The following is a 72,089-nucleotide window of genomic DNA, read 5'->3' on the forward strand; positions in this document are numbered from 1 at the left end:
GCAAGGTAACAATTTAAGTGTCCTATTAGTTCACGCGCCGCGTAACAGCATCGGGCCAGTCCTGCTGGCAATAGTCCGAGTAATAGTCGAAGCTGGTAATCGTTCTCGCACAGTATTTGCCGTTCTCGACCCCGGAAGTGAAGCAACCCTTGTAACGCGTTCATTGGCAGACCGTTTAAACTTGAAGGGCTATCCCACCAAAATTCATTTCGGTTCCTTTGCCAGTTCGACGCTGCTCGACAAATCCGTAGTGTCATTTCGGTTGCGCTCAGCGGAAAGCAAGCACTCCTTCGCACTGGATGAGGCGTTCGTGGTCCCAAATATCAATCTCTCGCATCGAAAAATTAATTGGCCGAAAATGAAGTATGGATGGCCGCACCTCGCTTGTTTACAATTACCAGCAATCGACTCAACTAAGGTCGAACTCTTGATAGGAATGGATCTACCATCAGCCCACCAAACACTTCGTGTAATTACACCTCTTGCCAATGAAGACGGGCCTTCGGCACACGAAACGTGCTTTGGCTATGCAGTTGTTGGAAAAATTCCCCGATCCCTTGTTTCTGGTCCAAGCCTTAAAATAGACGTCAACCTCGGGTCTACAGAAGTGGAACCGTCGCTAGCAACCACCGTTGAACGCTTCCAGTCAAACCAGTCATTCGGCGTCGTTGTAAAATCAAAATCGAAAAAATCCCAGGAAGAAGAAGATCAGCAGATGTTAAACGTGATCAAGCGGTCAATAAAATTCGTTGGATGTGGCTACGAAATTGAGCTACCCATTCGACCAGAAGCGTCCGTCGTTCCAAACAACCGAAGTCAAGCGCTCTCTCAATTTTTTGGCGTCGAGCGCCGCCTCGCGGAGCCGGCGATGCGTGACGTGGCATCAAATTATGAAAAGATTATGCAGAATCTCATTTCGTCCGGCACCGTGATTGCTGTGTGCCAGTCCGACTTATGTGAACCACAGGGTAAAATCTGGTATCTCCCGCATTTTTTTGTAGTAAACCCCAACAAGCCACAAAAAATTCGTGTAGTGTTTGATGCTAAAGCACGTTTTTGTTCGACCTCGTATAATTCCATCATGTTGCGCGGACCGCCATCTATTCCCAGCTTAGTCGGTGTGCTTCTGCGCGCTCGTCAGTTTCGTGTTGCGCTTTCCGCCGATATCACAGCGTTTTATCATCGCATCGGCGTAGCCAGTCAACACCAGCCCCTGCAGCGTTTCGTTTATCGAAGATTCGGCAGCAAAGAGCCAATACTGACGTATCAATTCACTACCCTAATTTTTGGAGCTGTATTCTCATCATCCGCGACCGTTTACACGCTACAACATGCAGCCAGCGAATGTGCTGCCTTTCCTCAAGTTGCGGCCAAGATGCCAGACAACTTCTACTCAGACAATCTTATCGACTCCTTCGAAACAGAGGATGAGGCGATTAAATTCAGCATGGCGGTAAGGCAATCCCTCGAAGCTGGTGGATTCAGTTTGACGGCATTTGCTTCGTCTGCTCCGCGAGTGCTCGAAAGCATTCCCTTGCATCAAAGGTCAGCTAGCGTTTTAGACCTCAACGTGGACGCCTTGCCGGTAGAATACCATCTAGGAATCGAGCTAGATCTAACAACAGATTCGTACAGTGTCAGGGTCAAAACGATGCCCCAAGTGTCCACTAGAAGAGAAATGCTAGCTGCCATGTCGCTGACGTTCGACCCGCTTGGGATCTGTCTCCCGGTTATCGCTGGGGCTAAATTACTGTTTCAGCTTACAAACAGATTGGAGAGAAACGCTCGCGGGTGGGACCAGCCTTTGCCAGCAGACCTGCTGGAAAAGTGGAATGTTTGGGCAGATGGGTTGGCCAAGCTATCGTTCCCTAATGTGAGCAGATGTTTCCGCCCCGCCGATTTTCTATTTTTGGGCTCTGTATCTCGGCTGATTGTGTTTGCTGACGCGTCATCAGTCGCGTTTGGAGCGGTCGCCTACCTCCGCACACAATTGAATAACAAGGTCCATGTAAGTTTCGTGATGGCAAAAGGTCGTTCAGCATCATTGAGGCCAACGACAATTCCGCGGATGGAGTTACAGGCGGCTGTACTGGCCGTGCGCTTGTCAGCACTAATAAAAAAAGAACTCCGCATCCCAATTGCTTCTGTTGAATATCACACCGACTCTCAGATCGTTTTATGGCAGCTGCGATCCGATGACCATGGACGTCCGTCATTTGTGCGCGCAAGAAGAGAGGAGATCCTCGCCCACTCGGCACTCAACGACTGGCATTTCGTTCGTAGTAGCGATAACCCGGCCGACGAATGTACTCGCGGTGTCACACCGAAAGACTTTGGTCCTGGTTGCCGTTGGATTACTGGCCCCTCTTTTCTCATGGATCCGTCCTATGTTGCAGAGCCATTTGACCATCGCGCCACTAAACCTTCTGAAAAGGAAGACGATGAAACACTGACCATCAGCATTGGGCATCTGGATGTCGCGCCATATTGCTGCCACCCGAAGGCAGCCGCCGTATCTAAGCTCATATCCCACGCCACGGAACTAAGCATTCTGAAACGCGAAGTTGCCCAGCTGGTGCGACACGATCCGGCCACGCAAGCGGAGCCGACCGTTGGAGAGCTTGCAGAAGCCCTTCGTGTGTGCTTGCTGGTCTCCCAAAGTGAAGTTTTCGTGCGCGAGTGCAAGGCCCTTCTTAACGGAACCGAAATTCCTCGAAATTCAGTGCTGCGGCGTGTTGGCCCATACATCGATCCGGATTGTTGCTTAATGAAAGTGGACGGAAGGTTGGAGCACGCCGAACTCCCGGCGCGCACTCGTCACCCAACTATAATTGCACCGAACCACCCGATGACCAGGTTAATCATAGAAGATTGTCACCAAAAAGTGCGGCACTCCGGCGTTGAGCACACCTTAAGCATCTTGCGCGAGCAATATTATCTCCCCCAGGGTCGCAGGGCCATCCGTCGGGCATTGAGAAAATGTGTCAAGTGCAAGCTCTTACGTTCCCTGCCCCAAGCACCGAAAATGGCAAGCCTACCAAAAGAACGTCTTCAGGCTTTCCTTCGCGTTTTTACAAATGTCGGCCTCGATTGTTTTGGGCCATTCCAGGTCGTAATCGGAAGGCGATCAGTTAAAAGATATGGCCTTCTTATCACCTGCCTTTCCTCTCGTGCGGTGCACCTGGAGGTCCTCGACTCAATGGATGCTGATTCCTTCATCATGGCCCTTCGCCGGTTCATTTCCCTCCGCGGCAGTCCAGCCGTCGTATATTCGGACAACGGCACGAATCTGAAGGCAGGCGGCAAGGAGCTCCCGAAGGAATCAAAAACTTAAACTCTATTCGCGTATCAGGAGAAATGGCGGACCGTGGAATTGACTGGCGGTACTCGCCACCAACCGGCTCACACTACGGCGGAATTTGGGAGCGGCTAATTGGCTCCAGCAAGGCAGCATTGCGTGCCATTCTCGAGACCCGCTCAGTTAACGACGAAGTGCTGCGCACCGTGTTTGCCGAAGTTGCGTCGCTCTTAAACAGCCGACCCCTCACCCATGTTCAAACGGATCCGAATGAGCCCGAGCCGCTAACCCCGAATCATTTTATGCTTGGTGGACCGCACCCTCATCGTGCACCCGATCGAGAAGAAGCATTTGACGGACTAACGAGGCGTCGCTGGAAGCAGGCCCAGTTTATCGTCGACCGGTTCTGGCGACGATGGATGAGAGAATATCTTCCCAGTCTCATCGAGCGCAAGAAATGGGAAAAATCAGTTCGTCCTCTTTTAGTCGGCGACAAGGTCCTAATAATGGACGAGAACAACAAGCGAGGAGAATGGTTAATGGGCTCGATCGTGGCCGTTCACCCGAGCCACGACGGAGTCGTGCGGAAAGCAACAGTCAAAACGGCTAATTCTGTGTTAATCCGACCCACTGTTAAACTCTGTTATATTTCAGGTCAGCGCCAGGAGTAATCACGTTATCAGCTCTGCGCTGGCTGGGACTGTGGTACACCAGCGCCAAAAGACGGAGAAGGATCTGGCAACGGCAGAGCAGACGACGCAAAAGGAAGGAGAGGAGAGTGAAGGCGAACGAGTGGAGAAGTCAAGTTGCAAGATTGTGTGTAAAAAAACCCCCTTTTTTGTAACCAATAAAGCTGAATCGTTCGCGGAATTTCATAGTTGTCTGTGCCGAATATTTATTTAAGTGCTCGTAGTTTATTACATAAACAGAATCAAATATACTTGTATTCAATGTGAATACACTGTAATACAATGAATTTTTACTTCTATACGTAAATAGGATCAAATATACTTGTATTCAATGTGAATACACTGTGATACCATGAGTTTTTACTTCTACAAGTAAACAGAATCAAATATACTTGTATTCAATGTGAATACAATGTTATATTATGAATTAATACTTCTACATGTAAACAGAATCGAATATACTTGTATTCAATGTGAATACACTGTTATATTATGATTTTTTACTTCTACATGTAAACAGAATCAAATATACTTGTATTCAATGTGAATACACTGTTATATTATGAGTTTATTCTTCTACATGTAAACAGAATCAAATATACTTGTATTCAATGTGAATACACTGTCATACCATGAGTTTTAACTTCTATATGTAAACAGGATCAAACATATTTGTGATCAATGAGAATACAATGTAATATTATGCGTTTATAATTCTACATATAAACAGAATCAAATATACTTGTATTCAATGTGAATACACTTATATATTATGAGTTTATACTTCTACGTGTAAACAGAATCAAATATACTTGTATTCAATGTGAATACAAGGTAATACCATGAGTTTTTACTTTTATATGTAAAGAGAATCAAATATACTTGTATTCAATGTGAATACACTGTGATACCATGAGTTTTTACTTCTATATGTAAGCAGGATCAAATATACTTGTATTCAATGTGAATACACTGTTATATTATGAGTTTATATTTTTTCATTTGAACAGAATCAAATATACTTGGATTCAATGTGAATACACTGTTATATTATGAATTTATACTTTTACATGTAAACAGAATCAAATGTACTTGTATTAAATGTGAATACACTGTAATACCTTGAGTTTTTACTTCTATATGTAAACATGGTCAAATATACTTGTATTGAATGTGCATCCACTGTGATACCATGAGTTTTTACTTCTATATGTAAACAGGATCAAATATACTTGTATTCAATGTGAATACACTGTTATATTATGAGTTTATACTTCTACATGTAAACAGAATCAAATATACTTGTATTTTATGTGAATACACTGTTATATTATGAGTTTATTCTTCTACATGTAAACAGAATAAAATGTACTTGTATTCAATGTGAATACACTGTTATATTATGAATTTATACTTCTACATGTAAACAGAATCAAATATACTGGCATTCAATGTGAATACACTGTGATACCATGAGTTTTAACTTCTATAAGTAAACAGGATTAAATATACTTTTATTCAATGTGAATACACTGTTATATTATGAGTTTATACTTCTACATGTAAACAGAATCAAATATACTTGTATTCAATGTTAATACACTGTGATACCATGAGTTTATACTTCTACATGTAAACAGAATCAAATATACTGGCATTCAATGTGAATACACTATGATACCATGAGTTTTAACTTCTATAAGTAAACAGGATTAAATATACTTTTATTCAATGTGAATACACTGTTATATTATGAGTTTATACTTCTACATGTAAACAGAATCAAATATACTTGTATTCAATGTTAATACACTGTGATACCATGAGTTTATACTTCTACATGTAAACAGAATCAAATATACTTGTATTCAATGTGAATACACTTTTATATTATGAGTCTATACCTCTACATGTAAACAGAATCAAATATTCTTGTATACAGTGTGAATACACTGTGATACCATGAGTTTTAACTTCTATATGTAAACAGGATCAAATATACTTGTATTCAATGTGAATACACTGTTATATTATGAGTTTATACATCTACATGTAAACAGAATCAAATATACTTGTATTCAATGTGAAAACACTGTGATACCCTGAGTTTTAACTTCTAAATGTAAACAGGATCAAATATACTTGTATTCAATGTGAATACACTGTTATATTACGAGTTTTTACTTCTACATGTAAACAGAATCAAATTTACTTGTATTCAATGTGAATACACTGTGATACCATGAATTTTAACTTCTATATGTAAACAGGATCAAATATACTTGTATTCAATGTGAATACACTGTTATGTTATAAGTTTATACTTATAAATGTAAACAGAATCAAATATACTTGTATTCAATGTGAATACACTGTTATATTATGAGTTTAGACTTCTACATGTAAACAGAATCAAATATACTTGTATTCAATGTGAATACACTGTTATATTATGAGTTTATACTTCTACATGTAAACCGAATCAAAAATACTTATATTCAATGTGAATACACTGTTATATTATGAGTTTATACTTCTACATGTAAACAGAATCAAATATAATTGTATTCAATGTGAATACACTGTGATACCATGAGTTTATACTTCTACATGTAAACGGAATCAATTATACTTGTATTCAATGTAAATACACTTTTATATTATGAGTCTATACTTCTACATGAAAACAGAATCAAATATACTTGTATTCAATGTGAATGCACTGTGATACCATGAGTTTTTACTTCTATATGTAAACAGGATCCAATATACTTGAATTAAATGTGAATACACTGTTATATTATGAGTTTATACTTCTACATGTAAACAGAATCAAATATACTTGTATTTTATGTGAATACACTGTTATATTATGAGTTTATTCTTCTACATGTAAACAGAATAAAATGTACTTGTATTCAATGTGAATACACTGTTATATTATGAATTTATACTTCTACATGTAAACAGAATCAAATATACTGGCATTCAATGTGAATACACTGTGATACCATGAGTTTTAACTTCTATAAGTAAACAGGATTAAATATACTTTTATTCAATGTGAATACACTGTTATATTATGAGTTTATACTTCTACATGTAAACAGAATCAAATATACTTGTATTCAATGTTAATACACTGTGATACCATGAGTTTATACTTCTACATGTAAACAGAATCAAATATACTTGTATTCAATGTGAATACACTTTTATATTATGAGTCTATACCTCTACATGTAAACAGAATCAAATATTCTTGTATACAGTGTGAATACACTGTGATACCATGAGTTTTAACTTCTATATGTAAACAGGATCAAATATACTTGTATTCAATGTGAATACACTGTTATATTATGAGTTTATACATCTACATGTAAACAGAATCAAATATACTTGTATTCAATGTGAAAACACTGTGATACCCTGAGTTTTAACTTCTAAATGTAAACAGGATCAAATATACTTGTATTCAATGTGAATACACTGTTATATTACGAGTTTTTACTTCTACATGTAAACAGAATCAAATTTACTTGTATTCAATGTGAATACACTGTGATACCATGAATTTTAACTTCTATATGTAAACAGGATCAAATATACTTGTATTCAATGTGAATACACTGTTATGTTATAAGTTTATACTTATAAATGTAAACAGAATCAAATATACTTGTATTCAATGTGAATACACTGTTATATTATGAGTTTATACTTCTACATGTAAACAGAATCAAATATACTTGTATTCAATGTGAATACACTGTTATATTATGAGTTTATACTTCTACATGTAAACCGAATCAAAAATATTTATATTCAATGTGAATACACTGTTATATTATGAGTTTATACTTCTACATGTAAACAGAATCAAATATAATTGTATTCAATGTGAATACACTGTGATACCATGAGTTTATACTTCTACATGTAAACCGAATCAATTATACTTGTATTCAATGTAAATACACTTTTATATTATGAGTCTATACTTCTACATGAAAACAGAATCAAATATACTTGTATTCAATGTGAATGCACTGTGATACCATGAGTTTTTACTTCTATATGTAAACAGGATCCAATATACTTGAATTAAATGTGAATACACTGTTATATTATGAGTTTATATTTCTACATGTAAACAGAATCAAATATACTTGTATTCAATGTGAATGCACTGTGATACCACGAGTTTTTACATCTATATGTAAACAGGATCAAATATACTTGTATTCTATGTAAATACACTGTGATACCATGAGTTTTTACTTCTACATGTAAACAGAATCAAATATATTTGTATTCAATGTGAATATAATGTTATATTATGAATTTATACTTCTACATGTAAACAGAATCGAATATACTTGTATTCAATGTGAATACACTGTTATATTATGAGTTTATACTTCTACATGTAAACAGAATCAAATGTACTTGTATTCAATGTGAATACACTGTTATATTATGATTTTTTACTTCTACATGTAAACAAAAATCAAATATACTTGTATTCAATGTGAATACACTGTTATATTATGAGTTTATACTTCTACATGTAAACAGAATCAAATATACTTGTATTCAATGTGAATACACTGTGATACCATGAGTTTTAACTTCTATATGTAAACAGGTTTCAAATATACTTGTAATCAATGAGAATACACTGTAATATTATGAGTTTATACTTCAACATGTAAAGAGAATCAAATATACTTGTATTCAGTGTGAATACACTGTTATATTATGAGTTTATACTTCTACATGTAAACAGAATCAAATATACTTGTATTCTATGTGAATACACTGTGATACCATGAGTTTTAACTTCTATATGTAAACAGGATCAAATATACTTGTATTCAATGTGAATGCACTGTGATACCATGAGTTTTAACTTCTATATGTAAACAGGATCAAATATACTTGTTTTCAATGTGAATACACTGTGATACCATGAGTTTTTACTTCTTTATGTAAACAGGATCAAATATACTTGTATTCAATGTGAATACACTGTTATATTATGAGTTTATATTTTTAAATTTAAACAGAATCAAATATACTTGTATTCAATGTGAATACACTGTTACACCATGAGTTTTTAATTCTATATGTATACTGCATCAAATATCCTTGTATATATATGTGAATACACTGTTATACCATGAGTTTTTACTTCTATATGTATACTACTTCAAATATACTTGTATTCAATGTGAATACACTGTGATACCATAAGTTTTCACTTCTATATGTAAACAGGATCAAATATACCTGTATTCAATGTGAATACACTGTTATATTATGAGTTTATACTTCTACATGTAAACAGAATCAAATATACTTGTATTCTATGTGAATACACTGTTATATTATGAGTTTATACTTCTACATGTAAACAGAATCAAATATACTTGTATTCAATGTGAATCCACTGTGATACCATGAGTTTTGACTTCTATATGTAATCAGGATCAAATATACTTGTATTCAATGTGAATACACAGTGATACCAGGAGTTTTTACTTCTATATGTAAAAAGGATGAAATATACTTGTATTCAATGTGAATACACTGTTATATTATGAGTTTATATTTCTACATGTAAACAGAATCAAATATAATTGTATTCAATGTGAATACACTGTGATACCATGAGTTTATACTTCTACATGTAAACAGAATCAAATATACTTGTATTCAATGTAAATACACTTTTATATTATGAGTCTATACTTTTACATGAAAACAGAATCAAATATACTTGTATTCAATGTGAATGCACTATGATACCATGAGTTTTTACTTCTATATGTAAACAGGATCCAATATACTTGAATTCAATGTGAATACACTGTTATATTATGAGTTTATATTTCTACATGTAAACAGAATCAAATATACTTGTATTCAATGTGAATACACTGTTATACCACGAGTTTTTTCTTCTATATGTAAACAGCTTCAAATATACTTGTATTCAATGTGAATACACTGTTATACCTTGAGTTTTTACTTCTATATGTAAACTGCATCAAATATACTTGTATTCAATGTGAATACACTGTTATGCCATGAGTTTTTACTTCTATATGTAAACTGCATGGAATATACTTGTATTCAATGTGTATACACTGTTATACCATGAGTTTTTACTTCTATATATAAACTGCATGGAATATACTTGTATTCAATGTGAATACACTGTTATGCCATGAGTTTTTACTTCTATATTTAAACAGCATCAAATATACTTGTATTCAATGTGAATACACTGTTATACCATGAGTTTTTAGTTCTATATGTAAACAGCATCAAATATACTTGTATTCAATGTGAATACAATGTTATACCATGAGGTTTAGTTCTATATGTAAACAGCATCAAATATACTTGTATTCAATGTGGATACACTGTTATACCATGAGTTTTTACTTCTATATGTAAATAGCATCAAATATACTTGTATTCAATGTGAATAAACTGTAATACCATGAGTTTTTACTTCTATATGTAAACAGCATCAAAAATACTTGTATTCAATGTGAATACACTGTGATACCATGAATTTTAACTTCTATATGTAAACAGGATCAAATATACATGTATTCAATGTAAATACACTGTAATACCATGAGTTTTAACTTCTATATGTAAACAGGGTCAAATATACTTTTATTCAAAGTGAATACACTTTGATACCACGAGTTTTTACTTCTATATGTATATAGGAACAAATATACTTATATTCAATGTGAATACACTGTTATATTATGAGTTTATACTTCTACATGTAAACAGAATTAAATATACTTGTATTCAATGTGAATACACTGTGATACCATGAGTTATACTTCTACATGTAAACAAAATTCAATATACTTGAATTAAATGTCAATACAGTGTGATAACTTGAGTTTTAACTTCTATATGTAAACAGGATCAAATATACTTGTATTCAATGTGAATACACTAAGATACTATGAGTTTTAACTTCTACATGTAAACAGAATCAAATATACTTGTATTCAATGTGAATACACTGTGATACCATGAGTTTATACTTCTACATGTAAACAGAATCAAATATACTTGTATTCAATGTGAATACACTTTTATATTATGAGTCTATACCTCTACATGTAAACAGAATCAAATATTCTTGTATACAGTCTGAATACACTGTGATACCATGAGTTTTAACTTCTATATGTAAACAGGATCAAATATACTTGTATTCAATGTGAATACACTGTTATATTATGAGTTTATACATCTACATGTAAACAGAATCAAATATACTTGTATTCAATGTGAATACACTGTGATACCCTGAGTTTTAACTTCTAAATGTAAACAGGATCAAATATACTTGTATTCAATGTGAATACACTGTTATATTACGAGTTTTTACTTCTACATGCAAACAGAATCAAATTTACTTGTATTCAATGTGAATACACTGTGATACCATGAATTTTAACTTCTATATGTAAACAGGATCAAATATACTTGTATTCAATATAAAAACACTGTTATTTTATGAGTTTATACTTCTACATGTAAACAAAATCAAATATTCTTGTAAACAGTGTAAATACACTGTTATATTATGAGTTTTAACTTCTATATGTAAACAGAAACATATAGCTTTCTTGGTCCTTTACTTCCAGATTAAGTGTCTTACCAATGCCCGTCGTTTCCAACCTGTCCGCAGGTATCGCCCTGCCCGCGGATCTCACCCTGCCTGCGGGTCTTGCCCTGCCCATAGGTCTACACCTGCCCGCCGTTTTCCCCAGTCCGTCCTTTTACCCTCCCTGTCCACGAAAATTCGAAAGAAAAAGGTTAAGCCTAACCGGCGGCAGTTCGAACCCTTTTCATGTGTTCGACCTTTTTCCAGGCAGAGAAAGTTACGTGAACCCTCTCGAACCAATGAAAGCACGTGCACTGGAACAAAAGGGAACAATCTCTTAATGGTGTTATAACTCACTCAATTGAACTGTTAAGAAAAAAAAATGCAATGATGGTTCTTTGAGGGATGAAAAAAAGAAATGGTGTCTAAAGGTTGTTGGAACGCATTCAATAGACATGTTAAGAAAACATGAATTGGTGCTTGTTTGAGGGATGCAAGAGGGAACGGTCTGTTAAGAAGTTGTAAGAACTCAATGAATTGGTGGTTGTTTGAGGGATGCAAAAGGGAAAGGTCTCTCAACCATGTTGGAGTGCAGTAAATGTATCTCTTGAGAACACAAAGAATAGGTGGTTGTTTTAGGGATGCAAAGGGAACGGTCTCTTAATAGTGTTGAAACACAGTCAATTGAGCTGTTGAGGACAAGAATTGGTGGTTGTTTGAGGGCTGCAAAAGGGAACAGTCTCTGAAGGGTGTTCAAAAGCAGTCAAAGGAGCTGTTGAAAACACAATGAATTGGGGCTTGTTTGAGGGATTCAAATGGGAACGGTCTCTGAAACGTGTTGGAATGCAGTCAATGGAGCTGGTGGGAATGAAATGAATTGGTGCTTGGTTTAAGGGATGCAAAAGAGAACGGGCTCTGAAATTTGTTGGAATGCAGTCAATGGAGATGTGAAGAAAACAAAGATTATGTGGTTTGTTTGAGGGGTGCAAAAGGGAATGGTCTCTTCAAAGTGTTGGAAAGCAGTCAGTGGAGCTGTTGGGAACAAAATGCATTGGTGGTTGTTTGAGGGGTGCAAAAGGGAAAGGGTTCTTAAAAGTGCTGGAACGCAATATGGAGCTGTTGAGAACAGTATGCAATAGTGGTTGTTTTAGGGCTGCAAAAGGGAACAGTCTCTTGAAGGTGTTAAAACGCAGTCAGTGGAGCTGTTGAGAACAGTATCCAATAGCTGTGGTTTGAGGACTGCAAAAGGGAACGGTCTCTTAAAAGTGTTGGAACGCAGTCAGTGGAGCTGTTGAGAACAGTATCCAATAGTGGTTGTCTGAGGGCTGCAAAAGGGAACGGTCTCTGAAGATTGCTTGAACGCAGTCAATGGAGCTGGGGAAAACACAAAGAATTGGGTCTTGTTTGAGGGATGCAAAAGGGAACAGTCTCTGAAGGGTGGTGAAACACAGTCAATTGAGCTGTTAAAAACACAATGAATTGGTACTTGTTTTAGGGATGCAAAAGGGAAAAATCTCTCAAGGTTGATGGAATGCAGTCAATGGAGCTGTTTAAAAACCAAAGAATATGTGGTTGTTTGAGGGATGCAAAAGGGAACGGTCTCTGAAGATTGCTTGAACGCAGTCAATGGAGCTGGTGAAAACAAAATGAATTGGGGCTTGTTTGAGGGATGCAAAAGGGGACAGTCTCTCAAAGGTGTTGGAATGCTGTCAATGGAGCTAATCAGAATACAATGAATTGGTGGTTGTTTGAGGGATGCAAAAGAGAACGGTCTCTAAAGGGTGTTGGAAAGCAGTCAATGTGGTTGGTGAAAACACAATGAATTGAGGCTTTTTTGAGCGATGCAAATGGGAACGGTCTCTTAAGGGTGCTGAAAAGCACTCAATGGAGCTGTTGAAAACATAAAGAATGTGTGATTGTTGAGTGATGCAAAAGGGAACGGTCCCTCAAAGGTGTTGGAATGCAGTCAAGGAAGCTGTGAACAACAAAAAGAATTGATGGCTTTTTGAGGTATGCAAAAGGGAACGGTCTCTGAAGATTGTTGGAACACAGTCAATGGAGCTGGAGAAAACAAAATGAATTGGGGCTTGTTTGAGGGATGCAAAAGGGGTAAAAGTCTATTTTACCCGACCATATTTACTTAACTAAAATAACTTAACTTAACTATACTTAAGTAACCAAACGGGACCAAGCCCGAGCTATGCGAGGCAAAATAGGGGTTTTGGGTGGGTAAAGTAATGTAATAGTAAAGTAATAAAGTAAAATAGTAAACTAAAATAACTTAACTTAACTATACTTAAGTAACTAAGCGGGACCAAGCCCGAGCTATGCGAGGCAAAATAGGGGTTTTGGGTGGGTAAAGTAATGGAATAGTAAAGTAAAGTTAACTAATTAGGTTAAACACTCTAAATATTAAGTAAAATTAACACATTTAAGTTAAGTAAAAAGTAACATTTCTGCTAATCAGTAAGGTAAAGTAAATCTATTAAGTTAATAATAACTTTATAAAGTAATGTATAATTAAGTTAAGTAATTAAATTAGTCAAATAATAAATAAATAAAAAAAAATTACTCTAATACCACTACTCTATTACCAAAATATTAACAACGAACAATTACCTTCAAAATATGTGTTATCCAATACACAGATGTATACACTACAAACTTTAAAAAATGAATGAAATACAAAGTATATAATATGTCGTCTGCAACATGAAATTAATCGTTGTTGCATGTTATATTTTAAAATCTATGTATATAAAATTTACATTCAATAACTTCATTTTCAAATAATAAATTATAAATAAACTTATTAAAATAAATAACAAGCAAATAAAGTCAATTAAGAATAATTCATGAAAACTATAAATTACATAATTATATATATAAAGTCAAAACACTGGAAAAACTATCAACTACTGTCATCTGCTACAGATTCAAAAATTTCAAAAATACAATTTCATACAAATTTTTAAAATGACCAAAACAGAAGAAAAAAAACTTCTTAGTGAAAAAAAACATCTTTAGTGGCCAATTTGTCTATTTCTACCGTTATACCAAAGCCACCAATCTTTTCAGAATTGTTAATTACTACATCTTCCGAAACTTCACGGCAAAAATTGTACCAATCAATGGGAGTTCCATGAGCTAAGAAAAAAATATTAACGAGTAGTCTAGTATAGTATAGTATAGTATAGTATAGTATAGTATAGTATAGTATAGTATAGTATAGTATAGTATAGTATAGTATAGTATAGTATAAAATAACACTACAGTATAATCATATTCGGTATACAAAAACAATTAAAGTACAGAATAAGACAACATACCAGTAATGAACTATATTCCTTTTTTTGCATTTCAAATAAAACTTTTCAAGCATTTCACTATTACTCTTAATAATATCACTTGAGGAACTCATGAAAATAGATACATTAGTAGCCATAACTAAATCAATACTAATATTAAGTAACAACACACCCCTAAATATTAATTAATTAAGTATAGTAAAACCTTTTCTAACTTAATTATCATAGACCTACTTTTTACTTTTATCATAGAATACTTTTTAAAATGTCGTAATACTTATAACGAAATCACTTTATCAACTAAATAACCATTTGAATATACTAAATACTAAACATTTAATATTAAATATACAACCAATAACTAGATTTGAACCTCGATCCTTTGTCTAAACAATCCAGTGCTATACCACTGAGCTAGCAGAGTAATGACTCAATGTAAATATTTTTCAATATCAATATACGTATTTAATCTATATTACCAATTAATGACGGCATCATTGCAATCCAACAATTGGCAACATTGTAATTTAAGCAGAACATTTATTCAGTTTACAAGTAAATACAGATCAGTTCAGTATACTTGCTTCTCTGAATTCAGTAAAAGTAAAGTAACAATAAAGTAAATTTGGTCAGGTAAAATAGACTTTATCCGCAAAAGGGAACGGTCTCTCAAAGGTGTTGGAATGCAGTCAAAGAAGCTCAACAGAATACAATGAATTGGTGGTTTTCTGAGGGATGCAAAAGGGAACGGTCTCTTAAAAGTGTTGGAACGCTGTAAATGGAGCTGTTGAGAACAAAATGCAAGTATATTTGATTCTGTTTTCATGTAGAAGTATAAACTCATAATATAACAGTGTATTCACATTGAATACAAGTATATTAATTCTGTTTAGATGTAGAAGTATAAAGTCATAATATAACAGTGAATTCACATTGAATACAAGTATATTTGATTCTGTTTACATGTAGAAGTTTAAACTCATTGTATCACAGTGTATTCACACAGAATACAAGTATATTTGATTCTGTTTACATGTAGAAGTATAAACTCATAAAATAACAGTCTATTCACATTGAATACACGTATATTTGATTCTGTTTACATGTAGAAGTATAAACTCATAATATAACAGTGTATTCACATTGAATAAAAGTATATTTGATCCTGTTTACATGTAGAAGTTTGAACTCATTGTATCACAGTGTATTCACATTGAATACAAGTATATTTGATTCTGTTTACATGTAGAAGTATAAACTCATAATATAACAGTGTATTCACATTGAATACAAGTATATTTGATCCTGTTTACATATAGAAGTTAAAACTCAAGTTATCACAGTGTATTGACATTTGATTCAAGTATATTGGATTTTGTTTACATGTACAAGTATAAACTCACAATATAACAGCGTATTCACATTGAATACAAGTGTATTTGATTCGGTTTACATGTAGAAGTATAAACTCATAATATAACAGTGTATTTACATTGAATACAAGTATATTTGATCCTGTTTACACATAGAAGGAAAAACTCATGGTATCACAGTGTATTCAAATTAAATACAAGTGTATTTGATACTGTTTACTTATAGAAGTTAAATCTCATGGTATCACAGTTTATTCACATTGAATACAAGTATATTTGATTCTATTTACATGTAGAAGTATAAACTCATAATATAACAGTGTATTCACATTGAATACAAGTATATTTGATCCTGTTTACATATCGAAGTCAAAACTCAAGTTATCACAGTGTATTGACATTTAATTCAAGTATATTGGATTTTGTTTACATGTAGAAGTATAAACATATGGTATCACAGTGTATTCACATTTAATACAAGTATATTTGATTCTGTTTACATGTAGAAGTATAAACTCATAATATAACAGTGTTTTTTGTATTCAATGTGAATACACCTTGATACCATGAGTTTATACTTCTACATGTAAACAAAATCCAATATACTTGAATTAAATGTCAATGCACTGTGATAACTTGAGTATTAACTTCTATATGTAAACAGGATTTTTTTTTATCACTGCTGAATCTCTAGTTCGGGGGATCTGAGTTACAAAAGGGAGCTACGTTGAAACATGGCATACAATGGCGTGGAGAAAAACGAAATGAATTAAATTTCCGCGAGCCTGCTGCTGATCCGGGCTGAACGACGCGGCGGCACAGGTGTGCGTGCAGCCGAGGGCTCCGGGCTTTGTATGGAAGATGTTGCGGAAGCCGGAGGTGAGTTGGGTGAATCCGGATGCTGAGGGCGAGCGATGGAAGTGTAGTAGCGACGGAGGAAGCGACGATTTCTGCGAAACAACCGTCCGGCTGGGGTTTTTATAAGGAAATCGCGGAAAGGTCCGATTTCTACGACTACTCCGGGGGTTGACCACCTTTTTGTCATGCTGTTTTGGATGACGACCTGATCGCCAATCGCCAGCGGTGGTAAGGAGTGTGCTGTCTTGTTGAAATGGGTTGCACAAAGTGAGCGGGCGTGCATGGCCGTTTTTCCATTTGAGCGGCCGATTTTTGCCACTGCGGAGAGAATGCCCGTCTATGAGCTGGGAGGCAATCTCTTACCGGACGGTTAAAAACCAATTAAGGAGGCGATGCCCCGCTGGAAATTGGCGCGTTGCGGTAGACGAGGAGACCTTTGCTGAACTCGTCGATATTGAAGGATCCCGCTGTCCACGAACCGCGGATGAGCTTTTTCATACTCTTCACCGATACCTCGGCGAAGCCGTTTGATTGAGAGTACCCTGCGGATGAGACGCCGTGGCTGATGCCCCAGTCCCGCAAGAACGTGTTGAACTCATCGGATGCGAATTGAGGGCCGCCATCCGACCAAAACTTGACCGGCGCACCTGCGCCAAAAGAAAGGAACGACCGGATAGCGTCGACAATCTTGCGGGCGGAGGTGTTTTTGTCCAGAAACGGCACGACGTGGGGCCAACCACTGAAATGGTCCGCCAAGATTAAGAAATCGCGGTCATTATGGCAACCAAGGTCTGCATGGATGAACTCGAAGGGTCTGGAGGCCCTGGCATGAGGTAATAATGGTTCCGGCGGATGTGACGGGAGGTACTCCGTGCAAGTGTGGCATGTGCGGGCGGCGGTGACAACATCATTGTCCATGGACGGCCAAAACATGGTTAGGTGGGCCCGTTGCCGCAATTTTGTCGCACCCTGGTGCATCAATAGAAATTTATCCAAGACTTTACGGCGGACGGCTTCCGGGATGACTACACGGGGGCCCAGCATGATGAGGTTTTCGCTTTCATCGATTGAAAGGCGGCACCGGATGCACCAAAAGGGGCGGAGAGGCAAAGGCCCCAACAACAAATTGCACTTGTCGTTGGGGAAGCCTGCCAGGATCATCTCGCGGAGCGCTTTCATCACTGGGTCGGTTGCGGTGGTCAGCACAATTTCTTTGAGAAGGGGGTCGCTTAGACTGTCATCGGACCCCGTGATGGCTGCCAATAGCGATATGCAAGCATCTGCGGAGGGCGGTACTTCGGCCAGCTCATCGTTGGGGGATGCGAGGTGTACTGGAGCGCGTGACAAGGCATCGGCCATTAAATTTTCTTTACCTGGAATCCAGCGTACTGTAAATGAGTAGCGCTGCATTTTATAAACGGAGGCGCAGGATTCTGGGGTTGTCTAGTTTGTCCAAACTGTACTCGTTGAGAATAAGGATGAGTGGCCGGCGATCGGTGAGGAGGAGAAACGACGGTAGCCCTTCGAGGAATTGCCGACATTTCTGCATTGCCCATGCTGTGCCAAGACATTCTAGTTCAATCATGGCGTAGCGGGTCTCGGCGTCTGATAAAAATCGAGACCCGGCTTGAACTACATTCCATTTTCCGTCGAGGCTCTGCTGGCGAAGCACAAATCCGAGGCCACGAAGGCGGGAGGCGTCCAGATGGAGGGCGGTAGGAAGCGCTGGATCGTAAAATGAGAGCTCCGCTGATGAAGAAAGTTCTTTGCGCGCCTCATTGAAGGAGGATTCGTGGTGTGATGTCCATTCCCACTGGTAATCTTTTTGAGGAGGGGAGTGAGCGGCAGGAGGGTAGCTGCTAAACTCTGCGAGAAGTTGCCCATCTGTTGGCAGAGGCCGTGGAACGCGCGCATTTCGGTGATGTTCGTAAGGGCTGGAAATTTGCTGATGGCCGATAGCAGTTCCGGATTAGGGGAGAAACCAGTGCTACTTAAAATGTAGCCTCCGAAAAGAACCGATGGCTGAGCGAATTGAATTTTTGGAGTGTTGATGGCGATTTGGTGGTCAGCTGCCCGTTGAAATACTTGTCACACCAGGGCAACGTGTTCTTCGTAAGTCTCGGAGAAGATTAGGATGTCCTCTATGATGCGGTGGCAGTTGGGGAGGTCGTCGAAAACTGCTAAAACTCGTCTGCTGTAGTCGTCGCCAGCATGGCAGATTCCGAATGGTAGGCGGCGTTACATATAACGGCCAAACGGCGTGGAGAAAGTGGTCATAGCCGCCGATTCGTCGTCCAACGGCACCTGGTGGTAGCCTTTGAAGGCATCGATGACAGTAAAGAACTTCATCCCTGCTGGGATTGTCCGAACCGCTTGGAATGGTGTTGCCGTCTCGAATTTGGGCCGAATGATGAAGTTGTTCAAGTGAGTAAAATCCACACACACGCGTATGCCACCGTCTTTTTTAGGTGCGATGACAATAGGCTGAACCCATGCTGTGGGGTCGACAACTTTGCAGATGACAAGCTGATCTTCGAGGCTGTCCAGTTCTGTTTTGAGCTTGGGTAGTAACGGGATAGCTACTGGTCGTGATCCTCTCATTGCGGATGGAATCGCCCCCTCTACCAGCTGAAAATGGCACGGAGGTCCCGCCATTGGGCGGCAAACTCCATCAAAGATGAGAGGGTGGGGAGCCATTAGGGATTTTAACATTTCGGCCTTTTGCTGAGGGGAAACGTTGATGCGGATTGACTGGACGCACCAGTAAGGGTAGTCCAAAGGTAGAACGCCAAGCTTCTTCTGCGTTGCTTTTGATAACACCGGCTGCCGGAGGTCTTTTAGTACGTGCATGGTAATCAGCGACGATGGGTTATTGGCGGTTTGTCCTAACTTAACGGTTGCCTGGAAGGTGCCATGGTTCTTGATTTCTTCACCAGTTGCTGTTATGGCTCGACTAGGAGCGCGGTGGAGTGGTGTTTTGCAGAACAGCTGTTCGTAAAGTTGATGTGGTATGGCGTCAATAGAAGCGCCCGTGTCGGGTAGAAAAGACACTGTCACGCGAGAATCACTGCCTGCGGGGGAAACATCGGCTTCTAGGAGCTCACCCGTCATGATGGAGCCGATGATGATGCTACCCGCCGTCTCTGGTTTAGGTGCGTTTTTAGAACATACTTTCTTGAAATGGCCGATCTTTCCACAGCAACCACACTCTTTCCCATTAGCTGGGCATTCGGACCGTTGGTGGAATGACTCAGCTCCACAGTTCCAGCAACCATTCGGAGGGGCACCAGCTGGTGGACCCCGGGAATAGCGTTGACTGGCCTGCTGAGATGGACGAGCCGCTAGTTTGGAGTTTGGATTACCCGATTTGGTTTTAACCTGCTGGATGGATGGTGAATCGCTTTGCCGCAAGTGAGCTGCTTGTAATTGTGTTGCTTCAGCGGTGCGGAGGATCGTTATGGCTTGGTCGAGCTCTAAAGCGGCCCCTTTCTGCAACAACTTCTTCCGGACGTCGTCGCTGTGGACGCCGTAAATGATTTGGCCCAGCAGTCGCGTGTCCTGACATTTATCACAGCAGTCTGAATCGAATTCGCATTTCTGTGCGAGGTCGCGAAGTTCAGTTACCCAGCCATCAGCCGATTCTTTCTCGCGTTGGGTACGATGTGCGAACTGCTGACGCCATACATGGCAATTTCTACCTGCGTTACAGCGTTCACGAAGCTTACTGATGATGATGTCTGGGTCGTCCAGTTCAATGTCAGATAGGCCCATCGAGCAGATGGCCCGCAGTGTAGGCTTTGATAAACACGAGAGGAGGATGTTGGCTGTGTACGAAGACCGATCTGTTTGAGGGAGAGAGGTGTTGATGGTAGACAGTGCCATGAATATGCTCCATTGACGCTGCCATAGCTCGAACGAATCCTTGTATTCATCAAAGTCAAAAGGAGGTGGGGTACCATACGGTTTAAACGCTTTGGGTGTCATGGTGGCGGCTACACTGAAGTAAACTGACGCAAATACACGTTTTTATAGACTCGAAACTAGCCGAAAAAGTAATAAAACAGCACAGATTGCAAAAAAGGGCGTCTTGCGCACCCACACGGAGAGATAGTCGAGAGAGATACACACAGCAACCGTGCGTGTGGCGTAGCGCGACAGCGAAAATAATATGGCCGCCGTTTCATCCAGGCAAAGACACTGCAACAAAAGTACTACGGCAGTGCCGTGCGCATCCACGTGGTGGGGTGGGCAGGCTAGAAGAACGTTGGTCGACAAATGATGGCGTTTGCGAAGACAGTAACTTTCACTCGAGGTAATCACATGAAACAGAGCTAGTTATCGTTTAGGAATGTTGGAATGCTAAAGACTGTCACTATTGTTAAGAGAAAAATAGCGACACTGAAAAGTACTACGGCAGTGCCGTGCGCATCCACGTGCTGGGTTTAGTGGGACAATCATATGTAGGCAGAACAATTACGCAGCAAATGTTATTTTCTACACCAAAACGAATAAATACCGTGATGTGAGGGACGATGTAGTCACTTAAAACCAACTGCGCCATGGAATGAAGTCAAATTGAGAAGATGATCGGAACTGTGTAATTGACGAGGGACAATACGCCAGCCTACATACAAGCTTGGTTAGGTCCACACTGAATTAACCTAGTCGGGGGGGTAAACTCTCCCTCTCCATATCTTAGCCCTGAAGGGGTGAAGGGCCCTGTTGCCAGGTCATTCCAGTTATATTATGAGTTTATACTTCTACATATAAACAGAATCAAATATACTTGTATTCAATGTGAATACACTGTGATACCATGAGTTTTAACTTCTATATGTAAACAGGATCAAATATACTTGTATTCAATTTAAATACACTGTGATACCATGAGTTTCTACTTCTATATGTAAACAGGAACAAATATACTTGTATTCAATGTGAATAAACTGTGATACCATGAGTTTTTTCTTCTATATGTAAACAGGATCAAATGTGCTTGTATTCAATGTGAATACACTGGGATATTAGTTTGCCGTATCGATTTTTTCGATTTTTTGCTTCGTTAGTTAGATAATCAATTTTTCCCGTTAATATTGCGTATCATATGATTTGTCTTAACCAAGTAGTCCCTTTGGGTTAAGCTTTTAGTTTGCTGTACCGGTTTTTTCGATTTTCCGCTTAGTTCGTCAGTTAAATAAGTTTTTCCGTTGTCAAGTGTTACAATCACGTAACACTGCATACCATTAGATTCCTCTTAATCATGTAAGGCTTTTTGGGTAATCACGTAACACTGCACATCATTCGATTACTCTTAATTAAGTAGTGCCTTTCGGTTAAGCTTTTGGTTTGCCGTATCGGTTTTTTCGATTTTCCGTCTAGTTCGAAAGATAGAAAGATAGAAAGATTGACCCTTTCCATGAATGTTTTGTGTAAAAAATATTTATGACTTATCATCCGTAAAAGTTGATAACCATGCAACAGATAGCTTATTCTTTTTCACACGGCCACACCAGCCATGATTAGATGTATCTATCTGATCCCCTCCAACCGATTAGACCCGGCGAGAAGAGATTAGGATTAGCGCCATTTTGTTTTTTAGAAAATGGGGTACCCTTTTGCTGGGGAAATGACTTTGCTGCTAATGACCACCTGATGGTAGCCTTTTTTACGGCCTACCTGATGGTAGCCTTTTTCGGCTTACCTGATGGTAGCCATTTTTCGACTTACCTGATGGTAGCTGATGGTAGCCGATGCTGGAGTCCACCTCCCTGGCGAGATCAAAGTTGTGAAATCGGAACTGGCATTGTCTTATAATCACTATTCTGGGACTCTGTTCTTCTCTACCCGTGGGCTACACATATCGCATTCATGCTTATGAATTGATATATGTGTAGCACAACTCCTTTATCGGAGGGAACTGTGGGATAAAGGAATGGCGGAGCGACAGAATAGTGGTCGTCCGAGTCATCAGGCACATGGTGCGGCGAAGGGCGAAAGGTCAAAGACCCGCCTGATCGTAACACAGCCAGCCGCCTTTGCCACGTTTGTACTAACCCCCTTTTTTGGAAACTGAATGAGATTTTGAGAATAGCTCTCTCGTTCAGTGGGCAGACCTTCAGACTTACGAGCGTTGACGGTTCCACTGATCACGCGGACGGGTCGTTCGGAAAAATAACCGGAAGGAGTGGGATTGGACTAATCAATCATTACCTTTTACAAACTAGAGTTTCAGGAACGTAGAAAATTTAATTTCAGGCTTTCACTAAAACGAGGGATTTTACTTGCGGAAGGGCACTATTTTGTGGGATTTTATTTGCGGAAGGGCACTATTCTGTGGGCTTTTATTTGCGGAAGGGTACTATTCTGTGGTATTTTACTTGCGGAAGGGTACTATTCTGTGGTATTTTACTTGCGGAAGGGTACTATTTTGCGGGATTTTTGCTGCAGAAAGTGTACTAAAATGCGGAATCCACTCGCGGAGAGGACACTAATTTGCGGAATCCACTTGCGGGAAGGACACTAATTTGTAGAATCCACTTGCGGAAAGTGCTACTTTGCGGAACGGTAACTGCGGTTTTCCATTCTTTTTATCAACTTTTGAAAATGAGAGTGAGCCTTTACGAATTAGAGGGTAAAGCCAAAAATACCAAGAAACACTTAGTTCTCAGGTTCCCCAGCGCTAGAAGCATAGAAGGAACGCAGCGATGATGTCCTGCGCTAGAGAATGCAGCCTTGCAAAAATTCATGGCAGCTGAAGAGGAGGTTGAAAAACAACTTAAGAAAGAGATACTCGATCTCTCTGAGGGTTGGAGGTTTTCCCATAATGAGTATACTTCCATCAAGTATATAAAAGAAAGCAGGCTCTCTCGCATCCATCCATACGCCACACGCATAGGTCCACTTATATTTTTTCATATCACGGGGGAGGGGGGATAATTTACGCATCACACCACACGTATCTAATGCTAGGGCGAACACATCAGGTCATAAAATTCCGGGAAAAGCAAAGGGAGCGAAAGTGACTGGAGCAACCAAGGAAGCTCCGGCAACCAAGGTACCTGATGCCAACACCGCACAAAACAGAAACGAACAAAACAAGGAGAGTGAGAAGAGAAAAGGTAACACAAACAGGAATAAAAACAGAGGGAAAAACAATAAAAACTCAGGGAAAAACAATAAAAACAATAAAACGATCAGTAAAGGGGGAAATAAAGTAGACTTCAGGAAATAATTTGTAACGACGTAGGGGCACAGCTTGATGAGGGTGCAAGAGAAGCCTTAATTAAAGGCCTTTCTTTCATCCCACAAGTAAATTTTAATAGAGAAACACTCGAAAGGGACTTAGGGAAATTAAGACGTAGCATAAATCTGAAATTACACTGGAATATGAATGGTGGGGGGGATTACAAAACCAACATGATAACTAGGATCCTTAATTCAGATTGGAAACCACCTGAGGCATTAAAAGAGTCTAATGTACTCTTGTCAGAGCTCTGCTCTACCGAAATACCGAAGGGAAAGATAGGGACCAACTTCTCAACCAGCGCATTCAAAGCCTGAAAGAAGCTGATCACTGACACACGCTGGTACGTCTTAAAAGCAGATAAAGGGGGGAAAACAGTTATTTAGAGTAGAGAAGATTACAAAAAAGAGGCACTTAGACCACTAGGGGATAAAAACACTTACATGGAGCTATCAAAAACAGAGGCAGAGGGATACATAGGGAGAATACATAAACGCAAAATCATAGTTACAAATGCACTTGAAAAACATAACTGTATCACAAGAGCGGAGGGTAGTAGAGTTAGGAACCAGCAGGTCTCGTTACCTGCCACATATTTTCTCAAAAAAATCCATAAAGAGAAGCGGGAAGACACCGGGGCATTCGCAGCAAGATTAATCATAGCGGCAGTAGGTAGTCCTTTCAAGGCTCTAGATGAGTACCTTGCTAAGCTTGCGGCTTCTTTACTACCGTGCATCCCGGGATCACTGACAGGGATCAGACACCACCATCATCCCGAGATCAGACACAGCAGCGCTTTTAAGGGATTTGGCAACGTTGCCAAATCTCCCGCCGGGAGCTAAACTTTTTCAGCTGATTTAGTATCGCTCTACCAGTCCATCGACTGGGTAGAAGCGGTAGACGACTCAACCAGCTTCTATATGGAACACTTTGACGTAGTTAAAGAATTTTGCGAGAAAAATGACATGCTCCCTCCTCCTCCACACCAGATCTTTAGATACATACTACAGATGCTTTAACAAAACAATGTCTTCCCTTTTCAAAATGAAAAGTACTTCAGGAAGCTTAAGGAAACAGCAATGGGTTGCTCGATGTCAATTTTTATGGCCAACGCCTTTATGTATAGAAAAACACGACACCTTATTGAGAACCCACCAGCCGAGCTTCTTTATTTTAGAAGGTACATTGATGACATTGTAGAGATATGGAGAGGGGCGAATGAAAACATTCCAAACCTCTTTGAGGGTGTAGTTGATGACAACATCAAACTCACATTGGTCTACGGTGGTAAAACACTTAAAGCCCTTGACTTGCTAATAGAGATTGAGGATGATGACTCACTGTCGACTCGCCTATTTAGGAAGCTGACAGAAGGTACCCAATTCGTACATTGGACCTCAGCACATCCAGTAAATCTTAAAAGCTCAATCCCATACGCCCAACTCCTTATGATCAAAAGAAATTGTAGTAAGCACTCTGAATTCAACCGTGAGGCGGAGACACTCCTACACAAGTTCAGAATAAGAGGCTATCCTCAGAAGGTTCTAGACAGCGCTTATAGCAAAGCTCTCCTTAAGGATTGAGCCGAACTATTGAAGACAGGAGGGGAACCAATAAAGACACAGGCAACGAGCGCTTCACGTTAGTCTCTGACTTCCATGAACCGCTCGTCCTACCACTGAGGAATAGCATACGATCCTTTTACACGAATCTACACGAAACACCACTTATCACAGAAAGAGTAGAACGACTCGGCCCCCAGCTTCCATTAGAACCTCCAAGACTAGCTTTCAGAGCAGGTAGATCTCTTGGTAGCTCACTAGGACCTATCTTCAAGAAAGGGGAATGGAATTCTAAGGAAGGAGACGATGAGTTGCTGTGTCCACGTGCTTTGCACGTGGACCTGACTCTTAGTAGTTCCAAACCCTTTGTGCTTCGTGCACAACGAACACTAAAATTAGGGCTTGACAGAATAGGCGACCTACCACGAGGGTGTTATAGTTCTTCAAGGTTCGTGTGCTTCGCACACGAACACCACATTTTGACTTACCACGTAGGTGATAGCGTCCATCTTGGTTCGTGTACTGGAAACACGAACTAGGAATAACTTGGGTATTATTGTGCTCCGCACGCCAATCTGACACTAGAACACAACACTAGAACACGCGATTTAACCTACAATACACTGTGATACCATGAGTTTGTACTTCTATATGTAAACAGGATCAAATATACTTGTATTCAATGTGAATATACTGTGATATTATGAGTTTACACTTCTAAATGTAAACAGAATCAAATATACTTGTATTCAAAGTAAATACACTGTTATACCATGAGTTTTTATTTCTATATGTAAACAGCATCAAATATACTTGTATTCAATGTGAATACTTTGTTATACCACGAGTTTTTACTTCTATATGTAAACAGCATCAAATATAATTGTATTCAATGTGAATACACTGTTATACCATGAGTTTCTGCTTCTATATGTAAACAGCATCAAATATACTTCTATTCAATGTGAATACACTGTTATACCATGAGTTTTTACTTCTATATGTGAACAGCATCAAATATACTTGTATTAAATGTGAATACACTGTTATACCATGAGTTTTTACTTCTATATGTAAACAGCATCAAATATACTTGTATTTAATGTGTATACACTGTTATACAATGAGTTTTTACTTCTATATGTAAAAAGCATCAAATATACTTGTATTCAATGTGAATACACTGTTATACCATGAGTTTTTACTTCTATATGTAAACAGCATGGAATATACTTGTATTCAATGTGAACACACTGTTATAACATGAGTTTTTACTTCTATATGTAAACTGCATCAAATATACTTGTATTAAATGTGAATACACTGTTATACCATGAGTTTTTACTTTCTTTATGTAAATGCATGGAATATACTTGTATTCAATGTGTATACACTGTTATGACCATGGTTTTCGTTTTACTTATTTATATGTAAACTGCATGGAATATACTTGTATTCAATGGGAATACACTGTTATACCATGAGTTTTTACTTCTATATGTAAACAGCATCAAATATACTTGTATTCAATGTGAATACACTGTTATACCATGAGTTTCTACTTCTATATGTAAACAGCATCAAATATATTTGTTTGCAATGTGAATACACTGTTATAATATGAGTTTCTACTTAGCAATTACCAGAGGGATCGCGTAGCGATCCCGAAAGGTAATTAGAATTGTGGAAAGAGACGGAAAGAGACGGGGAACATCGCACAACAGCTCCAGTAGTAACGGGAACCAAGGTTGGCCTATCCATACGGGACATACAAAAACCACCAGAGCTTTTTCACGACGGATCTTCTCAAGGCACTTGAATATCAAGGCGAAGGGAGGAAAACAATAGGCTAATAACCCACCCCAATTTACGAAAAATGCATTTGTCGTCAGCGCCCCGGACTGCGGATGCCATGATATAAATGACGGAAGCTGTGCATTCCAAGGCGTCGCGAAGGCATCAACTTTTGACGGCCAAAGATCCTGAATACGGCTAAACATCCGCTTGTCTAGCCTCCAATCGCTGGAGTCGGGTCCAGCTCGTGATTCCTCATCCGCAATTATGTTCAATTTCCCGGCTACGTGGACCGCTTCCAGCGATATTCCGCGCTCCTCGCACCACGATGTTAATTCCGCTGATATGACTGTCAGCGCTCGGGACCTAGTTCCCCCACAATGATTTATGTATGCTACCGCTGTAGCATTGTCGAGATGAATACGGATGGCTATGTTTTTCGAGCGGACTGCGAACGCCTGTACCGCGAATAATGCGCCCAAAAGCTCAAGTTCGTTGATATTTCTTGTTGAGTCCGTAAGCGTCCACGATCCCGTTGTCCTAACCTCATTACAGCAAGCTCCCCACCCCGATAAGGAAGCGTCAGTATATATTTCGAGATCCGGTGCTTGAAGAAAGAAAACCTTATCCTTCGCTTTATCTAGATTAGCCACCCACCATTTTAGATCTTCCTGTGCTTTGAGCGAGAGCAAACACTTGATCTTTAGATTGGAATATGCCGCCTGCGCCTTCCTAATGTAGAAACTTTGCAAACGACGGTAGTGCGCCTGTGCGTACGGAATTGCCGGAATTGCCCATGTAAAGTTTCCCATAATGGATGCTATCTCTCTCAGTGAAACGACCTTCGCTAAAAGAACTGCTTCACACATAGCCTTCACCGCTTCTATTTTGGCTATTGGCAATGCGAATGACAATCGATTAGAATCGATAACCAGCCCCAAATATTCTAGCCTCTGTGCTGGTTCCAGTACCGATTTCCCCCAATTAATAATGAAACCCAGACGCTGTAGTAACTCAATCACTACTTCCAGGTCTGCCATCACGCGCTCTCTAGACGTATTTAAAATTAAAATGTCGTCCAAATATATTATCAGTCTCAACCCTTTTTTCCTTAAAAAACCCATAACTACTTTGAGAATTTTTGTAAAAATTCGCGGTGCGGGTGCGAGACCGAAGGCTAGACAGGAAAACTGGAAAATACGCCCCTTCCATTGAAAACGCAAAAATTTCTGATGGGAGGGGTGCACAGGGACCGTCAGGTAGGCATCTTTCAAATCTAGCCTCGCCATCCAATCCCCTTTTCTCAAAAGAAACCTGGCCGATTCTAGATTCTCCATTTTAAAATGTTCATATCGTATGAACTGATTTAATGGTTTAAGGTTGATTATGGGCCTAAATCCTCCCGATTTTTTCGGAATAACAAATAAGGAGCAGACGAAACCCTCTGAGCCCCTTGCAACCTCAGTGATCGCCCGTTTCCTAATTAAGTCCTCCACCTCCTTGTCGCAAATTTTAACCATTTCTTTTGACATTGCAACAGGGGGGGGGATTACAAGCTGGGTTGGAAGCGCCTCAAAATCTAATTTTATGCCCTGCGTAATCCCGTCCAAAACCCAACTATCGTCCGTCACCTCACTCCATTGGCCCGCAAAGGCCAACAATCTGGCCCCCACCTCCTCTTCTGACAGTTGGGTCGGAGAAATAACGGGTTTTGAAAACCGAACGTACCTCTGAACACCTCGCGTCCATGCTTGGGCACCTGCTGGTCGCCCTCGCTCACCTCCGCCTCGGTGCGGCTGCTCCGTCGCCTTTCTCGTCCGCAGAACGAATGGATGGCGCGGCAGTGAATAAGATGGGTCCGCGAGCGCCTTTCCTTTGGGGCGATTTCGGCCTTTTGCTGAGGGGAAACGTTGATGCGGATTGACTGGACGCACCAGTAAGGGTAGTCCAAAGGTAGAACGCCAAGCTTCTTCTGCGTTGCTTTTGATAACACCGGCTGCCGGAGGTCTTTTAGTACGTGCATGGTAATCAGCGACGATGGGTTATTGGCGGTTTGTCCTAACTTAACGGTTGCCTGGAAGGTGCCATGGTTCTCGATTTCTTCACCATTTGCTGTTATAGCTCGACTAGGGGCGCGGTGGAGTGGTGTTTCGCTGAACAGGTGTTCGTAAAGTTGATGTGGTATGGCGTCAATAGAAGCGCCCGTGTCGGGTAGAAAAGACACTGTCACGCGAGAATCACTGCCTGCGGGGGAAACATCGGCCTCTAGGAGCTCACCCGTCATGATGGAGCCGATGATGATGCTACCCGCCGTCTCTGGTTTAGGTGTGTTTTTAGAACATACTTTCTTGAAATGGCCGATCTTTCCACAGCAACCACACTCTTTCCCATTAGCTGGGCATTCGGACCGTTGGTGGAACGACTCAGCTCCACAGTTCCAGCAACCATTCGGAGGGGCACCAGCTGGCGGACCCCGGGAATAGCGTTGACTAGCCTGCTGAGATGGACGAGCCGCTAGTTTGGAGTTTGGATTAACTGATTTGGTTTTAACCTGCTGGACGGATGGTGAATCGCTTTGCCGCAAGTGAGCTGCTGGTAATTGTGTTGCTTCATCGGTGCGGAGGATCGTTATGGCTTAGTCGAGCTCTAAAGCGGCCCCTTTCTGCAACAACTTCTTCCGGACGTCGTCGCTGTGGACGCCGTAAATGATTTGGCCCAGCAGTCGCGTGTCTTGACAGTTATCACAGCAGTCTGAATCGAATTCGCATTTCTGTGCGAGGTCGCGAAGTTCAGTTACCCAGCCATCAGCCGATTCTTTCTCGCGTTGGGTACGATGTGCGAACTGCTGACGCCATACATGGCAATTTCTACCTGCGTTACAGCGTTCACGAAGCTTACTGATGATGATGTCTGGGTCGTCCAGTTCAATGTCAGATAGGCCCATCGAGCAGATGGCCCGCAGTGTAGGCTTTGATAAACACGAGAGGAGGATGTTGGCTGTGTACGAAGACCGATCTGTTTGAGGGAGAGAGGTGTTGATGGTAGACAGTGCCATGAATATGCTCCATTGACGCTGCCATAGCTCGAACGAATCCTTGTATTCATCAAAGTCAAAAGGAGGTGGGGTACCATACGGTTTAAACGCTTTGGGTGTCATGGTGGCGGCTACACTGAAGTAAACTGACGCAAATACAGGTTTTTATAGACTCGAAACTAGCCGAAAAAGTAATAAAACAGCACAGATTGCAAAAAAGGGCGTCTTGCGCACCCACACGGAGAGATAGTCGAGAGAGATACACACAGCAACCGTGCGTGTGGCGTAGCGCGACAGCGAAAATAATATGGCCGCCGTTTCATCCAGGCAAAGACACTGCAACAAAAGTACTACGGCAGTGCCGTGCGCATCCACGTGGTGGGGTGGGCAGGCTAGAAGAACGTTGGTCGACAAATGATGGCGTTTGCGAAGACAGTAACTTTCACTCGAGGTAATCACATGAAACAGAGCTAGTTATCGTTTAGGAATGTTGGAATGCTAAAGACTGTCACTATTGTTAAGAGAAAAATAGCGACACTGAAAAGTACTACGGCAGTGCCGTGCGCATCCACGTGCTGGGTTTAGTGGGACAATCATATGTAGGCAGAACAATTACGCAGCAAATGTTATTTTCTACACCAAAACGAATAAATACCGTGATGTGAGGGACGATGTAGTCACTTAAAACCAACTGCGCCATGGAATGGAGTCAAATCGAGAAGATGATCGGAACTGTGTAATTGACGAGGGACAATACGCCGGTCTACATGCGAGCTTAGTTAGGTCCACACTGAATTAACCTAGTCGGGGGGGTTAAACTCTCCCTCTCCCTATTTTAGCCCTGAAGGGGTGAAGGGCCCTGTTGCCAGGTCATTCCAGTTATATTATGAGTTTATACTTCTACATATAAACAGAATCAAATATACTTGTATTCAATGTGAATACACTGTGATACCATGAGTTTTAACTTCTATATGTAAACAGGATCAAATATACTTGTATTCAATTTAAATACACTGTGATACCATGAGTTTCTACTTCTATATGTAAACAGGAACAAATATACTTGTATTCAATGTGAATAAACTGTGATACCATGAGTTTTTTCTTCTATATGTAAACAGGATCAAATGTGCTTGTATTCAATGTGAATACACTGGGATATTAGTTTGCCGTATCGATTTTTTCGATTTTTTGCTTCGTTAGTTAGATAATCAATTTTTCCCGTTAATATTGCGTATCATATGATTTGTCTTAACCAAGTAGTCCCTTTGGGTTAAGCTTTTAGTTTGCTGTACCGGTTTTTTCGATTTTCCGCTTAGTTCGTCAGTTAAATAAGTTTTTCCGTTGTCAAGTGTTACAATCACGTAACACTGCATACCATTAGATTCCTCTTAATCATGTAAGGCTTTTTGGGTAATCACGTAACACTGCACATCATTCGATTACTCTTAATTAAGTAGTGCCTTTCGGTTAAGCTTTTGGTTTGCCGTATCGGTTTTTTCGATTTTCCGTCTAGTTCGAAAGATAGAAAGATAGAAAGATTGACCCTTTCCATGAATGTTTTGTGTAAAAAATATTTATGACTTATCATCCGTAAAAGTTGATAACCATGCAACAGATAGCTTATTCTTTTTCACACGGCCACACCAGCCATGATTAGATGTATCTATCTGATCCCCTCCAACCGATTAGACCCGGCGAGAAGAGATTAGGATTAGCGCCATTTTGTTTTTTAGAAAATGGGGTACCCTTTTGCTGGGGAAATGACTTTGCTGCTAATGACCACCTGATGGTAGCCTTTTTTACGGCCTACCTGATGGTAGCCTTTTTCGGCTTACCTGATGGTAGCCATTTTTCGACTTACCTGATGGTAGCTGATGGTAGCCGATGCTGGAGTCCACCTCCCTGGCGAGATCAAAGTTGTGAAATCGGAACTGGCATTGTCTTATAATCACTATTCTGGGACTCTGTTCTTCTCTACCCGTGGGCTACACATATCGCATTCATGCTTATGAATTGATATATGTGTAGCACAACTCCTTTATCGGAGGGAACTGTGGGATAAAGGAATGGCGGAGCGACAGAATAGTGGTCGTCCGAGTCATCAGGCACATGGTGCGGCGAAGGGCGAAAGGTCAAAGACCCGCCTGATCGTAACACAGCCAGCCGCCTTTGCCACGTTTGTACTAACCCCCTTTTTTGGAAACTGAATGAGATTTTGAGAATAGCTCTCTCGTTCAGTGGGCAGACCTTCAGACTTACGAGCGTTGACGGTTCCACTGATCACGCGGACGGGTCGTTCGGAAAAATAACCGGAAGGAGTGGGATTGGACTAATCAATCATTACCTTTTACAAACTAGAGTTTCAGGAACGTAGAAAATTTAATTTCAGGCTTTCACTAAAACGAGGGATTTTACTTGCGGAAGGGCACTATTTTGTGGGATTTTATTTGCGGAAGGGCACTATTCTGTGGGCTTTTATTTGCGGAAGGGTACTATTCTGTGGTATTTTACTTGCGGAAGGGTACTATTTTGCGGGATTTTTGCTGCAGAAAGTGTACTAAAATGCGGAATCCACTCGCGGAGAGGACACTAATTTGCGGAATCCACTTGCGGGAAGGACACTAATTTGTAGAATCCACTTGCGGAAAGTGCTACTTTGCGGAACGGTAACTGCGGTTTTCCATTCTTTTTATCAACTTTTGAAAATGAGAGTGAGCCTTTACGAATTAGAGGGTAAAGCCAAAAATACCAAGAAACACTTAGTTCTCAGGTTCCCCAGCGCTAGAAGCATAGAAGGAACGCAGCGATGATGTCCTGCGCTAGAGAATGCAGCCTTGCAAAAATTCATGGCAGCTGAAGAGGAGGTTGAAAAACAACTTAAGAAAGAGATACTCGATCTCTCTGAGGGTTGGAGGTTTTCCCATAATGAGTATACTTCCATCAAGTATATAAAAGAAAGCAGGCTCTCTCGCATCCATCCATACGCTACACGCATAGGTCCACTTATATTTTTTCATATCACGGGGGAGGGGGATAATTTACGCATCACACCACACGTATCTAATGCTAGGGCGAACACATCAGGTCATAAAATTCCGGGAAAAGCAAAGGGAGCGAAAGTGACTGGAGCAACCAAGGAAGCTCCGGCAACCAAGGTACCTGATGCCAACACCGCACAAAACAGAAACGAACAAAACAAGGAGAGTGAGAAGAGAAAAGGTAACACAAACAGGAATAAAAACAGAGGGAAAAACAATAAAAACTCAGGGAAAAACAATAAAAACAATAAAACGATCAGTAAAGGGGGAAATAAAGTAGACTTCAGGAAATAATTTGTAACGACGTAGGGGCACAGCTTGATGAGGGTGCAAGAGAAGCCTTAATTAAAGGCCTTTCTTTCATCCCACAAGTAAATTTTAATAGAGAAACACTCAAAGGGGCCTTAGGGAAATTAAGACGTAGCATAAATCTGAAATTACACTGGAATATGAATGGTGGGGGGATTACAAAACCAACATGATAACTAGGATCCTTAATTCAGATTGGAAACCACCTGAGGCATTAAAAGAGTCTAATGTACTCTTGTCAGAGCTCTGCTCTACCGAAATACCGAAGGGAAAGATAGGGACCAACTTCTCAACCAGCGCATTCAAAGCCTGGAAAGAAGCTGATCACTGACACACGCTGGTACGTCTTAAAAGCAGATAAAGGGGGGAAAACAGTTATTTAGAGTAGAGAAGATTACAAAAAGAGGCACTTAGACCACTAGGGGATAAAAACACTTACATGGAGCTATCAAAAACAGAGGCAGAGGGATACATAGGGAGAATACATAAACGCAAAATCATAGTTACAAATGCACTTGAAAAACATAACTGTATCACAAGAGCGGAGGGTAGTAGAGTTAGGAACCAGCAGGTCTCGTTACCTGCCACATATTTTCTCAAAAAAATCCATAAAGAGAAGCGGGAAGACACCGGGGCATTCGCAGCAAGATTAATCATAGCGGCAGTAGGTAGTCCTTTCAAGGCTCTAGATGAGTACCTTGCTAAGCTTGCGGCTTCTTTACTACCGTGCATCCCGGGATCACTGACAGGGATCAGACACCACCATCATCCCGAGATCAGACACAGCAGCGCTTTTAAGGGATTTGGCAACGTTGCCAAATCTCCCGCCGGGAGCTAAACTTTTTCAGCTGATTTAGTATCGCTCTACCAGTCCATCGACTGGGTAGAAGCGGTAGACGACTCAACCAGCTTCTATATGGAACACTTTGACGTAGTTAAAGAATTTTGCGAGAAAAATGACATGCTCCCTCCTCCTCCACACCAGATCTTTAGATACATACTACAGATGCTTTAACAAAACAATGTCTTCCCTTTTCAAAATGAAAAGTACTTCAGGAAGCTTAAGGAAACAGCAATGGGTTGCTCGATGTCAATTTTTATGGCCAACGCCTTTATGTATAGAAAAACACGACACCTTATTGAGAACCCACCAGCCGAGCTTCTTTATTTTAGAAGGTACATTGATGACATTGTAGAGATATGGAGAGGGGCGAATGAAAACATTCCAAACCTCTTTGAGGGTGTAGTTGATGACAACATCAAACTCACATTGGTCTACGGTGGTAAAACACTTAAAGCCCTTGACTTGCTAATAGAGATTGAGGATGATGACTCACTGTCGACTCGCCTATTTAGGAAGCCGACAGAAGGTACCCAATTCGTACATTGGACCGCACGCCAATCTGACACTAGAACACAACACTAGAACACGCGATTTAACCTACAATACACTGTGATACCATGAGTTTGTACTTCTATATGTAAACAGGATCAAATATACTTGTATTCAATGTGAATATACTGTGATATTATGAGTTTACACTACTAAATGTAAACAGAATCAAATATACTTGTATTCAAAGTAAATACACTGTTATACCATGAGTTTTTACTTCTATATGTAAACAGCATCAAATATACTTGTATTCAATGTGAATACTTTGTTATACCACGAGTTTTTACTTCTATATGTAAACAGCATCAAATATAATTGTATTCAATGTGAATACACTGTTATACCATGAGTTTCTGCTTCTATATGTAAACAGCATCAAATATACTTCTATTCAATGTGAATACACTGTTATACCATGAGTTTTTACTTCTATATGTAAACAGCATCAAATATACTTGTATTCAATGTGAATACACTGTTATACCATGAGTTTATACTTCTATATGTAAACTGCATGGAATATACTTGTATTCAATGTGAATACACTGTTATACCATGAGTTTTAACTTCTATATGTGAACAGCATCAAATATACTTGTATTCAATGTGAATACACTGTTATACCATGAGTTTTTACTTCTATATGTAAACAGCATCAAATATACTTGTATTTAATGTGTATACACTGTTATACAATGAGTTTTTACTTCTATATGTAAAAAGCATCAAATATACAGTGGGTACCGAAAGTATCCGTACGGCTGAGAGGATCAGTAGGGAAAACGCGTTTTTCAAAACACTCCCATAAATAGAATTCTCGGTGGAATTCAATAAAAAAATTTCGTAAGGTTAATATTAGGGTGGGGTTTCATGTGATTTTTTTTTAGAATTTTTCAACAACGCGATATGTGGTTTGTATCGCGTTCCAAAAGTATCCGTACGGCCGAGAGGCCTAGTAGGGAATGGGCTTACTTTGGAAGCCTATTATTCGGTAACTACCTAATATTATAGGGTGGGAAAGTTCTTAAAAAAAAGAGCTGCATTAGCTCTATATGTGATTATCAGAACATATTTTTTGAGTTTCATTTATAGTAATGAAATTCAATATGAAAACACGGATTATCCCAAAATCATTACCCTTTCTCTTTTTTTCTTCCGACGGAAAAAAGATTGCCGTCCCCCCATGAATGCTCGCTAGGGGACGGCAATCTTTTTTCCGTGAAAACGGAAAAAAGAGAAAGGGTAATGATTTTGGGATATGGCAACACTGGTGAAGGGGAATCGAGGGAGAAAAAACGGAAAAATTATAATCCGTGTTTTCATATTGAATTTCATTACTATAAATGAAACTCAAAAAATATGTTCTGATAATCACATATAGAGCTAATGCAGCTCTTTTTTTTAAGAACTTTCCCACCCTATAATATTAGGTAGTTACCGAATAACAGGCTTCCAAAGTAAGCCCATTCCCTACTAGGCCTCTCGGCCGTACGGATACTTTTGGAACGCGATACAAACCACATATCGCGTTGTTGAAAAATTCTAAAAAAAAATCACATGAAACCCCACCCTAATATTAACCTTACGAAATTTTTTTATTGAATTCCACAGAGAATTCTATTTATGGGAGCGTTTTGAAAAACGCGTTTTCCCTACTGATCCTCTCAGCCGTACGGATACTTTCGGTACCCACTGTACTTGTATTCAATGTGAATACACTGTTATACCATGAGTTTTTACTTCTATATGTAAACAGCATGGAATATACTTGTATTCAATGTGAACACACTGTTATAACATGAGTTTTTACTTCTATATGTAAACTGCATCAAATATACTTGTATTCAATGTGAATACACTGTTATACCATGAGTTTTTACTTCTTTATGTAAACTGCATGGAATATACTTGTATTCAATGTGTATACACTGTTAGACCATGATTTTTTACTTCTATATGTAAATTGCATGGAATTTACTTGACTTCAATGTGAATACACTGTTATACCATGCGTTTTTACTTCTATATGTAAACTGCATGGAATATACTTGTATTCAATGGGAATACACTGTTATACCATGAGTTTTTACTTCTATGTGTAAACAGCATGGAATATACTTGTATTCAATGTGAATACACTGTTATACCATGAGTTTTTACTTCTATATGTAAACAGCATCAAATATACTTGTATTCAATGTGAATACACTGTTATACCATGAGTTTCTACTTCTATATGTAAACAGCATCAAATATATTTGTTTGCAATGTGAATACACTGTTATACCATGAGTTTCTACTTAGCAATTACCAGAGGGATCGCGTAGCGATCCCGAAAGGTAATTAGAATTGTGCGAGAATAAATGAAGAGACGACCCTAAGGGTGTAGACACATATATTTTAGCTCTTTAAAGAAAAAAACAAAGAAACCCGTACTCTTCCTGGGCCTGACAACGCCCCCATAACCTCAGACTTATTTTCTAGGCTTGCCAAAAAGATTCAATCAAACAAACAAACAAATGTGACAAATAACACGATAAACCATGAATGACCAAAACAAAAAATTCGCTGAGAACCAGAGAAAAAAACCCTGAAGTTTCTTCGACAGGGGAAAAAACAACTCTGTTTGCGAATTACAAGAGATAAACATGATTATAAACGGGAGGGAAAAAACCATCGAAAGGAACAGCGATTTAACAGCAGTTGTTCTTGAATAACCTTCGTTTAGCCATGTAGCTCGCCTCCTTGCCGGCCGCTGGGATGACTTCAATTCTGACTGTTTCTTCCGTTGAAACCCCGGGACTTCTTGGATACTCTTTATGGTATACTCTATCCAATTGCAACCAACACAATTAAATTATGAATAAATGAAGTTGCTGGGTGGGTTTGGGTGCTAGAGCGACCCTTAGGGTCGTCTCTTCATTTATTCTCGCACAATTCTAATTACCTTTCGGGATCGCTACGCGATCCCTCTGGTAATTGCTAATTGTGCTGCGAAATGACATTTCGCTAGACCCTAAGGGTGATTTCACAGATTGCGGATTTAATTGTGAGTTTGTCCGAAGACTGCCGACTCGAATGTCGGTTCTGCAGAGCGGTTATAAAACCTTCTAAATGTCGACTCACGGGCCCAGCTCCCGGCCCGTAAAATCGCTTCGATTGACAATCCGCTGACTGCCGCTTTGGACGCAGCGGTGCCTCTAGTTGAGTGGGCCCCAAAAACATCCGTATCAACCCCGGCGTTGTTTAGCACAGAACGAATCCAACGGCTCACCGTGTTAGATGACACTGGTTTGTGAGGGGGAATAACGGCTACCAACAGTCTGCTACAATTTGCCTCTGTGCGGAATTCGTTCGTTCGTTCTATATATTCTTTCAGCGTTTATACTGGACATACTTTAGGGTCCGGGCAACCTGATAATGAAAACGTCTGTAGCGGACCACTTCTCTGTGCTTTCCTTAGGGAGTCTAAGGAGAATTTTACGCCGTTTTGACTGAATGTCACCGATTTTAACTCGATCGCTGCAATTTCCGAAACCCTCATGAGCGTTGCAAGGGCGACTAACGTTGCTGCTTTGCCTGACAGAACTGAAAGGGATAACGAGTCGTTCTCTCACAACGATGAAATGAAGTCGATTACCTGACTGGGGTCCCATGTAACGCTGTATTTGGGGCGCGGGGGATTCTGATTAAAACAACCTTTCAATAGTTTCACTACAACCGGATGTTCACCTATGCGCAAGCCATCGACTGGGTCCAGGGTGCTAGATAGCATTGATCTATGAATATTAATGGAACTATATGACATGCCCGACGAATGAAAATGAGATAAGAATTCTAACGCTTCCCCTAAATCGTTTGACAAGGGATTCGAACGCCTCCCCAAACACCAATCCATCCATTTTCTCCAGGCGGACTCGTATGTGGAGTGAGTGTTGGGTCTGTTTCCGGCCATGAGTAGGTCGACCACTGTTGCCGAAAACCCTCGCATAAGGTACTGTCTCCTGACAGCCTCCAGACGGCCAAGTGTAGCGCCCCGTTCCGGATGAGCGGGTGGGTCTCGTCTAGTGCTGATTTCAGCAGGTCTTGCGATGGCGGAAAGAGACGGGGAACATCGCACAACAGCTCCAGTAGTAACGGGAACCAAGGTTGGCCTATCCATACGGGACATACAAAAACCACCAGAGCTTTTTCACGACGGATCTTCTCAAGGCACTTGAATATCAAGGCGAAGGGAGGAAAACAATAGGCTAATAACCCACCCCAATTTACGAAAAATGCATTTGTCGTCAGCGCCCCGGGCTGCGGATGCCATGATATAAATGACGGAAGCTGTGCATTCCAAGGCGTCGCGAAGGCATCAACTTTTGACGGCCAAAGATCCTGAATACGGCTAAACATCCGCTTGTCTAGCCTCCAATCGCTGGAGTCGGGTCCAGCTCGTGATTCCTCATCCGCAATTATGTTCAATTTCCCGGCTACGTGGACCGCTTCCAGCGATATTCCGCGCTCCTCGCACCACGATGTTAATTCCGCTGATATGACTGTCAGCGCTCGGGACCTAGTTCCCCCACAATGATTTATGTATGCTACCGCTGTAGCATTGTCGAGATGAATACGGATGGCTATGTTTTTCGAGCGGACTGCGAACGCCTGTACCGCGAATAATGCGCCCAAAAGCTCAAGTTCGTTGATATTTCTTGTTGAGTCCGTAAGCGTCCACGATCCCCTTGTCCTAACCTCATTACAGCAAGCTCCCCACCCCGATAAGGAAGCGTCAGTATATATTTCGAGATCCGGTGCTTGGGGAAAGAAAACCTTATCCTTCGCTTTATCTAGATTAGCCACCCACCATTTTAGATCTTCCTGTGCTTTGAGCGAGAGCAAACACTTGATCTTTAGATTGGAATTTGCCGCCTGCGCCTTCCTAATGTAGAAACTTTGCAAACGACGGTAGTGCGCCTGTGCGTACGGAATTGCCGGAATTGCCCATGTAAAGTTTCCCATAATGGATGCTATCTCTCTCAGTGAAACGACCTTCGCTAAAAGAACTGCTTCACACATAGCCTTCACCGCTTCTATTTTGGCTATTGGCAATGCGAATGACAATCGATTAGAATCGATAACCAGCCCCAAATATTCTAGCCTCTGTGCTGGTTCCAGTACCGATTTCCCCCAATTAATAATTAAACCCAGACGCTGTAGTAACTCAATCACTACTTCCAGGTCTGCCAACACGCGCTCTCTAGACGTATTTAAAATTAAAATGTCGTCCAAATATATTATCAGTCTCAACCCTTTTTTCCTTAAAAAACCCATAACTACTTTGAGAATTTTTGTAAAAATTCGCGGTGCGGGTGCGAGACCGAAGGCTAGACAGGAAAACTGGAAAATACGCCCCTTCCATTGAAAACGCAAAAATTTCTGATGGGAGGGGTGCACAGGGACCGTCAGGTAAGCATCTTTCAAATCTAGCTTCGCCATCCAATCCCCTTTTCTCAAAAGAAACCTGGCCGATTCTAGATTCTCCATTTTAAAATGTTCATATCGTATGAACTGATTTAATGGTTTAAGGTTGATTATGGGCCTAAATCCTCCCGATTTTTTCGGAATAACAAATAAGGAGCAGACGAAACCCTCTGAGCCCCTTGCAACCTCAGTGATCGCCCGTTTCCTAATTAAGTCCTCCACCTCCTTGTCGCAAATTTTAACCATTTCTTTTGACATTGCAACAGGGGGGGGGGATTACAAGCTGGGTTGGAAGCGCCTCAAAATCTAATTTTATGCCCTGCGCAATCCCGTCCAAAACCCAACTATCGTCCGTCACCTCACTCCATTGGCCCGCAAAGGCCAACAATCTGGCCCCCACCTCCTCTTCTGACAGTTGGGTCGGAGAAATAACGGGTTTTGAAAACCGAACGTACCTCTGAACACCTCGCGTCCATGCTTGGGCACCTGCTGGTCGCCCTCGCTCACCTCCGCCTCGGTGCGGCTGCTCCGTCGCCTTTCTCGTCCGCAGAACGAATGGATGGCGCGGCAGTGAATAAGATGGGTCCGCGAGCGCCTTTCCTTTCGATCCCAGATTCGTCCTAGGTTTTGCTGTTCTCGCCAGTGTCGCGTCCTGTGATGCTTCTTTAAGCATCGATTCCAGGAATTTTCCGGTGAAAAGGAGCTTGCGAGCCTCCTTTCCTGGCGCGAAAGCCTCAGGTTCGGCTGTGAGAAAGTCGAAGGACGGCTCCACTAAGGCAATCACCGTCTTCCGTCTCTGCTTCGTGATATGATGGTAGGCACGCGCCCACTGTATCAACGCATCTTGCACCAATTCTTGCGCCTTTTTCTCCGTTTTTCCCTCGCCGAGAGATAGAATGCGCGTGTAGAGATCAATAAGTGGCGGGCCCACGTCCATGATCTTAAGTTGAGTCGTAATTAATGATTCTTCCGACGCGTTTACGGCCTTCAGCTTCCCTTTCTCTTTCGCTCGCCTATGCATGTAGCCGTCCAGTTTCGGGGGCTTCACCGAAAATTCTTTGTCAAGAAATTCTAACGGCGTCTTCTTCGAAATGGCTTTGGAATCTTCCGTCGAAACACCTTTCGTCATCCAACCCGAAAGCGCATCACTCACCTCCTGAGGAACTACTAACGGTGCTGGTTCCGCCTTATCACTTGGCTCTGAAATCCTCTCCTTCGACGGACCCGGCTCGGGTGACACGGACATGACTGCCGACGCACGTTTTGATTTGACGGCCGGTTGCGGTCCCGGCGGCTCTTCGGACTGATTGCTGCTTGGCCGCCACGGGCGATTATAGAATTTCTGTAGCCTATCCTGATCGTCTAAATCGTCCAGAATCAACTCGTCTAATCCTTCCTCACTTTCCGGCTGCTCTTCGTCACCGTAACTATCCTCGGTCCCTTGTTCCAGAATGCTAGGTCTCTCCAATTTTTCCCTACGGGGAATGCCCTCGCCGTATTGACTTCTGCCTCCCTGTTCGGCTAACGGATCCACCCGACGCTGATCGTAGATTGGCCTACCTCCGTTTCTCGGATTTCTACTGGGTCCTTGCGAATGGAAATCCCATTGATCAAAAACGTAATCCGGCCCTACTCTACCATAACCCTCGTAGTGAACGTGGCCCGGTACAGCTGGGTATAGCACTTGATCCCGATAAAAATCACTCGGCGCAGAACGCAAGGGCGACCTTTCTCTCTCTTGGAAACGCGATTCGTAATAGTCACGTTCCCAAAAACGAGATCGTTCCACCAGGTCCCTCTCCTGCTGCTCTCTCTCAAAGTTAGCGACCCGTGGGTCAACCCAATAGTCTCTATACCTGCCACTAAAACCAGACATCTTTACACCGTAAGAGCTAAAATAAGTCTGAGGTTATGGGGGCGTTGTCAGGCCCAGGAAGAGTACGGGTTTCTTTGTTTTTTTCTTTAAAGAGCTAAAATTTATGTGTCTACACCCTTAGGGTCTAGCGAAATGTCATTTAGCAGCACAATTCTATATGTAAACAGCATCAAATATACTTATATTCAATGTGAATACACTGTTATACACTGAGTTTTTACTTCTATATGTAAACAGCATCAAATATACTTGTATTCAATGTGAATACACTGTTATACCATGAGTTTTTACTTCTATATGTAAACTGCATCAAATATACTTGTATTCAATGTGAATACACTGTTATACCATGAGTTTTTACTTCTTTATGTAAACAGCATTAAATATACTTGTATTCAATGTGAATACACTGTTATACCATGAGTTTTTACTTCTATATGTAAACAGCATGGAATATACTTGTATTCAATGTGAATACACTGTTAAACCATGAGTTTTTACTTCTATATGTAAACAGCATGGAATATACTTGTATTCAATGTAAATACACTGTTATACCATGAACTTTTACTTCTATATGTAAACAGCATCAAATATACTTGAATTCAATGTGAGTACACTGTTATACCATGAGTTTTTACTTCTATATGTAAACAGTATCAAATATACTTGTATTCAATCTGAATACACTGTTATACCATGAGTTTCTACTTCTATATGTAAACAGCATCAAATATACTTGTATTCAATGTGAATACACTGTTATACCATGAGTTTTTACTTCTATATGTAAACTGCATCAAATAAACTTGTTTTCAATGTGAATACACTGTTATACCATGAGTTTTTACTTCTATAAGTAAACTGCATGGAATATACTTGAATTCAATGTGAATACACTGTTATACCATGAGTTTTTTCTTCTATATGTAAACTGCATGGAATATACTTGTATTCAATGTGAATACACTGTTATACCATGAGTTTTTACTTCTGTATGTAAACGGCATTGAATATACTTGTATTCAATGTGAATACACTGTTATACCATGAGTTTTTACATCTATATGTAAACTGCATGGAATATACATGTATTCAATGTGAATACACTGTTATACCACGAGTTTTTACTTCTATATAAAAACTGCATGGAATATACTTGTATTCAATGTGAATACACTGTTATACCATGAGTTTTTACTTCTATATGTAAACTGCATGGAATATACTTGTATTCAATGTGAATACACTGTTTTACCATGAGTTTTTACTTCTATATAAAAACTGCATGGAATATACTTGTATTCAATGTGAATACACTGTTATACCATGAGGTTTTACTTCTATATGTAAACTGCATGGAATATACTTGTAATTAATGTGAATACACTGTTATACCATGAGTTTTTACTTCTATATGTAAACTGCATCAAATATACTTGTATTCAATGTGAATACACTGTTATACCATGAGTTTTTACTTCTATATGTAAACTGCATCAAATATACTTGTATTCAATGTGAATACACTGTTATACCATGAGTTTTTACTTCTATATGTAAACTGCATCAAATATACTTGTATTCAATGTGAATATACTATTATACCATGAGTTTTTACTTCTATATGTAAACAGCATGGAATATACTTGTATTCAATGTGAATACACTGTTATACCATGAGTTTTTACTTCTATATGTAAACAGCATCAAATATACTTGTATTCAATGTGAATACATTGTTATACCATGAGTTTCTACTTCTATATGTAAACAGCATCAAATATACTTGTATTCAATGTGAATACACTGTTATACCAAGAGTTTTTACTTCTATATGTAAACAGCATCAAATATACTTGTATTTAATGTGAATACACTGTTATACCATGAGTTTTTACTTCTATATGTGAACAGCATCAAATTTACTTGTATTCAATGTGAAAACACTGTTATACCATGAGTTTTTACTTCTATATGTAAACTGCATCAGATATACTTGTATTCAATGTGAATACACTGTTATACCATGAGTTTTTACTTCTATATGTAAACTGCATCAAATATACTTGTATTCAATGTGAATACACTGTTATACCATGAGTTTTTACTTCTATATGTAAACTGCATGGAATAACCCTGTATTCAATGTGAATACACTGTTATACCATGAGTTTTTACTTGTATATGTAAAAAGCATCAAATATACTTGTATTCAATGTGAATACAATGTTATACCATGAGTTTCTACTTCTATATGTAAACAGCATCAAATATACTTGTATTCAATGTGAATACACTGTTATACCATGAGTTTTTACTTCTATATGTTAACTGCATCAAATTAACTTGTATTCAATGTGAATACACTGTTATACCACGAGTTTCTACTTCTATATGTAAACAGCATCAAATATACTTGTATTCAATGTGAATACACTGTTATACCATGATTGTTTACTTCTATATGTTAACTGCATCAAATTTACTTGTATTCAATGTGAATACAATTTTATACCATGAGTTTTTACTTCTATATGTAAACTGCATGGAATATACTTGTATTCAATGTGAATACACTGTTATACCATGAGTTTTACTTCTATATGTAAACTGCATCAAATATACTTGTATTCAATGTGAATACACTGTTATACCATGAGTTTTTACTTCTATATGTAAACTGCATGGAATATACTTGTATTCAATGTGAATACACTGTTATACCATGAGTTTTTACTTCTATATGTAAACTGCATGGAATATACTTGTATTCAATGTGAATACACTGTTATACCATGAGTTTTTACTTCTATATGTAAACTGCATGGAATATACTTGTATTCAATGTGAATACACTGTTATACCATGAGTTTTTACTTCTATATGTAAACAGCATCAAATATACTTGTATTCAATGTGAATACACTGTTATACCATGAGTTTTTACTTCTATATGTAAACAGCATCAAATATACTTGTATTCAATGTGAATACACTGTTATACCATGAGTTTTTACTTCTATATGTAAACTGCATCAAATATACTTGTATTCAATGTGAATACACTGTTATACCATGAGTTTTTACTTCTATATGTAAACAGCATGGAATATACTTGTATTCAATGTGAATACACTGTTAAACCATGAGTTTTTACTTCTATATGTAAACAGCATGGAATATACTTGTATTCAATGTAAATACACTGTTATACCATGAACTTTTACTTCTATATGTAAACAGCATCAAATATACTTGAATTCAATGTGAGTACACTGTTATACCATGAGTTTTTACTTCTATATGTAAACAGTATCAAATATACTTGTATTCAATCTGAATACACTGTTATACCATGAGTTTCTACTTCTATATGTAAACAGCATCAAATATACTTGTATTCAATGTGAATACACTGTTATACCATGAGTTTTTACTTCTATATGTAAACTGCATCAAATAAACTTGTTTTCAATGTGAATACACTGTTATACCATGAGTTTTTACTTCTATAAGTAAACTGCATGGAATATACTTGAATTCAATGTGAATACACTGTTATACCATGAGTTTTTTCTTCTATATGTAAACTGCATGGAATATACTTGTATTCAATGTGAATACACTGTTATACCATGAGTTTTTACTTCTGTATGTAAACGGCATTGAATATACTTGTATTCAATGTGAATACACTGTTATACCATGAGTTTTTACATCTATATGTAAACTGCATGGAATATACATGTATTCAATGTGAATACACTGTTATACCACGAGTTTTTACTTCTATATAAAAACTGCATGGAATATACTTGTATTCAATGTGAATACACTGTTATACCATGAGTTTTTACTTCTATATGTAAACTGCATGGAATATACTTGTATTCAATGTGAATACACTGTTTTACCATGAGTTTTTACTTCTATATAAAAACTGCATGGAATATACTTGTATTCAATGTGAATACACTGTTATACCATGAGGTTTTACTTCTATATGTAAACTGCATGGAATATACTTGTAATTAATGTGAATACACTGTTATACCATGAGTTTTTACTTCTATATGTAAACTGCATCAAATATACTTGTATTCAATGTGAATACACTGTTATACCATGAGTTTTTACTTCTATATGTAAACTGCATCAAATATACTTGTATTCAATGTGAATACACTGTTATACCATGAGTTTTTACTTCTATATGTAAACTGCATCAAATATACTTGTATTCAATGTGAATATACTATTATACCATGAGTTTTTACTTCTATATGTAAACAGCATGGAATATACTTGTATTCAATGTGAATACACTGTTATACCATGAGTTTTTACTTCTATATGTAAACAGCATCAAATATACTTGTATTCAATGTGAATACATTGTTATACCATGAGTTTCTACTTCTATATGTAAACAGCATCAAATATACTTGTATTCAATGTGAATACACTGTTATACCAAGAGTTTTTACTTCTATATGTAAACAGCATCAAATATACTTGTATTTAATGTGAATACACTGTTATACCATGAGTTTTTACTTCTATATGTGAACAGCATCAAATTTACTTGTATTCAATGTGAAAACACTGTTATACCATGAGTTTTTACTTCTATATGTAAACTGCATCAGATATACTTGTATTCAATGTGAATACACTGTTATACCATGAGTTTTTACTTCTATATGTAAACTGCATCAAATATACTTGTATTCAATGTGAATACACTGTTATACCATGAGTTTTTACTTCTATATGTAAACTGCATGGAATAACCCTGTATTCAATGTGAATACACTGTTATACCATGAGTTTTTACTTGTATATGTAAAAAGCATCAAATATACTTGTATTCAATGTGAATACAATGTTATACCATGAGTTTCTACTTCTATATGTAAACAGCATCAAATATACTTGTATTCAATGTGAATACACTGTTATACCATGAGTTTTTACTTCTATATGTTAACTGCATCAAATTAACTTGTATTCAATGTGAATACACTGTTATACCACGAGTTTCTACTTCTATATGTAAACAGCATCAAATATACTTGTATTCAATGTGAATACACTGTTATACCATGATTGTTTACTTCTATATGTTAACTGCATCAAATTTACTTGTATTCAATGTGAATACAATTTTATACCATGAGTTTTTACTTCTATATGTAAACTGCATGGAATATACTTGTATTCAATGTGAATACACTGTTATACCATGAGTTTTACTTCTATATGTAAACTGCATCAAATATACTTGTATTCAATGTGAATACACTGTTATACCATGAGTTTTTACTTCTATATGTAAACTGCATGGAATATACTTGTATTCAATGTGAATACACTGTTATACCATGAGTTTTTACTTCTATATGTAAACTGCATGGAATATACTTGTATTCAATGTGAATACACTGTTATACCATGAGTTTTTACTTCTATATGTAAACTGCATGGAATATACTTGTATTCAATGTGAATACACTGTTATACCATGAGTTTTTACTTCTATATGTAAACAGCATCAAATATACTTGTATTCAATGTGAATACACTGTTATACCATGAGTTTTTACTTCTATATGTAAACAGCATCAAATATACTTGTATTCAATGTGAATACACTGTTAAACAATAAGTTTTTACTTCTATATGTAAACAGCATCAAATATACTTGTATTCAATGTGAATACACTATTATACCATGAGTTTCTACTTCTATATGTAAACTGCATGGAATATACTTGTATTCAATGTGAATACACTGTTATACCATGAGTTTCTACTTCTTTATGTAAACAGCATTAAATATACTTGTATTCAATGTGAATACACTGTTATACCATGAGTTTTTATTTCTATATGTAAACAGCATGGAATATACTTGTATTCAATGTGAATACACTGTTAAACCATGAGTTTTTACTTCTATATGTAAACAGCATGGAATATACTTGTATTCAATGTAAATACACTGTTATACCATGAACTTTTACTTCTATATGTAAACAGCGTCAAATATACTTGAATTCAATGTGAGTACACTGTTATACCATGAGTTTTTACTTCTATATGTAAACAGTATCAAATATACTTGTATTCAATCTGAATACACTGTTATACCATGAGTTTCTACTTCTATATGTAAACAGCATCAAATATACTTGTATTCAATGTGAATACACTGTTATACCATGAGTTTTTACTTCTATATGTAAACTGCATCAAATAAACTTGTTTTCAATGTGAATACACTGTTATACCATGAGAATTTACTTCTATATGTAAACTGCATCAAATATACTTGTATTCAATGTGAATACACTGTTATACCATGAGTTTTTACTTCTATATGTAAACTGCATGGAATATACTTGTATTCAATGTGAATACACTGTTATAACATGAGTTTTTACTTCTATATGTAAACTGCATGGAATATACTTGTATTCAATGTGAATACACTGTTATACCATGATTTTTTACTTCTATATGTAAACAGCATCAAATATACTTGTATTCAATGTGAATACACTGTTATACCATGAGTTTTTACTTCTATATGTAAACAGCATCAAATATACTTGTATTCAATGTGAATACACTGTTATACCATGAGTTTTTACTTCTATATGTAAACTGCATCAAATATACTTGTATTCAATGTGAATACACTGTTATACCATGAGTTTTTACTTCTATATGTAAACTGCATGGAATATACTTTTATTCAATGTGAATACACTGTTATACCATGAGTTTTTACTTCTATATGTAAACTGCATGGAATAATCCTGTATTCAATGTGAATACACTGTTATACCTTGAGTTTTTACTTGTATATGTAAACAGCATCAAATATACTTGTATTTAATGTGAATACAATGTTATACCATGAGTTTCTACTTCTATATATAAACAGCATCAAATATACTTGTATTCAATGTGAATACACTGTTATACCATGAGTTTTTACTTCTATATGTTAACTGCATCAAATTTACTTGTATTCCATGTGAACAAACTGTTATACCATGAGTTTCTACTTCTTTATGTAAACAGCATCAAATATACTTGTATTCAATGTGAATACACTGTTATACCATGAGTTTCTAATACTTTATGTAAACAGCATCAAATATACTTGTATTCAATGTGAATACACTGTTATACCATGAGTTTTTATTTCTATATGTAAACAGCATGGAATATACTTGTATTCAATGTGAATACACTGTTAAACCATGATTTTTTACTTCTATATGTAAACAGCATGGAATATACTTGTATTCAATGTAAATACACTGTTATACCATGAATTTTTACTTCTATATGTAAACTGCATGGAATATACTTGTATTCAATGTAAATACACTGTTATACCATGAGTTTTTACTTCTATATGTAAACTGCATCAAATATACTTGTATTCAATGTGAATACACTGTTATACCACGAGTTTTTACTTCTATATGTAAACTGCATCAAATATACTTGTATTCAATGTGAGTACACTGTTATACCATGAATTTTTACTTCTGTATGTAAACTGCATGAAATATACTTGTATTCAATGTGAATACACTGTTATACCATGAGTTTTTACTTCTATATGTAAACAGCATGGAATATACTTGTATTCAATGTAAATACACTGTTATACCATGAGTTTTTACTTCTATATGTAAACAGCATCAAATATACTTGTATTCAATGTGAATACACTGTTATACCATGAGTTTTTACTTCTATATGTAAAACAGCATCAAATATACTTGTATTCAATGTGAATACACTGTTATACCATAAGTTTTTACTTCTATATGTAAACAGCATCAAATATACTTGTATTCAATGTGAATACACTGTTATACCATGAGTTTCTACTTCTATATGTAAACAGCATCAAATATACTTGTATTCAATGTGAATACACTGTTATACCATGAGTTTTTATTTCTATATGTAAACAGCATGGAATATACTTGTATTCAATGTGAATACACTGTTATACCATGAGTTTTTACTTCTATATGTAAACAGCATGGAATATACTTGTATTCAATGTAAATACACTGTTATACCATGAAGTTTTTACTTCTATATGTAAACAGCATCAAATATACTTGAATTCAATGTGAGTACACTGTTATACCATGAGTTTTACTTCTATATGTAAACAGCATCAAATATACTTGTATTCAATGTGAATACACTGTTATACCATGAGTTTTTACTTCTATATGTAAACAGCATCAAATATACTTGTATTCAATGTGAATACAATGTTATACCATGTGTTTTTACTTCTATATGTAAACTGCAACAAATATACTTGTATTCAATGTAAATACACTGTTATACCATGAGTTTTTACTTCTGTATGTAAACTGCATGGAATATACTTGTATTCAATGTGAATACATTGTTATACCATGAGTTTTTACTTCTATATGTAAACAGCATCAAACATACTTGTATTCAATGTGAATACAATGTTATACCATGTGTTTTTAATTCTATATGTAAACTGCAACAAATATACTTGTATTCAATGTGAATACACTGTTATACCATGAGTTTTTACTTCTATATGTAAACTGCATGGAATATACTTGTATTCAATGTGAATACACTGTTATACCATGAGTTTTTACTTCTATATGTAAACAGCATCAAATATACTTGTATTCAATGTGAATACACTGTTATACCATGAGTTTTTACTTCTATATGTAAACAGCATCAAATATACTTGTATTCAATGTGATTACACTGTTATACCATGAGTTTTTACTTCTATATGTAAACAGCATCAAATATACTTGTATTCAATGTGAATACACTGTTATACCATGAGTTTTTACTTCTATATGTAAAACAGCATCAAATATACTTGTATTCAATGTGAATACACTGTTATACCATAAGTTTTTACTTCTATATGTAAACAGCATCAAATATACTTGTATTCAATGTGAATACACTGTTATACCATGAGTTTTTACTTCTATATGTAAACAGCATCAAATATACTTGTATTCAATGTGAATACACTGTTATACCATGAGTTTTTACTTCTATATGTAAACTGCATCAAATATACTTGTATTCAATGTGAATACACTGTTATACCATGAGTTTTTACTTCTATATGTAAACAGCATCAAATATACTTGTATTCAATGTGAATACACTGTTATACCATGAGTTTCTACTTCTATATGTAAACAGCATCAAATATACTTGTATTCAATGTGAATACACTGTTATACCATGAGTTTTTACTTCTATATGTAAACAGCATGGAATATACTTGTATTCAATGTGAATACACTGTTATACCATGAGTTTTTACTTCTATATGTAAACAGCATGGAATATACTTGTATTCAATGTGAATACACTGTTATACCATGAAGTTTTTACTTCTATATGTAAACAGCATCAAATATACTTGTATTCAATGTGAATACACTGTTATACCATGAGTTTTTACTTCTATATGTAAACAGCATCAAATATACTTGTATTCAATGTGAATACACTGTTATACCATGAGTTTTTACTTCTATATGTAAACAGCATCAAATATACTTGTATTCAATGTGAATACACTGTTATACCATGTGTTTTTACTTCTATATGTAAACTGCATCAAATATACTTGTATTCAATGTGAATACACTGTTATACCATGAGTTTTTACTTCTATATGTAAACTGCATGGAATATACTTGTATTCAATGTGAATACACTGTTATACCATGAGTTTTTACTTCTATATGTAAACAGCATCAAATATACTTGTATTCAATGTGAATACACTGTTATACCATGAGTTTTTACTTCTATATGTAAACAGCATCAAATATACTTGTATTCAATGTGAATACACTGTTATACCATGAGTTTTTACTTCTATATGTAAACAGCATCGAATATACTTGTATTCAATGTGAATACACTGTTATACCATGAGTTTTTACTTCTATATGTAAACAGCATCAAATATACTTGTATTCAATGTGAATACACTGTTATACCATGAGTTTTTACTTCTATATGTAAACAGCATCAAATATACTTGTATTCATAATGTGAATACACTGTTATACCATGAGTTTTTACTTCTATATGTAAACAGCATCAAATATACTTGAATTCAATGTGAATACACTGTTATACTATGAGTTTTTACTTCTATATGTAAACAGCATCAAATATACTTGTATTCAATGTGAATACACTGTTATACCATGAGTTTCTACTTCTATATGTAAACAGCATCAAATATACTTGTATTCAATGTGAATACATTGTTATACCATGAGTTTTTACTTCTATATGTAAACAGCATTAAACATACTTGTATTCAATGTGAATACAATGTTATACCATGTGTTTTTACTTCTATATGTAAACTGCAACAAATATACTTGTATTCAATGTGAATACACTGTTATACCATAAGTTTTTACTTCTATATGTAAACAGCATCAAATATACTTGTATTTAATGTGAATACACTGTTATACCATGAGTTTCTACTTCTATATGTAAACAGCATCAAATATACTTGTATTCAATGTGAATACACTGTTATACCATGAGTTTTTATTTCTATATGTAAACAGCATGGAATATACTTGTATTCAATGTGAATACACTGTTATACCATGAGTTTTTACTTCTATATGTAAACAGCATGGAATATACTTGTATTCAATGTGAATACACTGTTATACCATAAGTTTTTACTTCTATATGTAAACAGCAACAAATATACTTGTATTCAATGTGAATACACTGTTATACCATGAGTTTTTATTTCTATATGTAAACAGCATTGAATATACTTGTATTTAATGTGAATACACTGTTATACCATGAGTTTTTATTTCTATATGTAAACAGCATGGAATAATCTTGTATTCAATGTGAATACACTGTTATACCATGAGTTTTTACTTCTATATGTAAACAGCATCAAATATACTTGAATTCAATGTGAATACACTGTTATACTATGAGTTTTTACTTCTATATGTAAACAGCATCAAATATACTTGTATTCAATGTGAATACACTGTTATACCATGAGTTTCTACTTCTATATGTAAACAGCATCAAATATACTTGTATTCAATGTGAATACACTGTTATACCATGAGTTTTTAATTCTATATGTAAACAGCATCAAATATACTTGTATTCAATGTGAATACACTGTTATACCATGAGTTTTTACTTCTATATGAAAACAGCATCCAATATACTTGTATTGCATGTGAATACACTGTTATACCATGAGTTTTTACTTCTATATGTAAACAGCATCAAATATACTTGTATTCAATGTGAATACACTGTTATACCATGAGTTTTTACTTCTATATGTAAACAGCATCAAATATACTTGTATTAAATGTGAATACACTGTTATACCATGAATTTTTACTTCTATATGTAAACAGCATCAAATATACTTTTATTCAATGTGAATACACTGTTATACCATGAGTTTTTACTTCTGTATGTGAACAGCATCAAATATACTTGTATTCAATGTGAATACACTGTTATACCATGAGTTTTTTCTTCTATATGTAAACTGCATGGAATATAGTTGTATTCAATGTGAATACACTGTTATACCATGTGTTTTTACTTCTATATGTAAACAGCATCAAATATACTTGTATTCAATGTGAATACACTGGTATACCATGAGTTTTTACTTCTATATGTAAACTGCATCAAATATACTTGTATTCAATGTGAATACACTGTTATACCATGAGTTTTTACTTCTATATGTAAACAGCATCAAATATACTTGTATTCAATGTGAATACACTGTTATACCATGAGTTTTTACTTCTATATGTAAACTGCATGGAAAATACTTGTATTCAATGTGAATACACGGTTATACCATGAGTTTTTACTTCTACAGTGGCTACCTAAAGTATCGGAACGCGCGAGAGAACCTTATGGGAAAAGGCGATTTTCTCGGCGCTCCTAAATACAGTGCATTCGTCGGAAAACGAGCATTTTTTTTTGTAGGGAGTTATAGGGGTCAGCTATTAGGTTATTTTTTTTAGATTTTTTTAATCGTGGGAAGGGGTGTTTTTAATCCGAGCCCTAAGTATCGGAACACGCGTGAGAGCCTTATGGAAATGTGGCTACTTTCGCGACCTATTATTAGTGAACTATTTGTAATAAAACTACGGGAAAAGATGCAAAAAAAAGAACTACGCTAGTTCTACAATACACATCATTTTCAAATTTTTTCTTTAAAATTTAACCCAATGAATTTCAATTTGAAAACCCAATTTATCAATTTATCCTTTTTTCCCCTTTCTTTCCCCCCCAGCAGAGTTGTCGCGTTTTCATATTCCGGCGGTTTTCTCCCCATTGGGTTGGGAGAAAAAACATAAATGTGTTTCATAAAATGCCCACAAGAGGCATTATATGCGCCCAAGCCTTGCGATGTTTGAGCAGACGAATGATTAAGTGTCACCACCCACCACTTTCATTATCCAATTCAAAAATTGTGTTTCCAGAAATACTCTTAATTTACTGATCATGGCTCATTTTGTTCCAATTTTGGATGTAGAGACAAAGAGACAGCGAAAGTCTTTCGCGACTAAATATTTAGACTTGTACGACGACAATTTTTGGAATGCTGTTGTGTTTTCGGACGAACAACGTTTTATGTAAGTTAATATTTAGATTGGAAAAGTTTAAACTAGAAGTATTTGTTAATTATTATGTAACTTTATTCAGCTACAATGCCAGTGGTGAAATTTCCCTTTATGCTGGTGCTCATCTTGCCACCATACCAAACAGTGTTGCTGTTTGGGGAGCTATATCGCAGGGAAACTTCAACAATGTTCTGAAAAAAATTCATGGTCGAATGGATTCCAGACAGTACATGGAGCTCTTGAATCAAAATGTCGTTCCCTACTGCCAGGACAACCCTCTTATTCATGACTACTTTCCTGTGCACACCGCACTTTCAGTTCGCCAGTTTTTGAAAGCACACAGTGTGACTGTTTTAGAAGATTGGCCAAAGAAGTCTGGAGATATCATGCCTTTAGAAACAGTATGGTTGGATATGATTGACAGACTCACTGAACGTAACGTTTTGGCATTTGACACTTCTCAATTATGGTCTCACTTGGTTGAATTGTGGGAAAGACTTTCTCTTGAAGGCTACTTCTCTCAACTGATTTCTACAATGCCTAATCGTTTACGCATAGTCATAGCCCAAAATGGGGCTTGGATTCGTTAAGCATACTGTATTCTTCCCTCAGTGGTTGCTTTTCAAGAGCTATACTATGCATTCGAACGTAAATAAATGATTTTCAAACCGGGATTTTTTTCTTTTTTTTTAATATTTAATATGACGTATGGCCACCTTTTGCCCGAATGACAGCTTTACAGCGATTTTTCATAGAAAATATATATTTGCGTAAAACTTTCTTCGGAACTTCATTCCACGTTCTCTGTATGTTATGCCACATCTGGTCTTTTGAAGTACGTTCATTTTTTCGTAGTCTGACATCGACATAATCCCACATGGATTCAATCGGATTTAGGTCAGGACTTTGAGGGGGCCAGATCATTCTCACTAGATCACCTGTGATTCAAGTGGGAATAATATAACGATACGGAATTCTTTACCAATATATGTATAAATTAGAGATATAAATTATGAAAGACGCCTACCACATTTCTCTTTTTTGGCTAAGTAATTTCGACAGAAATGAGATGAATGCTTGGGGTCATTATCTTCTTGGTATACGAATCCTTTCCCAAGTAACTTTTTCCCTTCTGGTATAGCACGGTGGACGAGGATGGAATGATATACTTTCTTGTCCAGGATTCCTTCAATTCTTTTTAAACGTGTCACTCCTTTTGTACATATCCCACCCCAAATCATTATGTTTCCTCCACCGTGTTTCATTGTAGGAGTCAGGCAGCTGTTAACAAAGCGTTCATTCGCCATCCTACGTACGTACATTCTTCTGTGGCTACCAAAAAGATCGAATTTTGATTCGTCGGTAAAGAGAACTTTTCCCCATTTTTTCTTCGACCATTTGACGTGTTCTTTAGCGAAGAGCAGTCTTTTTCTAACGTTCCGTGCACTAAGCAATGGCTTTCGACAAGCTACACGACCGATAATTCCCCAAGAATGTAGACTACGGTTTACTACCGATTTGCTGATAGGATTTTTGCGGCCTAAATTGAAGTCTTCAGTGAGAACGTCTAGAGTTTTTCGCCGATTTCTAAGCGCACATAATTTCAAATACCGACGATCGGATTCAGTGATGAAAGTAGGACGACCACTTCTTGGCAAGTTCTGCAAACTATTTGTTTTTTTAAAACGATCGATTGTTCGAAATACTGTCGACACTCCATAACCAGTAAAAGCAGCAATTGCCCGCATTGACAATTTTGGCAGACTCTGTTTGTAGAGCCCTACGATCTTCGCTCTCTCTTCAAGGGACAATTCACTCTTTTTAACGCACATTCTAGCAGTTTAACATGAGACAACACGAACACGTTAGACATAGAATGAACTAACTCCAAATGCTTTGTTGTTTTCATGAAAAAGTGCAAAATATTTAAATTACTTACAAAAAAGCTTCTTGACTTTCGGTTCGTTTTCTTCAAAACAGGATGTTTTGATTTTAACATTTTTCAAACCCTCCCTCCAAAACTTAGAGCGCATATAATGCCTCTTGTGGGCATTTTATGAAACACATTTATGTTTTTTCTCCCAACCCAATGGGGAGAAAACCGCCGGAATATGAAAACGCGACAACTCTGCTGGGGGGGAAAGAAAGGGGAAAAAAGGATAAATTGATAAATTGGGTTTTCAAATTGAAATTCATTGGGTTAAATTTAAATGAAAAAATTTGAAAATGATGTGTATTAAAGAACTAGCGTAGTTCTTTTTTTTGCATCTTTTCCCGTAGTTTTATTACAAATAGTTCACTAATAATAGGTCGCGAAAGTAGCCACATTTCCATAAGGCTCTCACAAGTGTTCCGATACTTAGGGCTCGGATTAAAAACACCCCTTCCCACGATTAAAAAAATCTAAAAAAAAATAACCTAATAGCTGACCCCTATAACTCCCTACAAAAAAAAATTGCTCGCTTTCCGACGAATGCACTGTATTTAGGAGCGCCGAGAAAATCGCCTTTTCCCATAAGGTTCTCTCGCGCGTTCCGATACTTTAGGTAGCCACTGTATATGTAAACTGCATGGAATATACTTGAATTCAATGTGAATACACTGTTATACCATGAGTTTTTACTTCTATATGTAAAATGAATGGAATATACTTGTTTTCAATGTGAATACACTGTTATACCATGAGTTTTTACTTCTATATGTAAACAGCATCAAATATACTTGTATTCAATCTGAATACACTGTTATACCATGAGTTTTTACTTTTATATGTAAACAGCATGGAATATACTTGTATTCAATGTAAATACACTGTTATACCATGAATTTTTACTTCTTTATGTAAACAGCATCAAATATACTTGAATTCAATGTGATTACACTGTTATACCATAAGTTTTTTTTTCTATATGTAAACAGCATCAAATATACTTGTATTCAATGTGAATACACTGTTATACCATGAGTTCCTACTTCTATATGTAAACAGCATCAAATATACTTGTATTCAATGTGAATACACTGTTATACCATGAGTTTTTATTTCTATATGTAAACAGCATGGAATATACTTGTATTCAATGTGAATACACTGTTATACCATGAGTTTTTACTTCTATATGTAAACAGCATGGAATATACTTGTATTCAATGTAAATACACTGTTATACCATGAGTTTTTACTTCTATATGTAAACAGCATCAAATATACTTGAATTCAATGTGAATACACTGTTATACCATGAGTTTTTACTTCTATATGTAAACAGCATCAAATATACTTGTATTCAATGTGAATACACTGTTATACCATGAGTTTTTACTTCTATATGTAAACTGCATGGAATATACTTGTATTCAATGTGAATACACTGTTATACCATGAGTTTTTACTTCTATATGTAAACAGCATTAAATATACTTGTATTCAATGTAAATACACTGTTATACCATGAGTTTCTACTTCTATATGTAAACAGCATCAAATATACTTGTATTCAATGTGAATACACTGTTATACCATGAGTTTTTACTTCTATATGTAAACTGCATGGAATATACTTGTATTCAATGTGAATACACTGTTTTACCATAAGTTTTTACTTCTATATGTAAACTGCATGGAATATACTTGTATTCAATGTGAATACACTGTTATACCATGAGTTTCTACTTCTATATGTAAACAGCATCAAATATACTTGTATTCAATGTGAATACACTGTTACACCTTGAGTTTTTACTTCTATATGTAAACAACATCAAATATACTTGTATTCAATGTGAATACACTTTTATTCCATGAATTTTTACTTCTATTTGTGAACAGCATAAAATATACTTGCATTCAATGTGAATACACTGTTATACCATGAGTTTTTACTTCTATATGTAAACAGCATCAAATATACTTTATTCAATGTGAATACACTGTTATACCATGAGTTTTTACTTCTATATGTGAACAGTATCAAATATAATTGTATTCAATGTGAATACACTGTTATACCATGAGTTTTTACTTCCATATGTAAACAGCATCAAATATACTTGTATTCAATGTGAATACACTGTTATACCATGAGTTTTTACTTCTATATGTGAACAGTATCAAATATACTTGTATTCAATGTGAATACACTGTTATACCATGAGTTTTTACTTCCATATGTAAACAGCATCAAATATACTTGTATTCAATGTGAATACACTGTTATACCATGAGTTTTTAATTCTATATGTAAACAGCATCGAATATACTTGTATTCAATGTGAATACACTGTTATACCATGAGTTTTTACTTCTATATGTAAACAGCATCAAATATACTTGTATTAAATGTAAATACACTGTTATACCATGAGTTTTTACTTCTATATGTAAACAGCATCAAATATACTTTATTCAATGTGAATACACTGTTATACCATGAGTTTTTACTTCTATATGTGAATAGCATCAAATATACTTGTATTTAATGTGAATACACTGTTATACCATGAGTTTTTACTTCCATATGTAAACAGCATCAAATATACTTGTATTCAATGTGAATACACTGTTATACCATGAGTTTTTACTTCTATATGTAAACAGCATCAAATATACTTGTATTCAATGTGAATACACTGTTATACCATGAGTTTTTACTTCTATATGTAAACAGCATCAAATATACTTGTATTCAATGTGAATACACTGTTATACCATGAATTTTTACTTCTATATGTAAACAGCATTAAATATACTTGTATTCAATGTGAATACACTGTTATACCATGAGTTTTTACTTCTATATGTATACTGCCTCAAATATATTTGTATTCAATGTGAATACACTGTTATACCAGGAGTTTTTACTTCTATATGTAAACTGCATCAAATATACTTGTATTCAATGTGAATACACTGTTATACCATGAGTTTTTACTTCTATATGTAAACAGCATCAAATATACTTGTATTCAATGTGAATACACTGTTATACCATGAGTTTTTACTTCTATATGTAAACAGCATCAAATATACTTGTATTCAATATGAATACACTGTTATACCATGAGTTTTTACTTCTATATGTAAACAGCATCAAATATACTTGTATTCAATGTGAATACACTGTTATACCATGAGTTTTTACTTCTATATGTAAACAGCATCAAATATACTTGTATTCAATGTGAATACACTGTTATACCATGAGTTTTTACTTCTATATGTAAACAGCATAAAATATACTTGTATTCAATGTGAATACACTGTTATACCATGAGTTTTTACTTCTATATGTAAACAGCATCAAATATACTTGTATTCAATGTGAATACACTGTTATACCATGAGTTTTTACTTCTATATGTAAACAGCATCAAATATACTTGTATTCAATGTGAATACACTGTTATACCATGAGTTTTTACTTCCATATGTAAACAGCATCAAATATACTTGTATTCAATGTGAATACACTGTTATACCATGAGTTTTTACTTCTATATGTAAACAGCATCAAATATACTTGTATTCAATGTGAATACACTGTTATACCATGAGTTTTTACTTCCATATGTAAACAGCATCAAATATACTTGTATTCAATGTGAATACACTGTTATACCATGAGTTTTTACTTCTATATGTAAACAGCATCGAATATACTTGTATTCAATGTGAATACACTGTTATACCATGAGTTTTTACTTCTATATGTAAACAGCATCAAATATACTTGTATTCAATGTAAATACACTGTTATACCATGAATTTTTACTTCTATATGTAAACAGCATCAAATATACTTGTATTCAATGTGAATACACTGTTATACCATGAGTTTTTACTTCTATATGTAAACAGCATCAAATATACTTGTATTCAATGTGAATACACTGTTATACCATGAGTTTTTACTTCTATATGTAAACAGCATCAAATATACTTGTATTCAATGTGAATACACTGTTATACCATGAGTTTTTACTTCTATATGTAAACTGCATGGAATATACTTGTATTCAATGTGAATACACTGTTATACCATGTGTTTTTACTTCTATATGTAAACAGCATCAAATATACTTGTATTCAATGTGAATACACTGTTATACCATGAGTTTTTACTTCTTTATGTAAACTGCATGGAATATACTTGTATTCAATGTGAATACACTGTTATACCATGAGTTTTTACTTCTATATGTAAACAGCATCAAATATACTTGTATTCAATGTGAATACACTGTTATACCATGAGTTTCTACTTCTATATGTAAACAGCATCAAATATACTTGAATTCAATGTGAATACACTGTTATACCATGAATTTTTACTTCTATATGTGAACAGCATTAAATATACTTGCATTCAATGTGAATACACTGTTATACCATGAGTTTTTACTTCTATATGTATACTGCCTCAAATATACTTGTATTCAATGTGAATACACTGTTATACCAGGAGTTTTTACTTCTATATGTAAACTGCATCAAATATACTTGTATTCAATGTGAATACACTGTTATACCATGAGTTTCTACTTCTATATGTAAACAGCATCAAATATACTTGTATTCAATTTGAATACACTGTTATACCAAAAGTTTCTACTGCTATATGTAAACAGCATCAAATATACTTGTATTCAATATGAATACACTGTTATACCATAAGTTTTTACTTCTATATGTAAACTGCATGGAATATACTTGTATTCAATGTGAATACACTGTTATACCATGAGTCTTTACTTCTATATGTAAACTGCATCAAATATACTTGTATTCAATGTGAATACACTGTTATACCATGAGTTTTTACTTCTATATGTAAACTGCATCAAATATACTTGTATTCAATGTGAATACACTGTTATACCATGAGTTTCTACTTCTATATGTAAACAGCATCAAATATACTTGTATTCAATGTGAATACACTGTTATACCATGAGTTTCTACTGCTATATGTGACAATAATTACTTTTACTGATAATACCTGATAAGTAATTATTGATTTGAAGACACTTGACTCAGGTAAATTGTTGCTGATTCTCTAGCTTTTATTCAGATTCTGACACAACTTATAATGGCGTCTACTCTACCTTGTTGAACAATTGCGAAGAAGGAACATTAACCGAGATCGGCCACCAAGAAGACGCTGAACACAGCACCCCTGGCGGCCTTACACATACTATAAATCAAAAATAGTGGGCTTGCGAACTAGTCGGCCCGACCTAGTTAATTGTCCGTCAGGTGGCGGGTCGTGATCCGCAACATCCTCCCCACCGGAATCGCGAGTCCTCCTCGGCGATTCCTTTTTCTTCTTGCGGGGGGGTTTCTTCTTAGGCGCGGATGCACCTCCTTCTTCTTGGCCAGCCTCGGCTTCTCTAGATCCGTCTACGGAAAAATTGACGGGCAGATCCACGTCATGTTGAATTTCCAATGGATAAATGGTCTGGAGACCTCGTGCTTTTTCCTTTTCTGAACGAAGACGTAACTTTACAGCTCGTATCTTGCCGTCATAGCCGGGAATCAATTCCGTTATAATGGCCGTAGGCCACGAAACACGCTTGATATTCGGCTCCTTTAGCAGGACGATTTCGCCAACGCGGGGGATTCTAGTACCCTTTCCCTTGCGACAATGGAATCTTTTTAAGTCGGACAAGTAAGATTCTTGCCATAGCCTCCACCAAGTTAGAGCGTGTTCGCTACGTTGCTTATCTAAGTCGATCAGCTCGTTGCGGCTCATTGTGGTCAGCTCGGAAGCCTCCGTCGTGGCGCCAGGCTGTCTTCCAGTCAAAAGTCTTTGTGGAGATAGCACTTCATACGCTTGTGCGTCTCCGGAAACATATGTGAGAGGTCGTGAGTTCACGATTGCTTCAATTTCCACCAGGATGGTGTGAAGTTGATCGTAGCTCACCTTCATTTTCCCTAATACCTTGCGTAACGGCTCCTTTACCGAACGCACCATTCTCTCCCAAAACCCGCCCCACCACGGTGCCAAGCTCGGAGAGAATTTCCACTCAATTCCCTTACTTGATAGCCAATTTGCTAAAGTAGGGTCTTCTGTTACAAGTTTAGCGGCGCATATGAATGTTGATGCGTTATCGCTATAGATTGTCTTACAATCTTCTCTTCTGGACATCATTCTGCGTAGAGCGAGCATGAACGTTTTCGTGGTAAGGTCTGTCACGAGCTCAAGATGTACAGCTCTTGTGACGGCACAAGTGAATAAACACGCGTGCACCTTTTTTTCACCAACCCGAGTTTTCTCGACATCGTTCCCTTCCTTGTCTTTCTAAATCAAAATGACCTCTTCCAAAACGTACATCGGCCCGAAATAATCAATTCCAATGATTTCGAATGGCTGTGCCTTCTTGGTACGATCCAAAGGCATGGAAGCGGCTTCTTCGTCGAAAGGGCGCGATTGAGCTCGTTGGCATTTTCCACAATGCTTGATGACACTCTTGATGCGTTGTCGAGCACGAATAATCCAGAACCAATTACGGAGATAGGTTAATGTTGATTGAACACCGGTGTGTTTCCGTTTGACATGATGATGGTGGATCAGCAAGTCGACTATTCTCTCATTTGCAGGGAGAAGTATCGGCGGTTCAATAAGTAGGTCTCTTAAGGCTGGACCTACTCTACCTGTCACTCGTATCAGTTGTTGTTTTTCTTCCCAAATTGGTCGTAATGTGTCGAGATCGCGTAGCAGTTTCTTGTTGGATTTTCCTTCTTTAAGGGATCCATAAATTTCTGGGAACGCTTTCTGTTGAATAGTCCTTAGAATGAAGTTCTCGGCGGTGCTGATTTCGCAGACAGAGAGGCAATGAATTTCTGCTACTCCGACTGTTTCTATTGCCTTACCGGGCGGTAACTTCTTCATGAGTCTGTACATCCAGGCTATTGTTCTCAGTAATCGCAGATAACTGCTTACTCTCAAAACCAGTGAATCCAACCAATCTGGCATGTTGAAAACTGCTAGAATTTGCATTCTCTGTTTGGATTTCGTTTCGACTTCCATTAACTGTAGGTCATCCGAAGTTGGGTTGTCTTGCTGAGGCCATTCAGACGATTCTTGTTTCAGCCAGGAGGGACCTCCCCACCAGGAAAAAGCCTCTGTCAACTTCTTGACGGACTAACTTCGAGATGCGAAATCCGCTGGGTTGTCTTTTCCAGGACAGTGTTTCCAGTGTTCTGGTTTGAATCTCTTTTGAATTGTCTCTACTTTATTCCGTACGAATAGTTTCCATCGCCCTGGATCTCCTTTGATCCAACCTAACGCTGCCATAGAGTCAGTCCATAGTGTCACTTCCCACTTCACTTTGTCAATTGCGTTTACGATTCGTTCAGCTAAGACACTGCCGAGTTCGGTAGTCGAGTTTTTTTCGGGAGTGGTGCTGCCCTAGTCTTACAGCAAACAAGTCGGATGAATTCAGGATTTCTTGACTTGGCGTATGCTACAGCTCCGTACGCTTTTGTTGAAGCGTCGCAGAATACATGTAATTCTTGAATTACATCTGTCGGTGCTGTTGAGATCATGCGAGGTATTTGGATTCTGTCTATACCTTTCAAATCTTCCACTATAGCTCTGAATCGACTCTCCGTTTGTGAATTCACATTGTCATCCCATCCGATTTTTTCTTGCCACAATTCCTGGAAGAGTAGCTTGAACTGTAGTGTTATGGGTCCAATGAATCCAAGGGGGTCGAAAAGCTTGGTCGAGATTTTAGCAAACGATCTTTTTGTTAGCACTTTTACTTTTGCGGCTGCATCTACGATTACGTCAGACTTGAAATAGAAGCAATCTGTGCTGGTATTCCACCTCACTCCTAGTACCTTTTGTGGGTCTAAATTAAGACACGAGTACGAATCAGATGAGTCGTCTGTCAAATTGCTCTTTTGTAGATACTCTCGCAGCTGCGGGTCGTTAGTTACCCATTTTCTCAATTCCATCTTTGCGTCTGAAAAAGTTTGAGTACCGTACCGATTACGGTCTTTGCTGCTTCTAATGTAGGCGCATTTGACAAGTAGTCGTCTACATATAGATGCCGTAACATTTGGCGACTGCTTACTGCTAGTTCGCCTTTGTATGACTCGAGGTGTTTCTTTAGGACGGTCCTGAGCACTGCCAGGCTACATGTTAGCCCAAATGGTAGTCTATTCCATTTGTAGGTCTGCAGCGTTCCTGGGACGTTTTCGTCTTCTAAAAGGAACCTTAACGCTTCCGCGTCCTCGTTTAGCAATTTTACCATTAAAAATGCTTGTCGGATATCAGCTGTCCAGGCAATTGGATTTAGCCTAAACGTCAGGATAACATCAAGAATGTCAGGATTCAGATTGGGTCCTTCTTCGAGACAGTCGTTGGCGCTGAATCCTGTTTTCGGCTTCGCAGAACCATTGAAAACAGGTCTCACTTTGCTGGTGATTTTGTCTTTACGGACAACTGGGTGATGGGGTAGAATCGTGTAGATACCCTTAAAATTGGTGTCTGCTTTAGAGATGAATCTAAGTTCTTTCAGTTTTCTGAACTCAGCTTCGTATGAAGTCTTCATCTCGTTATCCTTCTCCATCCTTTTCATCAGCGCTCTTGCCTGACCTTCTGCCATGGCGTCATTCTTGCTCACTCTTTGTTTGTTTTCATTCCATGGGAGCGGTGCGACATAATGTCCATCTTCGTCTTGTTTGATGGAGTCTGTATAAGATTTCCAGCGATCCGAAAGTGGCACATTTTCTAGTGGATCTAGACTTTCTAATTTCCACCACTTCCCAAATTCAATTTCATCGTTTCTGTTCGAATTCGGGCCTTGCATTGGGTATTGTGGTGTTCCTTCTTTTGCCTTTAGGAGGAAGCCGATCGCCGTAGTGGTTGAAATCGCAACTGTCTCATCCTGCCCAAGTAGTAACCAACCCAATTTGCTTTCGATGGCTCTAATTCCAGTCTTCGAAACGATCTGTTTTGAGCCTAGTACCTTCCAGACTTGATTGGCTCCAATCAAAATGTCTATTTGGCAAGGTCCTGCTGTCCCGCTCAAAATTCTATCATCAGCCAACTTGTAACCTTGGTTCCAGAGTTCACTGATGAATTCGGTCTTTGTCGATCCAGCAACCTTTCCTATTTCGGGTTGCTCATTCGCCTCTAAATCAATTGATTCGGCATCCGGAATTATCCCGCGTAGTCGTAACTTTCTTACACTTCGTTCCTTTTCTGGGTGTAGATGACCCACTGCCTGAAGTTTCAATTTGATTTATCCCACTTCCTGAAGTCCTAGAGTTTGAGCGAGTTCGCTTCGAATCAGTGTTGCATTCGATCCTTGATCAATGTACGCTATAGCTTTGTGCCAACCGTTTGGCCCTTCCACTATAACAGTTGCTGTTTGGACGTACACGCCACCGAATAGGCGTGCTTCTATTGAGAGTGGAGCATCATCTGCTGCCTTTAACATTGGGGACGCTGCTACCGTAGCTGTCACTGTTTTCGCTCGAACTGTCTGATTACAGATGGCTGTATGGTGACCCTTGCCACATTTGGCGCAATTGCTTGTCTTCCAACAGGCTCTCACTTGGTGACTCTGTCCGAGGCACCTCCAACACCTTTTCTCCTTCTAAACTTGCTCTAGTTTCTTCTCTATTGCGACTTCGCATTTGTACGTGGGGTGTTTGTCTTTGCAGAACAAACATGGTCTTTTTATTGTTGTTGAGGTCTTCTCTTTTCGATCTTTCGGATGTATTGTTGCAGTTCCTGTCACTGCTAATTCCGCTGCCGTTGGTGTGGATGCAAATGTAACTCGATTTGCTTTTTCAGTAGCCTCTTGCTTAGGTTTTTTTTCTCGTTCTTTTCAGTCGAGAACGCATATTCCCAATCTTCTGCTACACTGTCGATGAAGGTAAAGAGATCTTTTAACGTTTTACGGGATCTTCTTGTTTCCCCATGCCATCTTGAAACTAATTCAAGAGGTAGTTTTCTTGTAATTATCTCTGAAATTGCTTCATTTTGTGCAGAATTCTTTTCTAAGTCGCCAAGATTCAAGGCGTGACCCATTGCTCTGTCGTGCAACTTCCTCATTGCCTTGTAGTCTTCTACTCGATCTACCCTAGGCAATTCCGTAATTGCGATGTAGTGGTCTGCTCTTGCTGATCTCGGCCTGTTGTATTTCCCATTTAAAATGTCGATTGCCTTGGTGTAATTTTCTTCTGTTAAGTCCAGGTATGAAATTGCACCAGCAGCGTCTTCGCTCATGTGCATCTTCAATCTGCTGAATTTTTCGATGGGTCGTAGTGATGGATTTTCGTGGATAAGTGTTCGAAAAATCGCCCACCAATCTCTCCATTTGTTTGAATCCCCTTCAAATTTGGCTAATTCCATTCTTGGTAGCAGATGAGCAATGCTCATGATGTTTTGCTGTTGTTGCAGTGCAACTGTATTGGCTGCTTGTACACCTGTTGCTTGCGCAACGTTTCCTGCTGTTTCCGGAGTTGTCTCCTCTCCATCCGAATTTTCCGAATGTTCAGAGGGGTCTGCTTCCGAAGGTGCAGTTGGCCTTCTTCTTTTCCAATCGATAACCATTGTATGATGACGGTCTACAAACTCTTCGTGTTTGTCGACATATTTTGCGTGCATCTCGGCGTCTAGTTGGGGTATGACATTTCTATAATGCTTAAGAAGCCTTAGCGCTCTGTCATCAGCTAGTTCGTAAGCTATTTCTGCTACTTCCAACAAATTGTCTCTGCAAGCTTCATCATAACTTTTCAAATTCTTGTGTAATTCCCTTTCCAATGTCTCTTTTGTTAAGAGTGTTAAAGTCTGCGCCTGTTGCTTTTTGTTTGCGGTCGCAATTGTTTGGAATTACACTGATTTCAGTAATCTACGAATTTGAGAATCAATCCTGAGGAAAAGGAAATTAAAGTTGTTCAAGGCAGAATTTTAAATTTTGAGAAAGCAACAAGAAAATATGCTTGTTGAAAACCAGTCTATTGACGTATTTGTCGAGTTACAAACGTAAAAATTTGTTTGTTACCACTAGATGGCTAAGATCTTAGTTTAACATAACACGAAGGGAACTTAAAACAAAAAATGAAGCCTTTTCTTGAGCGAATTCGCTGAGGGTTTTCAAAATTCTCGTTCGTTGATGGACAAGATGAATTCCTCAGATTTGGTCGAACCGCTTTCTTCACTTTCTCCTTTCACTGTTTCCTCTACTTTCTTCTTGAATGACAGTCTCAGAATCGTTTATTCTGATCGAAAAATTCGTCTCCACTTCAGTGATGTCTTCTGTACCTTCTGCACCGACTTCTTGTTCAATAACCTCAGCCTCTCTTCTTCTTTCGTTTTCGAGAAGGCTGCGAATGACCACGTTCCTGGTTGCTACAGATGTTGACTGCTCTGCAACGGTAGATTGACCACGCGACCTCGGATGGCTTCTAGGTCCTTGGTACCCGTAAAATCTTGCAATCGGAGTGCTTCCGTAGTCTGGTGCACGTGGTGTTGGGTGCTGGAGCACAGCTGGCAAGGGAATCTCTGAATGAATTTGTTCTCTTGGCGTTGGCTCACAAGTCGGTAATCCTCTCAGGAAGTTTAGGTATCTTGCATAATCAGCGTTCACTCTGATGTTGGTGATGGCAACAGCTTCGTCACGGGGAAGATACTTGATTGCAATGCTATAGAAACCTTCTTCGTAGGCACCTAGTTTTGCATCAATTGTTACACCGTGGGGCAATGGCCTGTATTCAGGTTCTACAGGTTCGGTGAGACTTTGGCCAAATTCACCAAATTTGATGCGAGCATGATATACCCCAAGTCTTCTGATTCTGTTGAGATACTGTTTGCAGAAGGATTAACACACTAACTTAGAACTATCTTGTAGCTTAGATTACAGTGATACGCTGAGATGCTTCATGACTAATTGGAGTTCTTCTCGGGTACATCCCCGGAGTGGCTAAATTCAGCTTTTAGACTAACTTCTTTCAAAAAGGGAGTGATAGTTAGGACGACAATACTTAAATAAGTGTAAATTATCAAGTATATTAAAACTAATGCTTACGCAAAGTGCTCAACACTCTTTCTTTGACACGACTGTAGCGTGGCTTGACCAATTAGCAGTGTTACTTAATCGAGTTGTACAGAATTCTGTTTCAAAACTAGTTAGTTTCGAAGGACTATTGACAATAATTACTTTTACTGATAATACCTGATAAGTAATTATTGATTTGAAGTCACTTGACTCAGGTAAATTGTTGCTGATTCTCTAGCTTTTATTCAGATTCTGACACAACTTATAATGGCGTCTACTCTACCTTGTTGAACAATTGCGAAGAAGGAACATTAACCGAGATCGGCCACCAAGAAGACGCTGAACACAGCACCCCTGGCGGCCTTACACATACTATAAATCAAAAATAGTGGGCTTGCGAACTAGTCGGCCCGACATAGTTAATTGTCCGTCAGGTGGCGGGTCGTGATCCGCAACAATATGTAAACAGCATCAAATATACTTGTATTCAATGTGAATACACTGTTATAACATGAGTTTTTACTTCTATATGTAAACAGCATCAAATATACTTGTATTCAATGTGAATACACTGTTATACCATGACTTTTTACTTCTATATGTAAACAGCATCAAATATACTTGTATTCAATGTGAATACACTGTTATACCATGAGTTTTTACTTCTATATGTAAACTGCATGGAATATACTTGTATTCAATGTGAATACACTGTTATACCATGAGTTTTTACTTCTATATGTAAACTGCATGGAATTTACTTGTATTCAATGTGAATACACTGTTATACCATGAGTTTTTACTTCTATATGTAAACTGCATGGAATATACTTTTATTCAATGTGAATATACTGTTATACCATGAGTTTTTACTTCTATATGTAAACAGCATCAAATATACTTCTATTCAATGTGAATACACTGTTATACCATGAGTTTTTACTTCTATATGTAAACAGCATCAAATATACTTGTATTCAATGTGAATACACTGTTATACCATGAGTTTTTACTTCTATATGTAAACTGCATGGAATATACTTGTATTCAATGTGAATACACTGTTATACCATGAGTTTTTACTTCTATATGTAAACTGCATGGAAATATACTTGTATTCAATGTGAATACACTGTTATACCATGAGTTTTTACTTCTATATGTAAACAGCATCAAATATACTTGTATTCAATGTGAATACACTGTTATACCATGAGTTTTTACTTCTATATGTAAACTGCATGGAATATACTTTGTATTCAATGTGAATACACTGTTATACCATGAGTTTTTACTTCTATATGTAAACTGCATCAAATATACTTGTATTCAATGTGAATACACTGTTATACCATGAGTTTTTACTTCTATATGTAAACAGCATAAAAAATACTTGTATTCAATGTGAATACACTGTTATACCATGAGTTTTTACTTCTATATGTAAACTGCATGGAATATACTTGTATTCAATGTGAATACACTGTTATACCATGAGTTTTTACTTCTATATGTAAACTGCATGGAATATACTTGTATTCAATGTGAATACACTGTTATACCATGAGTTTTTACTTCTATATGTAAACTGCATCAAATATACTTGTATTCAATGTGAATACACTGTTATACCATGAGTTTTTACTTCTATATGTAAACAGCATCAAATATACTTGTATTCAATGTGAATACACTGTTATACCATGAGTTTTTACTTCTATATGTAAACTGCATGGAATATACTTGTATTCAATGTGAATACACTGTTATACCATGAGTTTTTACTTCTATATGTAAACAGCATTAAATATACTTGTATTCAATGTGAATACACTGTTATACCATGAGTTTTTACTTCTATATGTAAACAGCATCAAATATACTTGTATTCAATGTGAATACACTGTTATACCATGAGTTTTTACTTCTATATGTAAACAGCATCAAATATACTTGTATTCAATGTGAATACACTGTTATACCATGAGTTTTTACTTCTATATGTAAACTGCATGGAATATACTTGTATTCAATGTGAATACACTGTTATACCATGAGTTTTTACTTCTATATGTAAACTGCATCAAATATACTTGTATTCAATGTGAATACACTGTTATACCATGAGTTTTTACTTCTATATGTAAACAGCATCAAATATACTTGTATTCAATGTGAATACACTGTTATACCATGAGTTTCTACTTCTATATGTAAACAGCATCAAATATACTTGTATTCAATGTGAATACACTGTTATACCATGAGTTTTTACTTCTATATGTAAACAGCATCAAATATACTTGTATTCAATGTGAATACACTGTTATACCATGAGTTTTTACTCCTATATGTAAACAGCATCAAATATACTTGTATTCAATGTGAATACACTGTTATACCATGAGTTTTTACTTCTATAT

The 72,089-nt window shown here is 37.6% G+C and overlaps 6 protein-coding genes across 6 annotated transcripts in view; 1 reads left to right on the forward strand and 5 right to left on the reverse strand.

The window, feature by feature from the left end:
- LOC123467130 overlaps positions 1 to 3,334 on the forward strand; it is a 3,513-nt gene extending 179 nt beyond the window's left edge. Inside the window, exon 1 of the mRNA XM_045167171.1 lies at positions 1 to 3,334. This exon is cut by the window's left edge and continues 179 nt beyond it. Within this exon, the coding sequence (XP_045023106.1) occupies positions 1 to 3,334 (3,334 nt within the window).
- A 14,227-nt stretch (positions 3,335 to 17,561) lies between these two features.
- LOC116917379 (uncharacterized protein K02A2.6-like) lies at positions 17,562 to 18,590 on the reverse strand. The gene has a single exon (XM_032922828.2). It carries the CDS (start codon positions 18,588 to 18,590, stop codon positions 17,562 to 17,564), a length of 1,029 nt encoding a protein of 342 aa, XP_032778719.2.
- Position 18,591: 1 nt separating this feature from the next.
- LOC123467131 lies at positions 18,592 to 21,164 on the reverse strand. The gene is made up of 2 exons (XM_045167172.1): positions 19,423 to 21,164; positions 18,592 to 19,114 (listed from the first exon to the last, which is right to left on the reverse strand). Exons 1-2 carry the CDS (start codon positions 21,162 to 21,164, stop codon positions 18,592 to 18,594), a joined length of 2,265 nt encoding a protein of 754 aa, XP_045023107.1.
- A 6,449-nt stretch (positions 21,165 to 27,613) lies between these two features.
- On the reverse strand, positions 27,614 to 30,392 carry LOC123467132. Its single transcript, XM_045167173.1, has 3 exons — positions 30,359 to 30,392; positions 29,508 to 30,293; positions 27,614 to 29,460 (listed from the first exon to the last, which is right to left on the reverse strand). The coding sequence occupies exons 1-3, from the start codon at positions 30,390 to 30,392 to the stop codon at positions 27,614 to 27,616; spliced, it is 2,667 nt and encodes an 888-aa protein (XP_045023108.1).
- A 9,019-nt stretch (positions 30,393 to 39,411) lies between these two features.
- LOC123467133 lies at positions 39,412 to 42,907 on the reverse strand. The gene is given in 5 exon segments (XM_045167174.1): positions 39,412 to 40,807; positions 41,395 to 41,446; positions 41,487 to 41,704; positions 41,706 to 41,971; positions 42,014 to 42,907. Coding segments are annotated over 5 exon segments (2,826 nt in total).
- Positions 42,908 to 62,716: 19,809 nt separating this feature from the next.
- LOC123467134 lies at positions 62,717 to 63,578 on the reverse strand. The gene is made up of 2 exons (XM_045167175.1): positions 62,939 to 63,578; positions 62,717 to 62,754 (listed from the first exon to the last, which is right to left on the reverse strand). The coding sequence occupies exons 1-2, from the start codon at positions 63,576 to 63,578 to the stop codon at positions 62,717 to 62,719; spliced, it is 678 nt and encodes a 225-aa protein (XP_045023110.1).
- Between the last annotated feature and the right edge of the window lie 8,511 nt (positions 63,579 to 72,089).

This window comes from Daphnia magna, unplaced genomic scaffold (assembly GCF_020631705.1).
Source record: "Daphnia magna isolate NIES unplaced genomic scaffold, ASM2063170v1.1 Dm_contigs146, whole genome shotgun sequence".
NCBI classification, from domain to species: Eukaryota; Metazoa; Arthropoda; class Branchiopoda; order Diplostraca; family Daphniidae; genus Daphnia; species Daphnia magna.

What these genes read in the sequence shown, in the direction of transcription:
- LOC123467134 (XM_045167175.1), bottom strand. Translation starts at nt 63,578, where the DNA reads ATGAAGGTGAGCTACGATCAACTTCACACCATCCTGGTGGAAATTGAA. An exon ending in GAGGAGGACTCGCGATTCCG is followed by an intron (nt 62,755 to 62,938) that starts GTGGGGAGGATG and finishes TTGTTCAACAAG; the next exon opens with GTAGAGTAGACGCCATTATA.
- LOC123467131 (XM_045167172.1), bottom strand. Translation starts at nt 21,164, where the DNA reads ATGACACCCAAAGCGTTTAAACCGTATGGTACCCCACCTCCTTTTGAC. An exon ending in ACGCCGTTTGGCCGTTATAT is followed by an intron (nt 19,115 to 19,422) that starts GTAACGCCGCCT and finishes GCAAATTTCCAG; the next exon opens with CCCTTACGAACATCACCGAA.
- LOC116917379 (XM_032922828.2), bottom strand. Translation starts at nt 18,590, where the DNA reads ATGCAGCGCTACTCATTTACAGTACGCTGGATTCCAGGTAAAGAAAAT.
- LOC123467132 (XM_045167173.1), bottom strand. Translation starts at nt 30,392, where the DNA reads ATGAAGCAACACAATTACCAGCAGCTCACTTGCG. An exon ending in TTACCAGCAGCTCACTTGCG is followed by an intron (nt 30,294 to 30,358) that starts GCAAAGCGATTC and finishes ACTCCAAACTAG; the next exon opens with CGGCTCGTCCATCTCAGCAG. An exon ending in TGGACGCGAGGTGTTCAGAG is followed by an intron (nt 29,461 to 29,507) that starts GTACGTTCGGTT and finishes CCCAACTGTCAG; the next exon opens with AAGAGGAGGTGGGGGCCAGA.